This window comes from Durio zibethinus, chromosome 4 (genome assembly GCF_047325235.1).
Source record: "Durio zibethinus cultivar Kanyao isolate XHJ-2024 chromosome 4, ASM4732523v1, whole genome shotgun sequence".
Taxonomy (NCBI): domain Eukaryota; kingdom Viridiplantae; phylum Streptophyta; class Magnoliopsida; order Malvales; family Malvaceae; genus Durio; species Durio zibethinus.
This window is the reverse complement of record NC_143165.1, coordinates 16,218,748-16,273,450: the sequence shown is the minus strand read 5'-3', so window position 1 is coordinate 16,273,450 and position 54,703 is coordinate 16,218,748. Positions and strand designations below refer to the sequence as shown.

Genomic DNA, 54,703 nt, shown 5'->3' with positions numbered 1-54,703 from the left:
TTGTGCTCGATAGGAAAATCTTGTACAAGAAAGGTTGAGATTAGATATTGTTGAGATGTGTAGATTTTGTAAAGGCAAGAAAGATACTAAAAAAAATTTGGAGGGAGTTTGTGTGATATATGTCGATGGACATATAATAGCTAGATAGATAATAAGGACAGGTTATTACTGGTACACATTGAAAAATGATTGCAACAATTATGCTAGAAATACCATAAGTATTAGATTTATGCTGATAAAATTCATTATCCTCTAGTCCCATTACATGTGTTGGCACCTCCATAGCCATTTTCCATGTAGGGAATGGATATGATCAGACTTATTACCCTGAAAGCTTCAAATGGGCATCGTTTCATTTTTGCGATAATTGATTACTTCACCAAATGGGTGGAAATAACCTCTTATGCTAGGGTGTTCACAATCAATGGTATGCAAGTTTATAAAAAAAGAGATAATATGCTGGTGTGGGCTCCTAGAAAGAATTATCTTTAATAATGCTAGCAACTTGAATAGCAAAATGATGAAAAAGGTATATGCATAGTTCAAAATAAAGTATCATCATTCAACACCATATCGTCCAAAAATAAAAAGAGCGGTAGAAGCTGCAAACAAAAATATAAAGAAGATATTAAAAAAGATGACTAATACATATAAGGACTAGCATGAGAAATTACCTTTTGCCTTACTTACCTATAAGACATCAGTTCGGACTTTAACAAGGGCCACCCTATTTTTGCTAATATACGGGATAAAGGCAACATTGTCGATTGAGGTAGAAATTCTTTCTCTACAAGTATTGATGGAAATGAAATTGGATGAGGTAGATTGGGTTGAAGAACACTTCAAGCAATTAAACCTTATAGAAGATAAGAGGCTCGCAACACTTTGTCATAGTCAGATGTACCAAAAAAGGATAATACGGACGTATGATAAAAAATTACGACCATGAAGTTTTCATGAAGGAGAAATGGTTCTAAAAAAAGTCTTGCCAAATCAACAAGATAGTAGGAAAAAGTGGGCACCAAATTAGGAAGGCTCATATGTGGTGAAGAAGACATTTTTGGGTGGAGCCCTAATCTTAGCAAAAATAGATAGAGATGAATTGCCAACCCCAATAAATTTCAGTGTTGTAAAAAAATATTTTACCTGAAGAAATATAAAAAAAAAATTTGAAAAAAAAAAGATAAAGTCAAAGGAAACAAATAAAAAAAACAAAAAAGGAAAAAGAAAAAATAAAAAATTGAAGATTCAAACTAAAAACCTAAAAAGGGCAGTTTGAACATAAATGAGTCGTTTAAGTTGAAATCCTGAAAAGATAGCTTAAACGAAAGAGGAGCTAAGGGGCAATTCTACAGAGGCAAAATGAAATGGTACAAAGCTGGATTGATAAAAAATGAGGAATAAGTTTAGGGTAAGTTTCCATCAGCTATAAGTCATGGGGCAAGGTTTAGTCCTAAAAGTTCAAATCCAGCAAGATCGTAAGTGTAATGAGTTTTTAAGAAGAGATTTGGTTTGAATTGACTTGAATTGTAAAATGTTCATTAGTTAAATAAAGGATATTTGATTTCCTTGAATACCTTTTAAATTTCCTGATCTTTTGTGTTTCAATAGACTTATATTTTCCTTTTTAAATCAAAATAAATTTTTTATCATTAATTAAAACCCATATTCAACTTTGAACTTTGAAATAATTACCTTTATTACTAGAGATTGAAATAATTATTGATAATGTTCATACTAGATCTACGTGTTGCTCAAAAGAATGAATAGAAGATAACAGCATAAAAAAGCAAGAGCCAATTGACTGGTAAGAAGGATAACCAAAAAAAGAATTCATAAAAAACTTTTAGATAAATAAGGGTTATAAAAGGTATTTGAAAAAAAATGAAAAAAAAAAAAGAAAGAAAGAAAGAAGACAAAGAATAAGAAGAAGAGAAAGAAATGAGATGGAACATATTGAGGTAGCCTCTAAGGTTTGAAAGAACTGAACTAATATTGAACTTTGAATTAATATGATCAAGAAACCCATCGTATAAATCATTGATTACATTCTACCATTTAGATTGATTATCATAGTCATATGTGTTGCATACATGATGTTTAAGATAGTAAATGGAATCAAAATGTTTTTTAAAATAAGGTTTCATTAGCCTAAGAAACTTTATCCCCAGCCACTTTGATTTCCTGACTCATGGTTCAATTCCAATTATTTTTTATTTTCTAACTCACAATTCAATTCTCAATCATCTTTATTTTTTAACTCACAATTTAGTGTTAATCATTTTTTATTCTTTGACTTCTGGTTCAGTCCTAGTCATTCTTTATTTTGACATCCAGCTTAGTCCCGATCATCATTATTTTTCAATCTATGATTCAGTCCTAATCATCTTTATTTTTTGACTTGCAGTTCAGTCTCGATCATCTTTATTTTTTGATTTGTAGTTTAATCTTGGTCATTTTTATTTCTCAACTTACAGTTCAGTCCTAGTCGTTTTTTTATTTTCTAACTTGCAATTTAATCTCGATTATTTTTATTCCTCAACTTGTAGCTCAATCTTAGTCGTTTCTTTATTCTTTGGCTTATGATTCAATCCTAGCCATCTTTATTTTTCAACTTGTGGCTCAGTCCTAGTCATCCTTTATGTTTTGACTTGCAAGATAGTCCCAATCATCTTTATTTATAGTTTGTGGCTCAGTCTCGATTATTCTTGTTCTCCAATCTACGTATTAACCTTAATTATTTTTCACAATTTATGGATTTTCAATTTAAATAAAAACAAAAACAAAACCATAAACATAAAATAAAATAACCATAAATATATATATATATTAAAAAAAAGGCTTAGGAAGTAACCTTCGGACAAAATTGTTGTATATATCTTTACATTATTCTTGATTCTAAAAAATATACAAAGAGGGATAGCTATATATACTTAAGTTTGTCCGAGATACTATACCTTTTTATCTGGGGTTGGTTTTTGCACTTGAGCATGTTCTTTATTTTTCGAGTCCAATACATGATCCACTTTTAAATGCTTCATATAAGACCCAAAATGGCCCAATTAAGGTTCGATTAAAGGTCATTCTTAAAGCCCATTAATGTCCTAATATTAGTCATTTAAGCAAAAGACTAAATGAAAAATATATAGAAACCAAAATAACAAATATAAGATATAAAAATATAATATAATAATAATAATAATAATAATAAAAGCTTGGCCCAAATGGTCAGAAATGAGAGGTCAAATTAGCCGAACATTAACCATTACATTAATTAAGTCCACAAATTTACAAGCTTGTTGAAGGCCCAAACATGGCCTAGAAGGAAAGATCCGTTCCGCCTTGTTGGATCTTTGTTTAAAGTGATGGACTCAACAGGTTAAAGGAGAAGTGTTAAGCCATTTTAAACAGTGCATAAGTAAGTGAAAAGGGGGCTGTTTTATTTTGTTGCAACACGTGACAAAATATTGGCATGCTGGGACGTGTAAAACAAATGCTACTGATGGCGGCGTGCGAAGAGAGAAAACTGCATGCTGGCATGGGACATGGGACGAGAGGTTGCATGAACGTGAGGAAGAGGCGCAGTTTGAGGGCTTGGTTTCGTGGGGGCATGAAACTGAAATGAAGACTGAACGTGCAAAAAAACAACCGGTAGCCAAGACAACCCAGTAGAGAACGTGAAAAAAAAAAAAGAAAAGTGGAGAAGTGAAAACAGGGACCAAAAAATAGAGGGAGAAAACAGGTTTGAAAAACTGGTGAGAGGAGCAAGCCAAAAAAACCCTGCAGCAGAAACACGAAGCTGGAAACAGTGAAGCAGAAAGTGCAAATGAGAGGCAGCCAGACGTGAAGGGAAAGCAGGAAAGAAAAAAGAAAAGAAGAAAGCAGGAAAGGCGTGGGAGGACATACCAAAAGAGACGAAACCAGAAAAACAAGGCAGTGAAGAACAGAAAAACTAGTGAACAAGGAGACAAAAAACTGGAACGGAAAAACTGTGGAAAAATATGATTCATGCGCCGGGAAGGTGAGCAAAAAAAGTAGAAAAACAAAGTAAAGAAGTGAACTGTGGCACCAGAATAAAAGAGAGAAGAAAGCTGAGTAAGCCCATCATTTATCATCTTCATTTTTTTTATCTTCTTGCATATCGGGGATTTAAACTTTGCTCTCCATTGGTGTATGCTATTATGGTTTTGTTTTTTTTTTTTTTTTTTGGAACTTTTAGACTTCTTTAGCCTCTACATACTTCTGTTTTTTATCAAACCAGTTTCATTTTTTTCCTACGGCATGGAAGCTTACAGCTTCATTCAAAAACCTCCATCATCATGTCATGGTTGTTGGATTTGAATGAAAAGAAGAAAAGGGAAGTTGGGACTCGGTTGAATCTCTCCATACTCGTCTCCACGAGAAAGATATAGAGTCTAGGTTGGTCTTAGTTGGCTGTATGGGGAAGGTTTGAAGTTTTTTTCGTTCATGCTTGTTTACAGCAGAGGATGTTTTGGAAGAATGATTCAAGTGGTTTTGAGAAAATTTTAGTTATATTTTTTAAGAATTTGTATTCACGTTTTTTTTTCCTTTTATTTTAATTTAGAAATAATCGTGAAAATCATTAGCATATGAAGCAAGGGTTTGATTTGTTTTATTATTAATAGACAAAGGTTCTATAAAAAATGAGGCTAGGAACTTGTTTGCCTCTAATAAAATTTATTTGTAGGTATATATCATTATATGTACACCCTTGCACATTTTTTTCTTATGATGTTTGAGTTCAATTTAAATTTCATGCATGCTTAATTTCCCTGTTAGTTTAATTTCCATGTTTGTTTTAGTTTTGATGTAATTTAATTTCCATGTAGATTACTTTAGGTATAGTTTATCTTAAATTCATTTTAAATTTATTAATTCCATCATACTTCTTAAAAAAATAATAAAAATAAGTAATAAACTTAATAATAATAAAATAATAATAAAATTTTAAAAAATTCCTACCTAAATGTTAGAGGAAATTGAAAATCATGTTTTAAAAATTAATAATTCTGCCGAAATATTGCATATTTATTAAATATTAAAAAATAAATTAATAAAAGATTAATAAATTATAATAATAAAAAAATTTTTAATGAAAAGGGAAATAAGATAAAAATATAAAGATTCATTTTTTAGAAAAACTTATATAAAACAAGCTTGCAGTGAAAAAATATATAAGAATTAATTTTTTGAAATCATAAAAAAGCGAGCTTACTCTAAAAGTTTATATAGATGTTGAAACTTTTTAAAAAGGTTTGTAAACTTTTAAAAATCCTAAAACTGAAACCTTAAAGTGAAACCCTAAAATTAAAACCCTAAAGTGAAACTCTAAAATTATATCCCTAAAATTAAAATCCTAAATGAAACCCTAAAATTAAAACCTTAAATGAAACCTTAAAAACAGAAACTTTAAGTGAAACTTGAAACCCTAAATCCTGATGGAACCTGAATCCCTAGGCCTTAGTCGAACCCTTAAATTAAACTTTACAACCCTAAACATACCTAAAACCCCAAATCATATTAAATTTTTAAGGATTTGTATAAAATTTTTTTATGAAATAATGTATTCTCAAATGTGCCTAGATAATGGGATATTAATGAAATTTTATTTATTAAAGAATTTTCATATGTTTTCGTAACTTAAAATAAAAATTTTAATAATAAAAATAAAAAATAATAAAATGAGATTTTAAATATAAATAGTTACACATAAGCTCTGCCTAGAAGTTGAGGAGTTTAAGTGATCTCTTTATATTTAAAAACTCGATTCTTAAATTCGTAATTTGTTATCATTTGCATATATTTTATTTTTAGATTGATGTGTACATTTATAATGCATATATATATATATATGTTCATTCTAATTATTGATGATTAATATTAATTATATCATTTTCTTCTTTTTATTGCATAAAAAGTTATTAAAAAAACTAGTTTTAAACAAATAAAATCAAAATAGCATTCCATAAAATTTAATTATTAGTACTCTACCTAGATTTTGGAGTGTCATCAATGATTATTATTTACAAATAATGTTATTTTATTATTTTTAAAGGAATGTTACGACAAATCTCATATTAAAAGACAATTTTTGAGTTTTGCCTTTATGTTAGAGATTTTGAAAGTATTTCTTTAATTTAAATATTTTCATAATATTCATAAATAAAGTTTTTTTAACTAATTTTATTTCTTAAAAATAAAGGAAATTATAATTAAATTTCATATAAAAAAATTTTTTGTTGAAAATTATAAATAGTGCATAATTAATTGGTACCAATTTTGTGGGCACTGTGAGGATGCTAATTATTCCCCACGTGCAACCGACTCACAAACCTAATCCTGTTTTTGTTGACAAAAACTAACTTTTTAATAAACTTTAAGCCTATTTAATTGTTTTATTAAAATGATAAATTTTTTGAGTGACCAATCATATCCTAAAAAATATTAGTAGCGACTCTTTGTGTTTATCACGATATTAAATTTTTACGTTAAGCGATCGAGTCTTTGAATCAATATGTTATGACACACATTTCTGTAAGCAGATGGTGAAACATTATATGATGAATGAGAACAATTTAAGAAGCTACTGAAAGGGTAATAATGAGCAAGACTTATGATGAAGCAATGGTCTTTTACAATGGTCTCGCACCACCCATGAGAACCACTTTAAACTTAGCTGTTAAAAGCGTAATAATAAGCAAGACTCATAAGGAAGCAAATGAGCTTACTGAAAAGATAGCTGCTAACAACTACTAGTAGGGGATAGAAGATTAATGCTATTACCTCCATCAATTCCCAATTAGCCGCCCGCACTAAAAAATATTAAAGCGTTAGGAAAACAACTCCAAGCCCACCACTGGAATGCTATCTAAAACCTTTTTTATATCATGTGATATATGTGAAGGTCCCTATTCTAGTGAAAGATGCCAATTTAAGGTAGAACCAATCCAATACATCTAACAAGCCAAGTTAAACAATAATCTTTATAGCAATACCTATGACCCTAGATGGCAAAACTATCCAAATTTCTCTTGGAACCAATCAAACCACCAACCCACCAACAACCAAAACAATAACTACTGTCCTAATCCACCAACTTATAACCTAAATTAAGAAAAAATACTTAATTTTAAGGATATGTTGACCTAGTTGACACAAGCTATCAATGCAAACATTTAAAGCCAAGCTACAACAATCAAGAACCTAAAAAATCAAATAGGCCAACTCACCCAAGTCATAGCCAACCATCATGTATGTACCTTACCTAGCAATACTAAATCTAACCTTAAAAAACAAGGAAATGAAAGATGTAATATTGTATATTCTTTAGTAAATGATAGGATGAAAGATTCTAATAAGAAGAATGATTTCGTGGATAAACCTATGGTGGTTAACCTCTCTAATTTTATGAGATAACCTAAAATAGATTTTATAGGAAAAGAATACATATTATAACATGAAAAACTTTTGAGATTTGGAAGAAAAATTCTTAAAGGTTTTGACCTCATGGTATTCGAGGCCTTTGAAAATATTGAAGAAGATCATAAAAAAAAAATTGTTGAAATAGAATATGAAAAAGATTCTGAAGAACACATAGAAAGGTCTACTGAAGAAAACAAATGCTATTATAAGTAAGAAGAGCATTATTAGAAAGCATTCAGCCTTAGCAAAAAGAAACAACTTAAAATGAAATATTTTAAGAAGGGGATATCCAATAAGAAGACCCATAAGAGGAAGAAGCACAAGATGAAAGGGAAAAAGCCCAAGAGAAAGTGTAACAAAAACCTAGAATGACTACCAGAATGTATAGACAATGCTTTAACATAACGCCACCTACCCCAAGGCCTATTATAAAGAAATTGCTTAAAGAGTTGAAAGAAGTCATTTTTTTGAAAGAATGCAATCCTGAACTTCAACAACTCTACCTAGAAAAAAAAAAGATCTAGGAAGTTTTACTATTCCTTACAAAATTGGACATTTAAAATTTTATGATGCTTTATGTGATCTTGGTTCTAGTATAGATTAATGTCTATGAATATTTTTATGTAGCTAGGATGTGGAGAACTAAAGCTTGCAAAATACAACCTAAAGTTTGCTGACCAATCTTTCAAGTTACTATAAAGGAGATTGAAAAATGTGCTTATAAAAGTTGTTAAACATGTTTTCCTTATGGATTTTGCTATTTTAAACATAAAGAATGATGAGGCCCTATTACTATTAGAAAAACCTTTCTTATAGACTACTAGAGCATTAATAAATGTCTACAACTCTAGCCTTACCCTTAGATTTAAAAACCCTTAGATTTAAAAATAAAAAGTTATAATTTGTGACTGAAAGGGATGGTGTAAATAGAGAAAAATATGATATAAATACAATCAAGGTGAAAAAAAACCATAGAGAGTCTAAACTAATAGATAAACCTCCCAACCTTATGAGTTAAAACCATTTGGCAACCCCTAGCTCCAACCATGTTAAACTAATAAGAAACTCAAGCTTTTTTTTATGTTATTCCTGCTAAGTGAGTCGGTACACCTCCCAAGGCCAAGTCTGTTTATGTTATTTCTTAAATAAGGAGGTAACAAGGTAAATTCTTTCCTGAATGGACAAGATGAACCATAGATTTAGGTATGTTAAGCTTGACCAAAATTGGCACTGCTTGAAAGGTAACCCAAGTTTTACTTTAATGGTTTATATTTTCCTTATATTTTAAGATAGGTATATTTTAATGTTTTTATTTGAGTTGTTTTGTTTTTAAGGATAAAGTGAAGTAAGGATGATGCCTCATGGATATTTGGCCTTGAAGTAAATTTAAGGAGTATATTTTTCTTTTCCTTTATTTTATGTTTTGATATATTGTTGAATTTAAGTATGAGAGGAAAAAGGTGTTTTTTAAACTTAAAAGATATTTGAAAATTGTGATCCCATTTTTGCTTTCAAACCAAATTGACATACTAAAATTTCATTATAATGCTCACCTAGTTGAAGTTACATACATTTTTCAAAAATAACTAAAATATGATATAAAGTTTAATTATTAATGTAGTGGAACTTGAAAAAGAATTCTTAACCATTTTCTCTTTGGATATGATTATTATGCATATGTTTCTATTCTTTTTATATGAAATGTTATGATTTTTGTAAAAGCTTGTAAGATGTGGATTTGCATGAGATTTGAAGATATGAATAAGTATTTTAGAATTCATATACTTAACTCTTAAGGTAAAATCTTAGACTATATTTTGACTCAAGAAATGATCTAAGTAGTTTATTAAATCGTTTGAGCCTTTTTTAAACCTATCATGTTATGAAGCATCCCTAGTACCTTTACTTTGAGTTTAATATATTTTTTCTTTTTTTATTTATTTAGCCACATAATATGTCAGTAAGCTTTTTCATTTATTATTATTATCCTTTTTGTCATTTTACCTGACCTATTGTACTTACTTGTGTATCGATATGTTTATGATTTTGGAAGGAAAGGAGGCACAAAGAATAAATGAAAAAAAGAAAATAGCAAAAGCAAAGGCAAAGCTTAAGAAAAGTAAAATGGTTGATTTATTTTTTTCAAAAAATAATGCTGTGAATAAAAGAATAAAGTAATGCCTCACAAGTCAAAGTTTCAAAAAATGCTTCCACTTATTCAAAGTCCAAGAAATTCAAAGAAAGTAAGGTTAGGGTTTTTAACCCTAAAATTTTCTTTCTCCTACCTTGACCCTAGCCTTACATTACAAACCTAAAAGAATTTTTTATCTTGAGTCAAATATGTAATTCTAACATTAATGAAGAGGGATTGGGAAAGTGAACAAATGAAGTCTATTATATATTTAAATTAAAATGTGATGAAATATTTTACTTTCTTTTTACTTAAGTTGTATGCATGAATTAAAAATTGAGTAGATGTATATGTGTAAAAAGCATAAGATAGTGAGAGCTTGCTTTTAAAGGAAATTCTTATGACTATGTTTATAGTTAGCTTTGTATTATACAATAGTACATAATAGAAAATTTATTTAATTTTTCAATTTATGAGTAGGTATAATGTCCTTTAGTTTTGTTGATTTGAGATATTACTTAAGGACAAACAAAGATTTAAGTATGGGAATGTGATAGCACCTAATTATATAATATTTTTAGATGCTAAAAATGGTGCTAAATTTTAAATTTTGGGGTTTTTTTTAGTTTTTTTATGTTATTGTCATGATTTTAGGGTTTCAAGCTCATGGATATCATTTTTCATGCAATCCATGCATGCAAGGAGCAATTTTGTCCCAATCTTGAAAACTCATAGCTGAACCAACTTAATCCACATTCATTCACTCATAGAGTTTCACTTGCGTAAGCACTCTCTCATGATGTATTCGACCATCTTTATTCTAAGAAAAATTGTATACAAATCCAAGCTCACTTAGACTCCATCATATTCTGTCAAAAAAAAGCTTGATCCAAGCATAACTCTTTAGCTTAGCCACGAAGAAATTGTATTTGCATAAGGGCTCTACCCATTCATCTATGCAAAAAAGAAGCTTAATTTACAAGATCATGGACTCTCCAAACATTATTTTATTTGGCCAAAACTCCATCCAATAAAGCCTTCATGCAATTTTCACCATAATAAAGACTAGATAAATTTGGCCAGAAAGAGATTGAAGTCCATCATGACACTTGACTTAGCTTTAAAGAATTTTACTTGGAAGAAAACCTTATCTCTCTAAGAATTGGATGAAATTTAAATTCTTGCTCTTGAAATCCATCCTAGCTGAATCTAAGGAAAGGATATTGATCAAGATTACTTTAAGACAAGATGAAAGGCCAAGAATGCATTTTCAAAGTCATATTTAAGCAAGCATAGTTAAGGAAGAAAAGTCACATTTAGTCATATCTCTTTGAAAGATAAAGATCAAGCTTATCACCTAGTATTGGAATTTAAACCAAAATTTTGTAATCCTTGCCCTTTTAGTTGAACCTTTTACTATAAATAAAGAGGACATTCACTCTATTTCATTATCTCATTCCTCACTTCTCTTCTCTTTTTTAGTTTTTAGTTTTAGCTCTTTTATTTCTTTAGTTGAGTTATTAGTTTAGGTGACAAATTTGCCAATAACAAAGCTTTTGTTCTTTACAATTCTCTTTCTAAATCAAAGAAGTATTTTTTTTCAATATCTTTTTTGCATTGCTTTTAGATTTCAAATCTTATTTTCTTTTCTTAATTTCGACAAGCATTATTTTTATTTACAAGTATGATTCAAGCACTAGTTTACTTTTTACAAAATTCAGCCATCACTCTCTTTCATGATTTATAAGTTTTCCTTTCATGTTATTTCAAGACTACAAAAAGCAATTGGCATTCTCAAGCTTTCTTTATTTTTCAAGTCTTTAATTCTTATTTCTTTTAAGATCTTATTTTGGCTTTTATCTTTAGCTTACCAATGATAGCTGGTTAAGTGAGATCTAAGCCTACACATTGTTTTTAATCTTTTTTTTTTTTACTTCTGTAAACAACCCTAAATTTTTAATTGTTTAGATATAAGATCTTAGGCTTTCAATTTTTTACTTGAAGAGTAACCTAATATTTCAATCTATAATTCCTAAGAAAACAATGCTAGAATACTTTCATTTATTATTTGATCTATGCACTTGTAGGTTATAAAAAAAAACAGCAATCATCTTGTTCTTTTGTTTCTTCAAAACTTTTATGTGCACCTTTAACCCTTTATTTCTAGTGATTCATTTGTTGGAATAACAAGTTATTTAGTCTACCTTATTTGCCTAGAATAGGTAGTTTACTTCATTAGGGAGTGGGTTTTGGTGGCATCGTTGCCTTGATTAATTATGGTTATCTAGGTTTGAGGTAGGTTTTTAAAGGTTAGTAAAAGGTTTTTCAAGAGTGAAGGCGTTAAACTATTTTGTAATAGGTTTGTGAGGTTTTAGAGTTGAGTGATCAGTGTATTGAATTGCTCTACCATAGGCAAAAATTGTGTTTGAGGTTGATTGATGTTGTTCATGAAGCTTTGACAGCCATCATTAGCTTTCTTTCCTCAACAACTTTCATTCATGGTGTTATTCTGATAAATGCCCCTCTACTTGACAAACCAAAATATTTGAGCAAAAATCAAACCAAAGACATGCACCTAGCACAAAAAAAAGTAAAAGGCAAGAACAAACTTCAAAGGTGGCTCCGACCTTGATGCTCCGACGCTCAAGTCAATGAAAAATAAAAGAAAGAAAGAATGGGGGAAAACTAGAGTGAGTGGCTTCAGTTACTTATGAGAGAATGTGAGGTATTTATACTTGAACTAATGCGGCTAGCGTGATTTGACCTAAAATAGGCTAGGCCAATATGGATCTTAGTGGACCAATAATGGAATGTCATGTGAGCATGCCTATCTGAATGCACATAAAGCGAGGTTAGAATCCACATTAGTAGCACGGGAGGTGTAAATTCAAAAATCTCGACTGTGCACCTCTCTAGTAATGATCAAACCACATTAGCTTGGCAAAATGACAAAAATACCCTAGATCGGTGGTCAAAACACCAAAATCTCCCTAAGTTCTTGAGATATTTTTTTAAATTTAAAATTACTATTTTACCCCTAGGTTTCAACATGTCTACATCATTTTCCTAATTGAATTGGAGCAATAAGCATAGATAAGTAAACTAAGAATGTTGATCTTAACATCGCTTTTTCTTTTTTATTTATTTTACATTAAATAAAATTGATATTGCTTTTGATAAGAACATGAAAAGATCTAGTAGACTAAATCTATGATGCATACGTTACAATCTAGTCATTTTCAACGTAATGATTCTTTCTCTTTGTTGATAGTATGCTCTAACTATGCTTGCAATAATTAAGAAACTTTAAAACTTTTTGTTCTATTTTTAACTTTATTTTTATCTAAGGAAATTAATGTCTTCCACTTCTTCTTAGTATAACAAATACAATCTTTTATTCCAATAACACGATAGTGACAAATTTAAGATTTTTTTATTGTTTACTTATAATATTTATATATAACTGTTAATATATTTATTAATTTTGTTAATGTAAAAGTGCCCAAGATAACTTTTTAAAATTTTTTTTATTTTTCAATATTTAAAAATGTTCATTGACACCTTACTTCAAAAGGCAACCCCTTCAATAAGATATTGTCATGAAAATAGGTATTCAATGGATTTAATTGCATGATATCTTCAATAGCAAAGAAGTTTCTCTTTCTATAAAAGACTATTATCCTAGGTGAAAGCCATATTTTACTTTTAAATTTTAACAGTGGGTGTTGTACATATGTGTTGTGTACTAAAAAAAAAAAAAGGTATTGAGCATTTTTTTTCTTTTTTTATAAATAACAAAGATTCTTAATTTTTTTTTATTTTTTTTTATTTTTTTTTTAATTTTTATCTTAGGGTAATCCCCTGAAGCTTTACTCTTAAACATTTTTATGGTAATGTTTTTGTAACAAATTTGTGTGTTTTTCAATATTTAGGATAGATCTTTGAAGTAAGATTGATATTATCATTGGATTACAAAATTTAACTCTTGATGTATTATTATTCAAGTAATATATCAGTATAATTTTCTATTTTTCACTATAAATTGTATAATCCATGAATGCCTTTGGTAACTGCTCTTTTAATATTTCATTCTTCCATATATTTATCACTTTCCTAGCAATAAAATAAAATATATAAGATCCCTATATAACTCAATTAATTTGATGTGAAATACGAATTATATTAACAAAATATTATAAAATAAAAAATTAATATTATAAATAATTTTTTAAATATATTAAACTATATAAAATAATATTTAAATTTTAAAATTTTTTATATAATATATAAATTATTAATTTATTAATTAATATAACATTTACTTAATTAGTTTTAAATAATAATTCATAAAAAAATAAATAATATTTTAAATATCATATTAATTAAAAATTTATAATTTAAAAATCATATTAAAATTTTTTTAAATTAAAATATCATATTATATATTTTACTTAGAACCGAGCAAAATTCGGATTCAACTGAAAACCCTGCGAAATAGAAGTTTTGAAGTAAGTCGGGTTGGTTAATTCAGGTAACGTGGACAATTCGGTTTGGATTGCGGTTTAAACGGTTTAGGCAGTCGATTCTCGAGTTTAAACTCTGTCAACCAAACTGATCGAGAAAATCGATTCTATTTCCTTAAAACTGATTTCGACATCTCCCTCATTCACACCCATTCTATTTCTCTTCCCGCCTCTCTCCAAACCAGACTCGACTCCAGCTATCCTCAATCTTCACAAGTCACAGAAATCTCTCGAGCTCTCACTCTCTCAAGATCTCTCATGTCACAGTCACAAGCGGTTTGTTGGCTTTTTTGGGACTCAATCCTGGGCAATCTGATCCATCAACTCAAGGTAAGGGTTCTGATCTCTTATCTTTATATTTTGTTTATAATTTCTACAAATTTTGGCGTAATTTTCTTTGGTTGGTTTTATTTGTCTCTCGAGAGGCTGGATTTTCTTGTTCCTTGGAAACTAAAACTTTAGCCTAGAGCATCATTAAACTCTTTCAAGAATGCTGGAAAAGGTGACACTGCTTATTGTGTGCCTAATAAGTTTGTGCTTAGTTTTCTTAACTATTTAAGTAGTATGATTTTCTTACCATAATTGATGCATTGAATAACATTTGGCTGCTTCTGTAAATTGCTGTGGACTTTTATATTGTCCCGTAGGCAAGTGTAACGAAGGGAATTATTCTCAAGTTGTTAAATGTAATGCATTGCAAGGCCTAATTATTCTCGAGTTAGATCTTTTTCTTCTCCTTTACTTGTATTAAAATTTTGTTTTTTTAATATAATAAAAATAAATGTAATGCATTGGGTTGTTGCAAAGGGGATAAATTTTATTATAAGGTTCGCTTCGATTCATGGATGTTTATGTTTTAGGCATGGATATTTTTTACTTTTGATACAACCTAACATAACAAATCCCCAATGATTCCTCTCTTGGTTATCCCATATTTTGTTTCTCATTTGGCATTGTGTTAAGTTAATGGATTTATTCATAATTAAAGATACAGACCTTTTAAAGATTATTTTATCTATCAATTTTGGCATAATTGATTTTACTTAAGTCAATTCCGTTAATTTTGATTTTCCTCCCATTAATATAGATCGATTCATTTTTTTATAAATTAAATTGATTTTTAAATTTTTACAATCAATCTGATAATTTGGTAATAAATATCCGCCCGAGACCTTAAAGCGGTCAGCCCAGCCCAACATAAACTCCTATGCGTGATTAATTAGGGGACCTAACGGGTAAAATGGAAATTTCGGTGTTGGACCCCCCACATTCCAAATTACAAAAACATCATGCCAAGTGGGCCCCATTTCCTGGAGCAAATCCATCTTTCAATCTCCTGCTTAATTTTTGTGCATTGTAACGCACAAGATCATCGGCGCCACGTGCGGTGTCGGAGGAAAAAAAAAATAAAAAATGCCCCCGCCACTAAACTACGTGTCACAATCTCATTGGCTCAATTATGTAGGAAATTGGAGCTCATGGTTAAAGCCGTCCGGCTAGTCAGGGCAGGCCGTTGAGTGTTCGATCCGGCCCATTCCCTTATTTGTTAGTTGAACTCTTCAACCGAGAAAGCAATAAAAGCAAAAAGAAAAAAATCAAGTTATTTCCAATAATAATACCTCAATATTTCTCTATATTTACAATCATAGCCCTATAATTATACTGAAAGGATGTGGACAAGATTTACTGACCAGCATACCATATGAAAAAAGAAAAATTTAAAAAGAAAAAACTGAAAAAAGAAACAAAATAAAAATTAAAGAACCCTAAAAATCGACCTCCCCTCATTTTTTCCCACTAAACAAACAAACAAACAAACTTGTTCTTCGATTCTTTTCCTTTGTCTGAAAAAAAGAAAACAGTAAAATCATTTTCTTTGAGAAGGTTGGGTTTTTGGTCAGAAATGGAAGCTTTAGACACGGCGGCTTGTTTTAACAAGTTACTGAACTTTGGCTCCGACGTCGGAGAAGAAGCTGAAGATGAAGAAACCAAAAAGAAGTTGTCAAATCTTAATTCTTCTTCTTCTCTTAACCCTAAGCGTTCTTTTCCTGTAAGTTATTTCTTTCATGGATTTATGGCTTATTTTTAAATAAATTTTTTGGGTTTTTTTTTGGAGGGGCTGAAAGAGGCCGAGTTCGGTTCTAACTCGGCCGAGTCTTTACTGTTTGGTAGGTTGTCGGAGGATGGGGAAACTAGAAAGGAAGGGGGACTCGGTCCAATCGGTTAGGGAGCGTTTGGCTTGAGTCGAACTCGGGCGATTGCTCCGAGTCATCACTTCGTCACATGATTATTTTAATTTATTTTTTCCGAAACGGATGGCTTAGTGGAAGGCGATCCTTGCGTGCCTCTCATTGATTGGCCCTACGATATTTTTATCCGGACAAATTTATCCATCATATTCATTCACATTATTGGATAAGACAGTGTAATATGGACATCTTGTCGAGGGTGGTGTCGGTATTATAATATTTCAAAGGGCGAATGCATTGTCAACGTGAGTTGCCCACCAGGCTTAGAGCTGTACTAATAAATGTCTAGTGAAATTTCCATTTTCACTTATTATTATTTAATAAAAATAAATAAAAAATTAAATGAGCATTCCTTTATTATTATTATTTTTTAATAACTCTACCTACTACGAAAAGTCAATTTTGTCCAACCTTCATTCTTGTCGCAAAAGAATTCAATGAGACCTACATTTGTATTTCCACTGCTCGAATCTCAAGTGCCCCAAAATATTAAGAAAAATAGTAAAAGGAAGCATTTGATGAAAGATTAACTCGTTCGAGTCGACTGAGTTAAGGATGAGTTCATTTTTTTTCTTTATTACGATTTGCAGGAAGTTGCAGAGGAAGAAGTAGAATGGTTATCAAACAAGGATGCATGTCCAGCTGTGGAAGCATCTACGGGTGATATTTTAGGGACTGCGGCAAAGCAACAGAGCCCGGTGCCAGTACTGGATAACAGCAAAAACAGCAGCAACAGTTCGGGCAGCACAGCCTTAACCAACGGAAACAATGTAATTTATTGTTGTGGGAACGTTAAAGTGCCTGTAAAAGCGCGGTCCAAGCGTCTCCGTAAATGTAGGGACTTGAGGGACCGGGAGAACAGCTGGAGGGTTCAGTGGAATGTGAAGAATGCGAATGCTGTTGCGAAGGGGGCTGGTTCGAGGACCTTAGGAAGGAAATGCCAGCATTGTGGGGCAGAAAAGACACCGCAATGGAGGGCAGGCCCACTTGGGCCTAATACGCTTTGCAATGCTTGTGGTGTGAGGTATAGGTCCGGGCGTTTGGTACCTGAGTATCGTCCAGCAAGAAGCCCTACTTTTTCGACTGAGTTGCACTCAAATTCTCACATTAAGATATTGGAGAGGAGGAGGCAGAAGCAGTTTGAATTTACTGAAATGAAGCCTACGGATAAAGGGTAGTGTTCTGGTGAGATGAGCACTGCCTTTCTCTCTTTTTTTTTTTTTTTTTTTTTGCTTAATCTTTAAGTTAGTGTAGTTACTATTTTTATTTTTGTTTTTGATGGAGTTGAGAATCCATTAGGGAAACTTTGACTCTATCGTGTTTTGGTTGGTTGGTTGGGTTATCCTAATACTAGAAAAAAGGAAGTGTCTAATTGGATTTTGTCCAATTCTTGAATCATTTTGGTTTTTGGTTTTGGTCAAAATGTGGATTGCAAGAATGAGGGTCTTGGTTGATTTCTGTATTTGGGTTGCAATGTGCTCATGTTTGATTATTTTTAGCTAACTTATTTGTTATGAGTAGTAGGAGATCTGCTATTGGTTGGCCCTAGCTTCCAAGGCTGTAATACTTTATTTTCATGAATGTATCAAATATGCTAAAAACATTGAACTGTACTCTGGTGTATATTGTGGCTGCAATCTGCAGAATTGCATTTTAATTTCTTATAGCTTCATATGTTTTCTCCATGCAATGATTCTTCCTCCAGGATGGCTGGTGAAATTTTGTACATGGTCCTGGATTTTTGGTGCATAAATTATCAATTCAGTGATTACAGGAGGACTCGTGGCTGGATTCGTCATTATGATTGACTCGAATTGGTAACATGAGGATGAACATTCCTAACTCCTTGGGAGTATGTAGATAATGTGTGCTGGCATGAAGTCATTGTGTTTTACTTTGTTGTTGCAAGCTTTTGGGGTTGGAACTCTGTGGTGAAGAGCAACCAAAAATTTCTTTTTCAAAGTAGGATGAATTGAAGGACTTTGTGTTAAAGAGGCTATAGGCCTCATTTTTTATATCTATGGAATGTACAGATGGAATACTGACTTGAAATTTTGCCTGCAAGGTTTAGCTGTTTGTAAATAATTTATTGCAGCCAGAAACTATCAAGCCAATTAAGATTCCCGAATTATTTTGTTTTATGTTATGCACGTTGGTTTGCTTTTGTTCTAACCTTCTTCTGGTAACAGTTGCACATGGCAGCATGCAAGTTGTGCACATGGGAAATATCAAGGAATTGAGTTGTTTTGTGTATAAATAATTTCTGGATAGGTACATATATGGAAGGAAGAAATGATGTCCGGTATTTGCAGTGATGACAATTTGCCATTGGTATATGTGTGTCTGTCTTCTTTTTTATTGGTTAAAAGAGATTGAATATGGTGATTGAAAATCATGAAGAGATCAGCAGTAAAGATTTAGATATGACCGGCAAAGTGGAGGTAATTATCATTCAAGTAAATTCTCATACACCTTCATTGTATTTTTGCTTGTTCATGTTCACTTTTCCTCTAATTTAAGGTTTGATTGATCATACTTTTTATCCATTAAATCTCTTGGATTTAATAATGAGGTCTTTACTTTAAGTTAAAACTCTATCAGGTTTAGTCAGTTCGAAGTTGTCCAGGGATGAATTTTAAGAGGGGCTGCAAAGGAGTTCCCCCATCTAGGTGGTGGTGGAGTTGCTTTTCTTTGTATCACAAGAGTTGAACAAGCTGCCCATGGCCAAGTTTTAACTAGAATGCTCCCAACTCAAAAGGTTTGAATATCCTCTCTGCGTCCCCACGTGGAAGATGCATCAACTTCTGAAAACCAATGCCTGCCTGTCTGGCTTATTGGTGGCATGAAATACACCAGTCCAAATTGCCTTGAGCTAATCTTGGGAATCTTGGTCTATAGTTTCTCCGCCTCTCAAAGCCTCACAAGTCATAAGGAAAAGAATATCAAGGCTCTTAGAGTTTTAGTTGATTCTAAGTCTAATTGTTTCAATTGCAAGGCATCTATGCAGTCGAAGTTAAGATAGCACTGTAGGTACACTTGATAATTCATGTAATTGTATTGAGTTTATAGTGTGTCGAAAACGTTTAAAACATGAAAAACTAAATTAAATTGAGTCCACATTCTAGATATTATAAATTATTTTATTTTACTTCATTCTATATAATTTTTATTAAAATTTTAAATTATATTTTCGAATTGTCTCGTACTGTGATTGAAATTATTAATTGTATATAGTGACAGTGGACAAAACAATCTCTGGTTGTTGCTAGAAGTTGTTTGAATGGAACATATCTTTTTGGGAAAAAAAAAAGGATAACCATCCTTAAGATGTTGGCTTTGACTGACGTACACTCTTGCAATGAAATTTTTTACTGTTCTTGTCCCCCTTGTTTCTCGGTGTTATGGGGGAAAGACAGAAAAGATCAAAACATGAAGTTCCACCGAACATTGCATGACAAAGCCAGTTAAATAAAATTAGCTGACGAAGAAGTTAAACAAGAGAACTCCAGCAGATAGTACCAGCCAAGTGGTCCGACCCTGACACATTCTTCAGATTCTTTTCCTGTATATCTTAAGCTTGGGAAAGCAAAGCAAGTTGCAAGTTGATGTAAAAAAAAACAAAAAGAGAATTTAACAGGTTATATACCCTGCACACAAAGCAAGTTAGTCAGGAGCTTGCAGGCCTAGTGGCCTTTGGGAAACTATTTAGTGTGTCAATCATTGACTTGACTCTAGCAACATATAGTTCTCAGCCTTGTTAGCCAGTCAAACGAATCAGATTTAAGTTATAGAGACGGCTGTGTTTGAACCATCATCAAAACATGAAGTGGTCGCCCTGTTCTTCCTGGATCCATTGGGATCTATTTCATTGCAGCTTACTCAATCCCCCAAGTCATAAAACCTAGTGAGAAATCTTACAGCGGTTGTTGATTTAACCAGGATGAAGCAGAACCTTATGCTAGTGTTACAGCTGAAAGCAAGAAACGTTAAAGGAGAATTAACACGCTTGGTTCACCTAAACTCTAAAATTCAGATAATCTTCTGGCTCAAACATAAAAGGCCAGTGTCTATTTTATGAAAACGGACAAAAAAAAGTCATCAAGTTGGTCAATCCACCAACAGTTGCCCTCTAAACCTAGGTCTTAACTTAATACTTGAACCCTCAATATTGTATTTCTGCAGCATGAAACCAAGGAGAGATGGTTTGTGTTAAAACTTATTTAAAGACAACAATGTTTGTTAACAACTTTAATTCACCAACACCAAAAATAACAAGCATTTTACACTTTCAAAGCTTCAATGTGAATTAACACTCTAAACAATTAGAAGGATTTATTTACAGCCAAGATCTCAGGCAAACTGCTCTTAAACAAAATGGTTACATGTATCAGCATAGCTGTATAGCAAAGCTAAAATGGTAAAGACAAAAGTTCCTAAAACAAGAGACAGATGCAAAGAATTAAGCATGAAAAATAAAATGCTAACAGCATGATTATGTGGCCATAAAACGTTAGCTTAAACATTAAGGATGTCCAAATGCCCTAGCACAGCTTCACAGAAAAAAAAAATTTCTTATGACCTGCCTTTACGACGATTTTTCAGTGCTGCACAATCTGAACAATACCATTTCCCTTTCGGCTGTTCTTTCAGACCAACACAGCCAAAGTGGAACCATTCTATCTTGCACTGTTAAAAAGAAGCAAAGAGTTCCATCAAATCAAAAATAGAGTGCAAACGAAAATAGTTTCAGATATGAATATATAAAGAACTTAGTTACATACATCAGGGTTATCACATGCAACCATCTCTCCATAGCTGACTTGGTTGCACAAACAATAAGTGGGTTCATTAGGATCCACTGGTAAATCTAATTCCATACCAGTTGGATTTGCTGCCACCACTTCTGTTGCTGTGGCTGCTGATGCTGTTGCCAGTCGTGTTCTGCAAATAAATGTGGTTCAAATGATATCATGTATCTTATCTTAATAGTGAAACATATGTTGCATGCAATAGAAGGAATTCGATATTTTTTCTCAGCATGATTATTTCCAAACTAAAAATTCTGCTCCTTTTGTCAAAGTCCTTTTTCTTTAAAGAAAGAAAAAAGGCAATCCATTTCTCTTGATAATAGAATCTGTTTCGTACTGTTATAAGTAGTTTTAGAAAAACCAGTCAAAACTATATTGACCTAATTATTATTCAGAAAAGAGCTTTCTCTGAAGCAGGAATCAATACTGGGTGAAATTGAACAACCTACAAAGAAACCATAAATGAACTTATGTACAATACGTGCATACTTTTTACGCCCTCCTCTACCACTTTCACTAGGCCTTCCAGATTTACTGGTACCATCACTTGGAGCAGGCGATGTAGTAGCAGCAGCATATTCCCTTTCTGTCAAAAACCATATTAGTACAAACCAATGATATTACAGAGTACAGAATCTACAGATTTAAAATGAAACAAAGGTGGAGGGCTTAAAAGCAAACAAAGGAAATATTAAACAGTGATGGAAGTAGAAAATCAGCAACATACCACGCCGTAGCTCTTCATCAGACTTTTTCAAATATTGATCAAGTTGCTGAATATGTGAATCAACCTGAAACATGATTACATCATAAATGGGTTTAAGTGATAAGGATGCAAAGCTAGTTGTATTCAGCATTGAAATCTTATTATTCTTTCAGTTGCAAATGGGAGGATTTCAAAGAAATAAATCAACAAAAATGCTAATATCAGTTTAGCAATCACATTAAAAACAAAACCAATCAGCTTAGATTTCCAAAAAGTTTTCCACAAAGGAATGATAAAAAAATTTTCTTCATGAAAAACAGAACCATCCATTGTGTTGATTTCGTATTTGCAAGTCTTTGGTCACTGGTCCATGTAAGGGAGACCATATAGCAAACACCATATCTGGAGCTTTTAAGTTTTAACCCCAAAAATATGCACCCATTTAAAAGATAGTAGAAACCCCTCCCACCACTCTCCTAACGTAGCCAATACTAAAAGATTCTAACAGCATTGTCTACTTACACTATTCTACACCAAAACACTGCTTTAGAATAGCAACAATTCAAACCAAGAATTTAAATTGAACTGGATTTCTCAGTCATAGTTATTGCATATGAATCACATAAATATGTGAACGCATCAAATATCAAACTTCAGAGGAAAAACCACGCACCAAATCATACACCTGAATTGCCAAAGCAACCTTTTCATCTGCAATCCTAATGCTATGCTTTTGTTCATCAAGTGCCTCATCTGAGAATCTAATAAGTGTAGTCTCTGTTGTAATGTTTCCAGGCCTCAAGCCTCGTTTTGTATCCTCTATTTCTTGTTCACATCGTTGTTCATTTTGCTTTACAATTTCTGTTCATATAAAGCAACAAAAGGTAGTATTTCGAGACGAATGAAAATCGGATTTCATTTCATTTAATTCATTGATTTTGAATTTACTATGTTTGAACTTCTCTTTTTTTTTTTATTCTTAGCAAAGTAAAATTATAAATTTCAAATGAATTCCAAACAGTTAGAAATTAAGTTTAAAAGGAATACCTTGTAAACTTTTGTCAAGATCGCGCATCAATGCATACTTTTTCTGAAGAATATGGGGCAGTGATTCCAAATCTATAAAATTTCGATAAAAATCAATTTCAAAATTAAATTAATTAGCATGTATTATCATAGCAGAAAATCAATAATTACGGTTTTTGTTTAGAATATAAGAGGTAGAAATAAGAACCCAATGAAATTAATTTAGAAAAAGAAAACAAGAGAATTGACAACGGAGAAATTACCGGCTTGGAATTCATCGATGAAGGACATTTTAGGAATTTAGGGTTTTCGAGTTCCGCAGTTGAATTTCGATGGGAAATTTCTCTGCTATCTTCCCGCCACTGACGTACGGACTCGAAGCCCTAAAACCCTGCAATTGGGTTACTTTCATCCTCCTATTGACATATTAAGCCTTTCAAAGTCAGCTTGGAATTTCGATGCAACCCAAAAATTCCCTTTAAATTTTTTTTATTTATTATTTTTTATAATTATTTAATAATATTTTATTATATAATAAACTAGTATTCTTTTTTTATTTTTTTATTATTAATTTTTTTAATTATTATTTATAACCATTATTTAATATAAAATTAATTTAATATTTTTTAATTATTTATTAATTTTATAAATATTAAATAATTTAAAGTTTTATTATATATAATTTTTATTATAATGACATTAATAATTTTTTTATTATTATAATTTATTTCACTATCATCTTTATTTTTTATCTAAATATATATTTTATTATTAATTTTAATTTTATCATTATAATAATTAATCTAATCAAAATTAATTTTATTATTCATTCAAATGGTCTTTCAATTTTTAAATAATTATAAAAATAAACTATCACTTTAATGCAAGACGAATAGCCTGAATTGAACGTTGAAATTTCGTTTTGTTTAATTTAATTTTTTAAAATGGTTAGCCTGTGGTTTTAGGATATTGATAAGGCTATTTTTTATGTTATAAGAGATTGTTTAAATTGATAAAGGAAAGATTTTTTTTTTTTTTTGTCAATTTAGGTTCTCAAATCTTGTAAAGAGCATTTTAAAAATAAAAATCTTAAATAATTAAAACTTTTATTTAAAATGTAAAATATTGAACACATTAAATTAATTTTAAAAACCGCATCCTTAAGAAAACGGATTAGGCTAGGGAATATCCTTTTACCATATTAACAAAAAAATATATTATATTATATAAAACAATATTTTTCTCAACGCATTGAAACTTATCATATTACATTACCAGAAAAATCCATCATATTAATTATCAATTATTGTATTTAATATAAAAATTTACTCTAAATATATTTTAATTAATTTAAAAAAATACTTTTAAAGGTGAAAATTATAGGAGAAAATCATCTCTATTACTTAAACTATAGTGAAATTTTTCACTATTTATTTTAGAGTAAATATTAGACTTTCAATTAATAAAAAATTAAATTAAAAACTTTAATAACTTATTATATGAAATGATAATTTCATATATTTTTAATTTTATATTTGAATTTTGTTATATTTCTGTTAATCAAAATTCTTATAAAATTATTTTCAATAATCAATTAAAATTAATTCAAAAATCGATCAATTAATCAAATTAAATTGATTTAATTAATAAATTTGATTAAGTCAAATTTTGTACATCCCAAAGAATAATCCTTTTAAAGTCACTTTAACTTTGGTCAATAAGATCCAACATTGGAAAACAAAAAAATAGAAAAAAATTTATGAGAGAAAAAAAAAGTTAAAAATAAAATGAGAAAATTTGAAAATAAAAAGGAAGGGTATCAACTAGTTGTCATGCTTGTATCATGATCCATAGGATGGACAAGGCCCAAAGGTTCTCTCCAAGTCAAGAGGGAGTTCTAGTTCAAGCAAGACTAAGTCATACTATAAGTGAGAGCACACTTAGAGATGTAATGGAGGTTTTGGAGGCAGGATTATGATCCAGAAAAGGTGTGCAAGTGCTGAAACGGGCTCCAAGAGCTTAAACTAGGTGATTAGATTTGACAGCTTTTAGATAGGCCTAAATACGGGTGTAAGTGTGAGCTCAAGTATAGATCCAATCACGAGCCCAAGGACGAGTCTAGGCACATGCACTATTGAAAACAAACTTAGAACCTTCCAAGGTAGTTTCTCACCTAATTTAAACTCTTTTTTGTTAAAATCCTTGTAAATTTGAACTCTCCTATGTAATATTATGTAATATTATGTAATATTATACTATTTATGAGTTATTATATAATATGTATCTCAACCGTTAATGGAAAGGGGCCTTAACTATAAATATAGAGTTCTTCATTTATACACCACAACTTAAGTAATGCAAGTTTTACTCTTGCTTTATATCTCTCTTTTTCTCTTTACCCTTTCCTTAAACACCTTTTATGTATTGTTTTTAACAATGGCTTGGGCAGCCAGTCTTGCAATATTGATTACTTGAGCACTGATCCGAGTGTTATTTTGATATTAGACGTCAAACAAGTCCATTCCTGGGTTTAGGAACCGTACGAGCCTAAAGTTAAAGTCTTAGCTTGTGACAGTTTGTATCAGAGCTTGGTTTAAACCAAAGTTGGTGTCAAAGCTTTAATTAAAAATTAGTAGCAAAAGCTATTCCAGAGGTGGTGATTAGTGCAGGATGCCACCAAAAGCCAAAGTTGGCCTTAGAGAAAGTTTGAAACTTGTGTGGTGTAGGCATCTTAAAGTGTTGTTACACTCAGTGTCAGTGAATTGCACCCTGTTGAGGTGTGTGCAAGTGTGCTAAAGTGTAAAATAGGTACTCGATAAATTACTATTATGGTGCTATGGGTGTGTTAGGTGCACTATGTAGATGCATAAACTGGTGCCTAATAAAGTATGCAGGGCATACTAAGCTTATGTGCAAATTAATGCCAAACAGTGTGTGCTATGCTAATGTGCTATGTTGACATATTACTATGCTAGTGTGCTAGAAGCAGAACCAAGACCACTTAAGTGTCGATAGAAAGTTGAGGTAAATCCATTGGTTTGTGCATTCATGGTTTAACAGTTTGTTTTAAGGTTATAGCATGATTAGGGAAAACCTAGCAAAAGGCCAAAGTAAGGGTTATAAGGAGTGCCCACCTACAGGTAGATAAAGAAAGGTTTGTTCGAGAGATATGATGATGTCTTTGGACACCTAACTAGAGAAGCGCAAGGTGGCCATTATAGATATGCAGGACAAGTTCGAAGACACCGATGATCGCATAGTAGAACTAGACTTAATGAGATAAAAATTTAAGAAAAAGAAAGTAAAGTGTCATGAATGAGGCAACGGAGGTGTTCACATAGAAGAATGAGGTGCTGGAGACCATAGTGACATCTTTATAGGAAAAACTACAAAGGCTAAGGTCATGTTGCATTATGAACTGTCGTGGTTGCTAGTACAGGTTTAAGACACAGGATGAAGATGCCTAAGCTGAAGCCATTTGCAAGAAGTTGTTCAGCCAAATATGTGGACAACTTTGTGTAAGACATAGAATAGCACTTTTGAATGGCAATGACAGTAGATGATGCTAAGGTAAGCTTAACTACTATGTTTTTTAATGATAATGCTCTGTTATGGTGGTACTACAAGTATGATGGTGTCAGGTGTTATGAGCGGGAGATCACTACATGGGACCAGTTCATTGAGGAACTTAGCCAATTCTAATGGCACTCAAACTCCTACAATCATTTGATTTTCCCAATTCTAAAAATACTTTTACATGCATTAATATTTGAAGATTTATATTCAATGAAGGACTCTTCAAAGCATTCGGCCAAGAAGAATTGTGCTTACTCAATGACTTTTTGATCATCATTAAAAGAATTATGTTAGAAGAAAGACTTTTTTATCTTTATTCTTAAATGTTTGAATCAAAAGCAATATATGGTGTTGATAATCCAAGATAAGCCAAACCTATATCAAGATTGCAAGATCAAAGTATGCTAAAGATGATGAATGTTCAAGATTGCATCCCAAGTGACATATTCGGCCAAGACTTTTTAGGATTAAGGAAACCCCATTTAGCCAACCCTTTTGAGACCAAGATAACTCATATCTTTTAAAGTTTAGATAAAAATCAACTTGCAATCTTTATCTTCTCCCCATAAACGAACCCACCATTATAAATAGGAGGTTCACTCTTGTATTCTACATCCCATTCTTCACATCTTCTCTTTTTTTCTTTTTTTTAGAATTTTAGGTTTTTTTTTTAAGTTTTCTTTGTATTTGGCTAAAGTGACAGGTTAGCCATTACAAAACTCTCATTTTCTAAATTCTTTTTTTATTTCAATACAAACATTTTTTCTTTTAAATGTTTCTTTATTTTCAATTTACAAGTTCTTTTAAAGCATTCTTTCAATTTTTCAAGTTCTTTATTCATAGCCATGTTCAAAGATTCATCTTAAACAAATATTCATGCAAAAAATATATATATTAATCACTTCAAGGCAATCAAGTACTATGCATGAATATTAATCGAAGTAAATTAAGCAATCCAAGCTCTTAAAAAATATTAAAACAATTTTTATCAAACAACTTGGTGACTAGTTTATACAATGTGTTCATATGTTCAACCACAAAATCATATATTTACACATATCAAAGCAAGCATGAATATTTATTCAAATTTATACATCATATCATAAAGTTGATACATTTACCTTCATCCATGTCAAGCTTTATTGTTGTGATCATTTGGCTTTGAATTCTCTAATCCACTTCATTTGAGCAAAACTAGGCTTGATTGATGAGGATGACATACTTTGCTTGCCATACTTGAAATTCCAAAAATGTTAGCTCATTCGTGCATATTTTGAGTTCTCCTAGCATAGACTTAGAAAATATTTTTAACAAAGAAATGTTCATTAATAGGATCAAGAATATCAATTGATAATAATTATACTAATTGTTAGAAAATAAATTTCATATTCTAAGTCATTATATGCAAAAGAAAATTTTGCTCATTAAGCACAAGTTGCCCTTTTGCTAGCAAATCATTCAATATTAACTAAAACTATAGACCGTTCATCATAATAAACATTATATAACATAATGGTGGCACTAAAGCAAAAGTTCTTAAGTAATGTGCAAAAAATCAATCTTTCTAGATCATTTATGAACACAAAGATGACATATTCAATAATCATATATATTCAAGAAATCACTAAAGAATATGTCAAAATAAATTTTAGGCCATATGAAAACTAAAAACTTAACGAAAACATATTTATCATCAAAAACATATTCAAGAAAATTTTAGCACAAAAGCATAAATATGTCTATACAAATTATAGACCATAATTAAGAATGACTTAAGGTAAAAATAAGCATCATAAGAAAATCATTTACTTACGTCATGTTACAATCATGTCAAGTCAAGCCAAATAACATTTGTCATATCAGCGCATATACTTGATAAGAGTAATAGATGAACCGATAATATCTATCATTTAAGAACAAGTAGTTAATCAATTCAAAATCAAAATAAAAAAAGTTAAGGGATAAAACAATTAAGCATACGATTCAAAATATTTCACAAATTAATAAATCAATTTAGCATAAGAGCAAGTATATTTGAGAACATTTTAAAAATCAAGAGATAAAAATTTTAAACAGTTTCAAATTATAAGGATTAATGTCAAGTTTAATCAATGATCATATGAGCACACATCTTGACCAAGATCATAAATGAACTAAGAATCAATTTATATCTTTTAAGCATAAGATGTTCATCAATTCACCAATATCACAAATCAAAAATCAAAACAATTATATATAACACAATCAAGTTTAAAGAATTCACAAGATCTAAACATTATAAATAAATGGAGCATTTTTAAATATCATGGTCATATAAGTATGTTCAACAATCACAAATCAATATGTGTAAAAATCACAAAATTATTTTCATCATGCCAAAATCATTCAAACAAATATATTTATACAAAATACCATAAGATAAATCATTCAAAGCTTAATGTTATTAAGATTTTTATCTTTGATATTTTGAAGCTTATATTTGCTTGAAAAAGATCTTAATAAATCTCATAACTAGTCAAGCTCATTTTTAACTATCTTGAACCATTCCAACAAGTTTCAAATGACAAAACAAAGTTGTTCAAGTCATTTGGCCTTCGAAACAAAAAAAAATCAAAAAGTCAATTCTTAAATCCTATATTTTCTTAAAAAAGGCTATTAAGATGGGCAAATATGTTTAAACTCACATATAAGCTCTTAAAACCATATAGAAAAGTTTTATATCACAATTTGAAAATGTTCAAATAGTTTTTATGCCGATAACTGTTCAAAAACAAGATTTAATATTTTAAACTTATGAAGAATTGAAACCATTGCAAGTTATCAAGTTTTCTTTGTTTGAGCAAGTTTAAATTACTAAATTCAATATATTCAAATTCTTTTTACAATTAAGAGCTTGCTAAAATAAAATTTCATATTTTAAGGCTTGATTCTAACAAAAATCACTTTCAAAGCAAAACATAAAATTTCAAAATAATTAAGTTTTGAGTGCTCCTTCCAAGTTTTTGCATAAATATAAAAATAATTAAGCACATAACTTAATCACATCAAGTACATACAAAATATATCTTAAGCACTAAATACAATATCAACAAGCATATATGAGCATGTATTTCCTTCAAAATAATTTAGAATCAATCAAGATATATCAATAAAGCATATAACAATTTAACACTCAAAATTCATCAAAAATAGGTAACCAAATTCAAATTCATAAAAGTTTAAAGGTTACCTATCTCTATTGTGTATCTAGAGTTCCAATCTTAAATATCACATTATAGCTTCTTACTCTAGCACATTTATAAGAGACAGTTTCATTTGATTTTTAGTACCCAAATTGCTTTGGGTCCTTAAGAGTTAGTTACCAAGTCTCTTATTCTTGTCGGAACCTGTACTTATCTAATTCTATATGGGACTTTTCTTCTAATAGGACAAGTAGGTGAAGTATGACCATGAAAATGATAAAACTTACTTTTAACCATTTTAGCCATTAAACTCTTGTTTTTCATTCATCAAAACTTCAAATTTCTTTTTCAAATCAACATTTTCTTTTTCCAAAATTTCATTTATATTTTGAAAGGCATCAATATTCATTTTCAATTTATCATTTTGTTTTTCCAAATCATTCTTTGTATTTATTGAAAATTCATTTTCAACTTTTAATTTTGAAATTATTTTCTTAAGTTTCAAATACATATTCTCAGACTCAGTTACTAAATCATTGTAAAATATCTTGTAACTCATCAAAAGTATAAGAATTTGAATCAATAGAATTAGAGGTACCTCCACTTTTTCAATAGCTATGAGACATGATGCATGTTGGTTGAAAATTTGACTTTCATGTAGCTCATCTAACTTCCTCCATATCTCATTAGAATTTAAACAATTTGAGACCTAGTTGAAGTTGTAAACATCTAAAGCTCTATAGAGAATCCACTTGGCCTTAACATAATCTATTATTTGCTTCATATATTTTGTATTTTTGGAATGAGTATTAAGCCATTTTTCCATCACATTCCATACTCCAAAATCTTGGGCCATTATGAACATCTTCATCTTTATTCTTCATTCACAAAACTTATATTTATTGAACATAAGAGCTTTGAGAATTTTTTTACCATCTTAGAACCTAAATTGAGCTATAGCATCTTTACTCAAGGTGATTAAACTTATAAAAAGAGACCAAAGCTCTAACACCAATTGTTAGCTTTTTAGGTGAGATTGTGATCCAAGAGAAGGTGAATTGGATTTCTCTAAATTCTTCTTAAACAATGATTTCAAGATAATTAAATGAGGAATTAAATCAATAAGCACTTTTAATGAAAATATGATGTAATCAATAACAATTAATGAACTTAGAATTAAATATTAACAACAATAAATGTAAGGAGATAAGAATAGAAAAATCAAATACAATTATTTATAGAGGTTCGATCTTTCTCCTCAAAGTACCTACATCTTTTTTTTTTGCTTGTTTGCACCAAGGTTTTCATTCACTAATTGAAGAAAAACTTTTACAAGATACAAACCTATCTTGTACTAAATCTCTATCTTTTTCTTAAGGCTTAGAGAGCAACCTCTACCCTTACACAATTAAGGGGATATCTCACCTCTTACTTACAAGATAACACAAATGATTTTTACAAACTATAATATCTTTCAAGGTTGAGTGTTTGCCTAATGAAGTACAAAGAAAATGATAAATGAAATATAACAATATTTTGGATACAAAAAATACAAAGGCTACTGAATTTGAGCTCTAAAATTCTTAATTTCATTACAAGAATGAAAATATAACTTGTTTGATGTTACTCTTTTGATTTATCAACCTTCTTGGTGCATTGGAATGCTCAATTTATAAAAGAATTGAAGAACTAGCCGTTGGGGATGGTTTGGAGTTAAAAAAAATGTTGAAGCTTGAAAAAATTAGCCGTTGAGCTTTTTTGGGCATAGAGGATTGATACTGTGCCTTACCCGATCTATCCCTTCTTATAAGTGATCGATCCCTTTTAGTGCTTTCCAAATCTATTTTGTTTTTGTAAGAAAAATCAATCAATCCATTATAAGAAGAGATCGATTAGTTTAGCCAAGGGATCAATCCTATAACCCAGGGGATCAATCCAGTCAAGCTAGGTGATTATTTCTTATTTTGCACTCTACTCACTGATTTGATCACATCTCGAGTTATATAATTTCGAATCAAAAACTTTTTGAAGATTTAAACTAGACTTAAAAGGGTTTTCTATTCATATAAAATTCATCACCTAATTCATTGTATACGAATTATAGTGACTTTTCAAAACTATCCATTGTGTAGTTTTTAGACAACTACAAAATGTCTAGTAAAAATTCAAAATCTATTCATAGAAAATTTGGATTTCGATTTTGTTTAATCCATTAGAAAGTAGACTCAAAAAGCTTTTCAATCATATAAAATTCAAATATTAAAACGTTGTGAATTAATACAGAAAAATAAAACAAGTTTAATGATGGAAAACTTTGTTATTATTGTCGTAACAATTTTGTGTCCACCCAATGAATTTGGAAATGAAAATAAAAAGGGAGTTGCCACCAATCTTTTTTTGGCTAGGTGCGATTGGCCACATATTAAAACATATCATTTTAATAGAATTTTAAATTAAATTAAAATTTATTAAAAAGATAATTTTAGAGTCTGCGCAACAATCTGGGTTCGAAAGTCGGTTACGTATAGGAAAGGATTAGCACCCCCACAACGTCCGTTTAAAACGGTACAAATTAATATTATATTATCCATTCATTTTGATCAAAATAGTCTTATTTTCGGTGATTGAAAAATAATTTTGTTGCTTTTTTATTGAAATTTTGATTTTTTCTTATTTCGTGTTCAAATTTTATTCGAGAAAAATAAATTCGAACCTTTTTATCAAAATAATTCTTAAAATATTCTAATACGTTAGTAACATTAGAAAAACATTTTCTCACCTAGAAATTCCTTAGACATCACTTCTCGGAATGCTTTAGAATTTCATCCTCGAATATTCAAATTTATTTTTTGTAAAAATCATGTTATGCATGCAATGCAAAAATGCTAATATGTTAATGCACACATTTTATTATTGATTTTTATTTTTTTATTATTTATTTAAAACTTTGAAGAAAAGAGAAATTTTTATTATATTGAAGATTTCTAATAAATATTTCAATACACTGGTAATATAAAAAAATCTTTTCACCTAGGAATTTTTAAAAGCACTGTACTCATAATACTTTTAGAATCTCATCATCGAACAAAATTTTTTTTTCTTATTTTTTATCACTTTATTAGTAATTTATTAATTAATATTTACTATTTTATAAAAAAAATCTTTATTGTATTGAAATTTTTTTTTATAAATACTTTAATATACTGGTAATATTTTAAAAAAATCTTCTCACCTAAAAATTTTATAGGTATTACTACTCGGAGTACCTTTGAATCTCATCGTCGGATAAAAATTTCCTTTTCTTTTATTTTTTATTAATTTTTATATTATTAGGTTTATTTTAAAAAATAAAAGAATTATAAAATTTGTAACAATATATTTCGTTATATATCTTTATTTATTAATATTATAAAATAACAAAATTTATTCTAGCAAATTTAAATATTTTAACATGCATAAATATTAATAATAAAATTTAAACTAACAAAAATAATATTCAAAAAATTCAAAAAAAATTTTTTTCACCTAAATCGAATCAATCAATAGTCTGGTCAACGTCGGTCTGGTGGTTCGACAATCTGGTCTAGTTTAGCTGTTCGACGTCGATTCAACTTGGGTTCAGTGGTTAGGTGCCGGTCTGGCTTGGGTTCAGTGCTTCGATTCTGATTCAGATGGATTGGTCAGAAGTTAAAGGTGAAGTAGGTCGTTGGGTCGTGTCATGGGTTGACGCGAGAATCTTAGACTCAAAACGGCGTCGTTTTGGTCTTTATTGAAACAGTGTCGTTTTAGCTTTGCTCAATTTCTATAAAAGGCCCAAGATTTTTTTTTAGTCATTCTATCCTTACTCAGAAAAAAAGACCCTCTTTTCTTCTCTCTCAGCCCCAACGCAAGGGGTGTCGCCTGATCGATGACTCGTCGCAGTCATTGCCACCATCGGTGGTCGATCGCAATCGTCGGTGATCGAAAAATACCTAAAAAATATCAAAACGTTTCCCTCAACCCCCTATCACCAAATCTGACCTCTTTTTCACTGGAAACAGCCCAATCGATGTAGATCAGGGTTTAAAGTTTTGGTCTTCCCTATTTTTTTTACTAAAATTAATTTTTTTTTTTTGGTTTTTGCAGGTCTTGCTTGATGCTTGGTTCTTCACCAATCGGTAAGGACTGTGATTTTTGTTTGAATAGGTTTTTTTTTTCTTGGCAAGAAGAATTTTTTTACTTTGGAAAATCTTTTTTCTTTTGTTTAGGATTTCCTTCTCTTTTTTCTTTTCACAAAAAGCTTTTTTTTTTTTGGGAATCAAGCAATGTATTTTTCTTATCTATTTTTTTTACAAGGGTTTCTTCCTCTTTTCTTCCATTTTTCACTGATTTCATTGCTCTATTTATAGAGCAAAACGAAGACCAAAATCCTAAAAAATTTGAGATTTTGGTGGCCTAGGACTACGATAGCCACCAACTGTCAAAATGGTTAAAAAACATTTCTCATAGTGCCATTATTTTCCTTAAAGTTTTTTTTTTTCAAAATTTTATTAACCTTTCTTAAAAATATTTTATTTTAATTCATAAAAAAACAAAAAAAATTACTTTAATCAACCTTTATTTGACTTTTAAGTCTCTAAAAAATGGTGATCGTTATTATGTACATATTTGAACAGAATGGCAATTCCATCTTTTCAAATGGCTCGAATGATTAATTGTCAAAAGGACTTCACAACTTGATATGAAAAACTAAATTTTTATCTAGGCTTAACAACAAATTCTTTTGGAAGGTTATTTTATGGTTAAATCAAATTTGACACTCATTTTAGTATCACAATGTGGTATTTTAATAGATGTCAGACCAGCTATGCTAAATTTAAGATCATATTTGGGAAAGGCCAAGATTTTCTCATCTCAATCATTGGTTGCAATGAGTTTTCATGTTGCAATCTCATTCTCGCTTTAGACTACCCATTTTGGGTTTTCATCCTAGAGCTTCATTTTTTCTTTTCTATTTTTTATGGTTTCATCGTGCACTCAAGTACTCGTGTGAAGGAGAAAATTTTGCAAAAAAAATAGACAAAAGAGAAATTGGCCATCAGGATTCTACAAGAAACAAACTCTTTAGTTCAAATATCCAAGTTTGATCGAAATGGACTTTTCAAGATATGTAATATAGGCCAGGGTTTGAGGTTCCGAAGGAACGGATAAATAGGCCCAAAACATATGTTTGAAGGTGATCAAACCAAGGATCATTTTACATCATGTGAAGGACTCTTTTTTTTTAGGGGCATTTATCTCTTTTATTTTTTCAGTCATATACAATCATCTCTTTTTTTTTTTTACTGCTTTAACTTTTGCTCTTTCTTGCATGTTCCAACATTTGCTGAAATATGTTCAAAACTTTTAAAACTCAATTTGTTTAACATTTGCCCTTACTACTCATGACTTCATCAAATAAATCTTTTTTTGTAGAAGGTGATCCTCGATTAAGGCTCATTTAGAAAAAATCTACTAGGCTCAAAGGGATAACAAATGGATAATTTTTTGTTTGTGAAAGGATAAAAAAAGATAGCCATTTGTCATTTCAAGCCTGGTCACTTGTGCTGAAGAATGATTCCTTAAAAAATAAAAATTTTATTTTTCTCATCTCTCATTTTTTATCTTTTTTTTTGTATTTTTTTTACTTTCTCTTTTGGGATCATTTAAATATCTAGAGTGCACGATGTACCCATCAATATTTTTTTTTGCTTTTCTTTTTTTTCTCTTATTATTTTCATAACTCATATGACAACCAATCTTTGCTCAACATGGTTTATGTGACAATGAGAATAATGTTGAAAGGGCTTATTTAGGTCATAATTATGCACATTATCACCAAATTGGATAGTGGCATGAACTAGATAATTTTGGGACAATTGAAAATCATTCTCTTTTGTCAATATGCCCCTAATGCATTTGTGTATTCATGGCTATGACTTTTTGTTTGAAGTATAGTCTTAACACCTATCAAGTCATCAACATCTAAATAAAAAAAGGCATCTTATTTGTCTAATTTTTAAAAAATTCATAAAATTTTTCCAAATTGGTCATTTCAGCATTTGTCACCTTAACAATAGGTATCTCAAAGTTCAAAATTGTATCCTTTGGAGCATTAAGGTTTTTTAAGTGATTTTGGGATATGAAAAAGACACGAGAATATTTTATTTAGGTAAGTTCATAATAACGACTACCAAATTTTTTGAGACTTTTTATTATGAAGAGAAATTTTTTTTAAAAAAAAAAACTAGAGACAAAAAGAAAAATAAGGCTCTTAGCATTTAGATTCAACTTTCATACAAGTCATGAAGTTCATACACAAGTTTGATACAAAGTGAAAAAGGAAACAAAAAGGGCACACCTTTTATTTTGAATCAATCCACTTCTTCGCAATACCAAATGAAGTATCCATCATTTTTTCAAAAAAGTCATAGATTCATTCTCCAATTCCTCATCTATCCATTGTATCAAAATTATTCATATCAATGCTTTAACACTCTTGGTTCACCTTTATTTTTTAATATATCAAGGTAGAGAGTTTTCAAAGACACAATGATCACTGTTAGTTTCAAATTCTATTTTCTTAGCTTTTAATGAGATCTTAACCTTGTATTTTAGTGTGAGATAGTTCTCTATAGAGTGATCCTAATTTCCATTATGATAATCACATTTTGCATTAGGATCATACTATTTTGGGTAAGAGGGTTGGAAGGGTTAAAGACACATAGGCTCAAAAAGCTGATTTTGGATGAGTTAGGGTAACAACTCTGTATAACATATGGGAATAAGGTCAAAAGTAGTTCTTTTTTGGGCTTCTCAGACCACTACTTGGATTGGATCTTTATTGTAATCTGGTAGATGCAATGAAATGATTGTATGAATAGCTAGGTGTCCGAAAAGATGATACAATTGATAAGAATGAGGGATGGATGTAACATTATTTATGGGAAGGTAATGGGTTTGGTACATTGGTATGGGATATGGAATGAAACCATCGAACTGTTACCCCACATAGTTCTCTGCTTGGGTTTCATTCTCTTTCATTTTGGGGGCTCCACCTTTCTTTGCTTCACTTGTCTCTCTTACATCAAGCTTGTCATTTTTTTATAGTATTTTCAATAATTTCATCGGATATCACCATATATGCAAAGTTTTTAGTTGTGTTTTCTATCAATCTCTCATAGTATGGTACTTTCAAGATGTTCACAAAACACAATAGTTATTTCTTTTTCAATAAGGGAAGGTTGTACTTGTGCAGTCATATCTCTCCATCTCTGTGCATACTCTTTAAAGCTTTCTGTTGCCTTCATTTTTATATTCTATAGAGACAGACGATCTGGAGCTAAATTTATGACATATTGGTATTATGTAATGAATGCCCTTGTAAGCTCTTGCCAAGAATGAATGCAAGTCCTGTCTGGTTGAACGTACTATCTTGCTGTAAATCTTATAAGGCTATCCTAAAATATGTGCATCAACAACTTTTAATCATGAGCATATGTTACTATCTTACGACAATACATGATGACATGAATCATTGGATATTTTATGCCATCATATTTTTCAAATTTAAAGACCTTGAATTTAGGTGGAATGATCACGTCCGGGACCAAACAAAACTCAATTGTATCCATGGAGCCATAAAAATCCATTCCTTCTACGACTCTAAGTCTTTCTTCTAATAACTTCATCTTCTGCTAAGCATTGATATCTTTCACTTTCTCAGATATATTTATCTTTAACTTTTCTCTTTCATTGAGATCATCTAAATCAGGGACTAAAATTAGCTCGGGTGATTTTTTCATCATAACAGGGTTAGCAAAATTTTAGAACTGTCCTAAAGCAGTTGTGGATGTCATTCCTAGATAAGGATTGGAATACCTTTCAGGAGTAAGATTTTGCACTCTGACATTTTGAAAAGGTTGAGTCGATCGTGACTTAAACCCTTAAGGGTAAACAGGATCCACTATGTTTTGCGATTGCTCTTGAAAGCTGAGATTTTTTTTCATCATTTTTTCTTTATCCAAATTCTTGAGCATGTCTACTATCTTATTAAGATCCTCTTTTAGTCCTTCTTGAGTCTTTTCAATCCTTTCAAAATGACTAACCTGTTCTTGTTTCATTATTCTTATTTAAGCTCTGGTGTTGTATGAATGGTGAGTAGGTTAAGCCAAAATATTTTGGTGGGTGAGCTATTTTTGAACCTTTATTATCAAAAATTTTTTTTTTAAAAAAATCAAAATGCCATGTGTTGAAAATTTAATTTTGCATTTTTTTTATTTTTTTGAAAAAAAATAAAAATGGTGCACATGATGCATGAATGCAAGTGGAAGGTATTTGCTCTTGGATAAATTTCAGTGCTAGAAATTCCCATTAATTCCATACAACTTTTATTACATGAGATTTAAGCAAATGTATAGTTCTATGGGATCCATGAAAACTTCTCGAGAGAAAGATGTCTTAGAGCAAATACCTTCATATAGAACTATATGATATGATTAATGTAAAAAGAAAAAGAAAATAAACAAAATTTAGTTAATGTGAGGACGTGCTTTGAGATAAAATTTTTTTAAGATTTTTGTTTTGTTTTGTTTTTGTATTACACACAACTTTTATTCCTATATTTAAACTTAGGTATTTTCTATAAGAGGGTCGGCAAGATTCCACCTAAGGTTAGCTTCCTATGGCTTATTACATGCTTGGTTCGAGCTGACATACATCTAAAGGTTCTCAAATTGTTCCTTACTGTTGTCCATGCTAGACTACTAAGACACTCTGATCCTCACCCATTACAAGCTATGAATGAAAAAGATTCAATTTGAGTGAAAGTATTTTGCTTACCATTATAGAGATTATCACCTCACAAGGGCATAGATACTTTACTTCCTTTTATAAGGGATGGAGTCCGGGTATAGAACTCATAGATGAAATGCACCGTGTCATTGTGTGTGCATATGATTCCTAATTTATTGAGAATAATAAATATGAAAAAAAAACAATAAAAGAAATGCATATGAAAATTTTCCTTTTCGTTTTTTTGGTTTGTTTTTTATTTGTTTGGTTTTTTTTTTATTGAAAGTGAGAAAATCTATGAATTAAAAACTAAATATCGATTAAGACTGTTTAAATCAAAATTTAAGGATAACACGTAGTTAATTTTAGCCTGACTTTCGAAAACAAATAGCATCTCCGGTGGAGTCGCCAAACTGTCATAACAGTTTTGTGTTCGCCCAACGAATTTGAAAATAAAAATAAAAAAAGAGTCACCACTAATCTTTTTTTGGCTAGGTGCGATTGATCACCTATTAAAACATATCCTTTTATGAAATTTTAAAATTAATTAAAATTTATTAAAAAGATAATTTTAGGGTCTACGCATCTATCTGGGTTCGAAAGTCGGTTACATGTGGGGAAAGATTAGCACCCCTGCAATGCTCGTTTAAAATGGTACCAATTAATTACGTGTTATCCATTCATTTTGATAAAAACAATCTTCTTTTTAGTGTTCGAAAAATAATTTCCTCACTTTTTTATTGAAATTTTGATGTTTTCTTATTTAGTGTTCAAATTTTATTTGAGAAAAATAAGTTAGAACCTTTTTATTGAAATAATTCTTAAAATGTTCTAATACGTTAGTAACATTAGAAGAACCTTTTTTTACCTAGAGATTTATTAGGCATCGCTTCTCAGAATACCTTAGAATCTCATCCTTAGATATTCGAATTTATTTTTTGTAAAAATCATATTGTGCATGCAATGCAAAAATGCTAATATGTTAATGCACACATGTTATTATTGATTTTTATTATTTTTATTATTTATTTAAAAATTTGAAGAAAAGAAAAAATTTTATTATATTGAAGATCTTTTATAAATATTTCAATACACTGATAATATAAAAAAATCTTCTCACATAGGGATTTCTTAAACTATTTATACTTAGAATACTTTTAGAATCCCGTCATCGGACAAAGTTTCTTTTTTTTTTTTATCACTTTATTACTAATTTATTAATTAATATTTACTATTTTATAAAAAAAATTTTATTGTATTGAAAATTTTTTTATAAAAACTCTAATAGACTGATAGTATTTTAAAAAAATCTTTTCACCTAGAGATTTCGTAGTTATCACTACTCAAAGTACTTTTGAATCTCATCGTTGGATAAAAAAAATTTTTTCTTATATTTTTTATTAATTTTTATATTATTAGGTTTATTTTAACAAAACAGAATTATAAAAATTTTAACAATATATTTCGTTATATATCTTTATTTATTAATATTATAAAACAACAAAAATTTATTCTAGTAAATTTAAAGATTTTAATATGCATAAATATTAATAATAAAATTTAAAGTAACAAAAATAATATTAAAAAAATAAAAAATTTAAAAAATAATTTTTTTGCCTGAACTGAACCTGTCAATGCTGGTCGACGGTTCAATGGTCTGGTCTAATTTAGCTGTTTGACGTCAGTCCAGTTCAGGTTCAGTGGTTAGGTATCGGTCCGACTCGGGTTCAGCAATTCGGTTTCGATTCAAATGGATCGATCACAAGCTAAAGGTGAAACGGGTCATCGAGTCAAGTGCGTGGATTTTAGGTCAGGTCACGGGCTGACACACGGATTATGGACACAAAACAGCGTCGTTTTGGTCCTTATTGAAACAACTTCGTTTTGGCTTTTCTCAGTATCTATAAAAGGCCTAAGATTTGTTTTAGTCATTCTGTCCTCACTTAGAAAAAAAAACCCTCTTTTTTTTCTCTCTTAGCCCCAACGCAAGGGGCGCCGAGCTGGTCGATGACTCGTCGTAGTCGCTGTCATTGCCGATCATCGACCGTCGTCATTAGTGATAAAAAAATACCCAAAAAATACCATAACGTTTCCCTCAACCCCCTTTTGCTAAATCTGACCTCTTTTTATCGAAAACAACCCCGATCGATGTAGATCGGGGTTTAAAGTTTCGGTTTTCCTTTTTTTTTTAATTAAAACTGACTTTTTTTTTTGTTTTTGCAGGTCTTGCTTTGCACTAGGTTTTTCGCCAATCGATGAGGACTGTGATTTTTGTTTGAATGGGTTTTTTTTTTCTTGACAGGAAGAAATTTTTTATTCTAGAAACTCTTTTTTTTTTGTTCAGGATCTCTTTCCTTTTTTTTTTTCATAAAAAGCTTTGTTTTTTTAGGAATCAGGCAGTGTATTTTTTTATCTATTTTTTTGCGAGGGTTTCTTCTTCTCTTCTTCCATTTTTCACCAATTTCATTGCTCTATTTATAGAGTAAAAAAAAGACCAAAATCTCAAAAAATTTAAAATTTGGTGGCCTAAGAATAGGGTGGCCATTGGTTGTCAAAATGGTTGTCGATGGCTATCAGGGTTATTGACAGTGTAGCTACAGGCGGTTGCTAGAAAAGTTACCAGAAAAGAAGAAGGAAAAGAAAAAGAGAAAGAAAAATAAAAATAAAATAAAATGAGTGTCTTCAGTTGTCCCTCTTTCCCTATTCTTGAGAATCAAGAATAAAGTAAAGACAAACAGACAACCATTTTATTTGGAAAAAAGAAACATTGAGCATAAAACTTTTTTTTTTAAATTTAAAAAGCTCCTATATTCAAAGGCTCAACAACTTTAAAATTCATCATCTTGAAAAAACTTTTCTAAGCAAAGGTTCAACAAATTTAAAAATTCAGCTTTAAAAAGCTCTTATAAGTAGAAGCTCAACAACTTTAAAATTAAACTATTAAAAAATAACTTCGAATATTACCATAAAAGGGGACTTAATCTCATATATCACCATAGAGAAGATGTTAATGACTTCGGATATCACCACCAAAGAAAGTGTAAATGATTTTTTAACACTCGGATATCACCACCAAGAAGATGTGAATGACTTCGGATACCATCATCGAAAGAACTCAAATATCATCATTGAGAAAATATAATTGAAGCTTTAACACTCGGATATCACCATTGAGACTATGCAAATAACTTTGGATATCGCCATCGAGAAGATGCAATTCAAACCTTGACACTCGGATATCACTACCGATAATATGCAAATGACTTCAGATATTGCCGTCGAGAAAATGTAATTCAAACTTTGACACTCAGATATCACCACCCAGAATATGCAAATGACTTCAGATGTCGCCACCAAAAAAATGTAATTCAAACTTTGACACTCAAAAATCATCACCAAGAATATGTAAATGACTTCGGATATCACCACCAAGAAAATGTAATTCAAACTTGGACACTAAGATATCACCATCGAGAAAAAGCAAATGACTTCGGATATCACCACCGAAAAAATGCAATTCAAACCTTGACACTCGGATATTACCACTGAGAAAAAGTAAATAACTTCAGATATCACCACCGAGAAAATACAATTCAAACCATGACACTCGGATATCACCATCAAAAAATACAAAAGACTTTGGATATTACCACCGAAAAAATGTAATTCAAACCTTGACACTTGGATATCACTACCGAGAATATGTAAATGATACTTTGACACTCGGATATTACCACTGAGAAGATGTAATTCAAACTTTGACACTCGGATATCACCACCGAAAAAATGTAAATGATTTTTTTTAATGTACGGATATCACCACTGAGAAAATACAAATGCAAATTCAAACTTTAAACTCGGATATCACCACCGAGTAATTTTGAAAATGTCTTGAATATCACCATCAAAAAAATGAAATTCATACTTTAATACTCAGATATCACTACCTAAAAAATACAAATAACTTTGGATATCGCCACTGAAGAAAATGCAAATGATTTTTTAACACTCAAATGTCACCATCGAGAAAATGCAAATGATTTCGGATTACACCACTGAAGAAAACTCGAATATCACCATTGAGAAAATACAATTCAAGCCTTAACACTTGGATATCACCATCGAGAACATGCAAATCAAACCTTAACACTCGGATATCACTACCAAGTTTTGAAAATGTCTTGGATGTCACCACCAAGAAAATGAAATTCATACTTAATACTCGGATATCACTACCGAGAATTTTGAAAATAATTTATCACAATATTTTTCTTGATTGATGTCGATTTTATTGGGTTAACAACTTTTTTGCCAACTAGATTAGGCTTAAAGCTCTCACCTGGTGCTATCTTATTAAAATTTCTAAAAATTATTGATTTTTTTAATATATTTTTGCCCATTTTCTTATCTTTTTCTTTTTTAATGCTTCCTAAAATTAGCAAACACAACTAGGATGCAAATGTCTTCTCTTAAAATGATGATGCAAATGTCTTTTCTTAAAATGTGCACATAAAAAGCAAGTGTCTTTTTTCAAAATGATGAAAATGTCTTTTCTCAAAATAATACAAATGAAATGAAAATGTCTTTTCCAAAAAAGCCACTCTATACATTCCTATCAATGATGAGCAAGGTAATGATGCGAATGCAAAGTCAAAAGATTCAAATGCTCAAAAAAAATTTTTTTTTAAAAGCTAAAGTCAAGATATGCAACTGCCCAAAAGTTTTCTTATCTTAAATTTTCTAAAGCTCTTTTCTTTCAATCCCGAATCTTTCATCTCATTTCAATTTCAAATCCTTTCCTTGCTGCTCGTTTTTCATCAATTTTGCTTTCTTTCTTTGTAATTTGGATTTCTCGACTTTTCTGTTTATTTTTTCATCTTTAAATCAAACATGCATATGATCAATTTGCACTTGATGAAAGTGAATAAGCCATTAAACTATGATGGAACTCAAATGATTAAAAAATGTTTCTCATAGTGCCATTTATTTTCCTTAAAGTTTTTTTTTTTTCAAAATTTTATTTACTTTTCTTAAAAACATTTTATTTTAATTCATAAAAGAAAATTGCCTTAATCAACCTTTATTTGACTCTTAAGTCTCTAAAAAATGGTGATCATTATTATGTACATATCTAAATAGAATGGCAATTCCATCTTTTCAAATGGCTTGGATGATTAATTGTCAAAAGGACTTCAAAACTTGATATGGAAAATAAATTTTTATCCAAGCTCAACAACAAATTATTTTGGAAGGTCTTTTGTGGTTAAATCAAATTTGACACTCTTTTAAATATCACAATGTAGTATTTTAATAGATGTCAAAACCAGTATGCTAAATTTAAGATTATATTTAGGAAAGGCCAAGATTTTCTTATCTCAATCATTGGTTGCAATGAGTTTTCATGTTGTAATCTCATTCTCACTCTAGATTACCCATTTTTGGGTTTGCACCCTAGAGTTTCATTCTTTTTTTTTTAATTTTTTTAACGGTTTCATCGTGCACTCAAGTACTCGTGTGAAGGAGAAAATTTTGCAAAGAAAACAGATAAAAGCAAAATTGGTATTAGGATTCTACAAGGAACAAACTCTTCAGTTCAAGTATCCATGTTTAATCGAAATAGACTTTTCAAGGTATATAACATAAGTCAGGGTTTGAGGTTCTGAAGGAATGGATAAACAGGTCGAAAACATGTGTTTGAAGGTGATCAGACTAAGGATCATTTTACATTATGTGAATGATTCTTTTTTTTAGGGGCATTCATCCCTTTTATTTTTTTAGTCGTATTCAATCATCTCTTTTTTATCCTTTTTTTTTTGTTTTTTTTACTACTTTAACTTTTGCTCTTTCTTGCATATTCCAACATTTGTTGAAATATGTTCAAAACTTTTAAAACTCAATTTGTTTGACATTTGCCCTTACAACTCAAGACTTCATCAAATAAATCTTTTTTTGTAGAAGGTGATCCTTGATTAAGGTTCATTTAGAAAGAATCTACTAGGCTCAAAAGGGTAGCAAATGGATAATTTCTTGTTTGTAAAAAGATGACGAAAGATGGCCATTTGTCACATCAAGCCTGGTCATTTATACTGAAGAGTGATTCCTTGAAAAATAAAAATTTTATTTTTCTCACCTCTCATTTTTTTATCTTTTTTTTGCATTTTTTTTACTTTCTCTTTTAAGATCATTTGAATATCTAGAGTGCACAATGTACCCATCAGTATTTTTTTATTTTTTTTCTTGTTTTCATAACTTATATGACAACCAATCTTTGTTCAACATGGTTTATGTAACAATGAGAATCATGTTGAAAGTGCTTATTTAGGTCCTGATTGTACACATCATCACTAAATTGGATAGTGGCATGAACTAGATAATTTTGGGATAATTGAAAATCATTCTTTTTTGTCAATATACCCCTAGAGAAAAAAATGCATTTGTGTATTCATGGCTATAACTTTTTATTTGAAGCATAGTCTTAACACCTATCAACTCATCAACATCTAGATAAAAAAAGGCATCATATTTGTTTGATTTTTAAAAAATTCAGAAGATTTTTCCAAATTGGTCATTTTGACATTTGTCACCTTGACAATAGGTATCTCAAAGTTCAAAATTGTATCCTTTGAAGCATTAAGGTTTTTCAAGTGATTTTGGGACATGAAAAAGACACGAGAATATTTTATTCAGGTAGGTTCATAATAACGACCACCAAATTTTTTGAGACTTTTTATTATAAAGAGCAATTTTTTCTTTTAAAAACTAGAGACAAAAGGAAAAATAAGGCGCTTAGCATTCAAATTCAATTTCATACAAGTCATGAAGTTCATACGCATGTCTGATATAGAAGTGAAAAAGGAAACAAAAGGGGCACACATTTTATTTTGAATCAATCCACCTCTTTGTAACACTAAATGAAGTATCCATCATTTTTCCAGGAAAACCATAGATTCATTCTCCAATTCTTCATCTATCCATTGCATCAAAACTATTCATATCAATGCTTTAACACCTTTGGTTCACTTTTTTTTAATATATCAAGGTAGAGAGTTTTCAGAGACACGATGATCACCGTTAGTTGCAAATTTTATTTTCCTAGCTTTAATGAGATCTCTAACCTTATATTTTAGTGCATGACAGTTCTTTGTTGAGTGACCTTGATTTCCATTATGGTAATCACATTTTATATTAGGATCATACCATTTTGGGTAAGGGGGTTGGAGGGGTTCAAGATATATAGGCTTCAAAAATTGATTCTAGATGAGTTGGGGTAGCAATTCTATGTAAGATATAGGAATAGGGTCAAAAGTAGTTCTTTTTTTAGTATTTTTTAGGGCTCTCGGATCACTACTTAGATTGGATCTTTGTTGTAATCTGGTAGGTGCAGTAGAATGATTGTATGAATAGCTGAGTGTCTGAAAAGATGACTGAAAATAAGGTGGATAAGTTGGTTATTGGAGTGGTTGATACAGTTGATAAGAATAAGAGATGGGTGTAACATTGTTTATAGAAGGGTAATGGGTTTGGTACACTTGTATGGGATATGAAGTGAAACCACCAAACTGTTACCCCACATAGTTCACTGCTTGGGTTTCATTTTCTTTCATTTTGAGGGCTCCACCTTTATTTGCTTCACTTCTCTCTTACATCGGGCTTATCATTTTTTATGACATTTTTAATAATTTCATTAGATATCACCATATATGTAAAATTTTTAATTGCATTTGTTATCAATCTCTCATAATATGGTGCTTTCAGGGTGTTCACAAACAAGATAGTTATTTCTTTCTTAGTAAAGGAAGGTTGTACTGTACAGTCATAGCTCTTCATCTTTGTGCATATTCTTTGAAGCTCTCTATTACCTTCTTTTGTATATTCTGTAGAGATAGATGATCTGAAACTAAATCCATGATATGTCGATATTGTATAATGAATACCCTTGTGAGCTCTTACTAAAAATGAATGCGAGTCCTGTCTAGTTGAACATACCATCTGGTTATAAATCTTGTAAGGTTATCCTAAAATACGTGCATCGATAGCTTTGGTCATGAGCATGTGCTGCCATCTTACGATAATACATGATGACATAAGTCATTGGGTATTTTATGTCATCATATTTTTAAATTCAAAGACCTTGAATTTAAGGGAAATGACCACGTCTGGGACTAAACAAAGCTCGATTGCATCTATGGAGCCATAAAAATTTATTTCCTCTATAACTCTAAGTCTTTCTTCTAATAACTTTATCTTTTACTGGGCACTGGTATCTTTTACTTTTTCATATATCTTTATCTCTAACTTTTCTCTTTCTTTGAGATCATCCAAATCAGGGATCAAAATTGGCTCGGGTGATTTTTTCATCATAACAGGGTTAGCAAAATTTTGGAACTATCCTAGAGTAGGTGTGGATGTCATTCTTGGATAAAAATTGAAATACCCTTTGGGAGTAGGAATTTGCACTCTAACTCATTGAGAAGGTTGAGTCGATTGTGACTTAAACCCTAAAGGGTAAACAAGATCCACCATGTCTTGCGATTGCTCTTGAAAGCTGAGATTTTTTTTCATCATTTTTCCTTTATCCAAATTCTTGAGCATGTCTACTATCCTATTAAGATCTTCTTTTAGTCCTTCTTAAGTCTTCTCCATCCTTTCAAGATATGATTAATGTAAAAAGAAAAAGAAAACAAACAAAATTGAGTTAGTGTGAGGACATGGTTTGAGATAAAAAAATTTTGAGATTTTTTGTTTTGTTTTGTTTTTGTATCATACAACTTTTATTCTTACATTTGAATTTAGGTATTTTCTACAAGAAGGTGGGCAAGGTTCTACCTAAGGTTAGCTTCATATGGCTTATTACATACTTAGTTTGAGCTAACATGCATATAAAGGTTCTCAAATTATTTCTAACTGTTGTCCACGCTGGACTAGTAAGGCACATCGCTCCTCACCAATTACAGGCTACGAATGGAAAGAATTCAATTTGAATGAAAGTATTTCACTTGCCATTCAGAGATTATCACCTTATGAGGGCATAGGTACTTTATTTCCTCTTACAAGGGATGGAGCCCGGGTATAAAGCTCATGTATGAGATGTATCGTGTCATTGTGTGTGCATATGTTTCCTAATTTATTGAGAATAATAAATATGAAAAAAATTATAAAAGAAATGCATATGAAAATTTTCCTTTTCATTTTTTTGGTTTGTTTTTTATTTGTTTGGTTTTTTTATTGAAAGTGAAAAGAATCTATGAATTAAAAACTAAATATCGATTAAGATTGTTTAAATCAAAATTTGAGGATAACACATAGTTAATTCTAGGTTGACTCTAAAAAACAAATGGCATCCCTAGTGGAGTTGTCAAACTGTCTAACGGTTTTATGTTTACTCGACGAATTTGGAAATAAAAATAAAAAGAGAGTCGTCACCAATCTTTTTTTGGCTAGGTGTGGTTGGCCACCTATTAAAACATTTTTTTTATAGAATTTTAAAATTAATTAAAATTTATTAAAAAGATAATTTTAGGGTCTGCGCAATAGTTTAGGTTCGAGAATCGGTTACGTGTGGGGAAATATTAGTACCCTTACAACGCTCATTTAAAATGATACCAATTAATTATGTGTTATCCATTCATTTTGATAAAAATAGTCTTATTTTTAGTGTTCGAAAAAAAAATTTTACTTGCTTTTTTATTGATATTTTGATTTTTTCTTATTTAGTATTCAAATTTTATTCGAGAAAAATAAATTAGAACATTTTTATCGAAATAATTTTTAAAATGTTTTAATATGTTGGTAACATTAGAAGAACCTTTTTTCACCTAGAAATTTTTTAGGCATCACTTCTCGGAATACCTTAGAATCTCATCATTGGAGATTCGAATTTATTTTTTGTAAAAATTATATTGTGCATGCAATGCAAAAATGCTAATATGTTAATGTACGCATTTTATTATTGATTTTTATTATTTATTTAAAACTTTGAAGAAAAGAAAAATTTTTATTATATTGAAGATTTTTTATAAATATTCCAATACACTGGTAATATAAAAAAATCTTTTCATCTAGGGATTTCTTAAAGCATCTATACTCGGAATACTTTTAAAATCCCATAATCGGACAAAATTTCTTTTTTTTATCACTGTATTACTAATTTATTAATCAATATTTACTATTTTATAAAAAAAATCTTTATTGTATTGAAAATTTTTTTATAAATATTCTAATACACTGGTAGTATTTTAAAAAAAATATTATCACCTAAAAATTTCGTAAGTATTACTACTCGGAGTATCTTTGAATCTCATCGTCGGATAAAAATTTCTTTTTCTTACATTTTTTATTAATTTTTGTATTATTAGTTTTATTTTAAAAAATAACAAAATTATAAAAATTTTAACAATATATTTCGTTATATATCTTTATTTATTAATATTATAAAACAACAAAAATTTATTATAGCAAATTTAAATATTTTAACTTGTATAAATATTAATAATAAAATTTAAAGTAACAAAAATAATATTAAAAAATAAAAAATTCAAAAAATTTTTTTTTTACCTGAACCAAATCGGTTAACGGTCTGATCAATGTCAGTATAACGGTTCGAAGGTCTGGTCTAGTTTAGCTGTTTGACATCGATCCGACTCGGGTTCAATGGTTAGGTACCAGTCAGGCTCGGGTTTAGTAGTTTGATTTCTGGTTCAGATGGATCGATCAGAAGCTAAAGGTGAAACGGGTCGTCAGGTCAGGTGCGCGGACCCCGAGTTGAGTCACGGGATGATGTGTGGATCCTGGACTTAAAATGACGCCATTATGGTCTTTATTGAAATGACATCGTTTTGATTTTTCGTAGTTGGTATAAAAGGCCCAAGATTTTTTTTTTAGTCATTCTATCCTCACAAAAAAAATCCTCTCTTCTTCTTTTTTAGCCCCAATGTTGGGTGCGTCGGTCGGTTAATCACTCGCCACAGTCGGTCGTCGATCGCTATTGACGATGATCCAAAAATATCCAAAAAATACTAAAACGTTCCCCTCAACCCCCTCTCGCTAGGTCCGACCTCTTTTTCACTGAAAATAGCCCCGATCGATGTAGATCGAGATTTTAAAATTTCAGTATTTCTTTTTTTTTTTTACTAAAAATGACTTTTTTTTTAAATTTTTGTTAGTCTTGCTTGGCCCAATCGACAAGGACTGTGATTTTTGTTTGAATGGGTTTTTTTTCTTGGCCAGAAGAATTTTTTTTTTATTCTAGAAACTCTTTTTTTTTTGTTCAGGATTTCCTTCCCTATTTATTTTTCACAGAAAGCCTTTTTTTTTTTTTTGAGAATCAGGCAGTGTATTTTTTTATCTTTTTTTTTTGCAAGGGTTTCCTCCTCTCCTCTTCCATTTTTCATCGATTTCATTGCTTTATTTATAAAGCAAAAAGAAGATTTTGGTGGCCTAGGACTAGGGTAACCATCGACTGTCAGAATGGTTGTCGGTGGTTGTCAGGGCTACTGACAATGCAGTTGCAAGCAGCTGCCAAAAGAGTTACCAAAAATGAAGAAGCAAAAGAAAAAGAGAAAGAAAAAGAAAAAAAACAAAATGAGTGTCTTCAATTAGAAAACAACTTTCTTATTTTAATCTATTTCTCAAAATCAATATTATCAAAATTGTATTGAATCTAAAATGAATAAGGTCACTTTAAAAACAACAATTGAACTTTTATTTAAGCTTAAATAAATAATATTTAAAAATAATTTTGATTTGAAAAATAAGAAAACATAAAGAAAGGTTTATTTAAATTTTGAAAATCATATTATTTATTTAGTATCAAAATATAAAACTAAAAAACATGTATTAAATATTTTTTTTCAAAATTTTGATCAAGCTTATTTAATTTAATGTTTTGTCATTTTAAAATAAAAATCAATTCAAGATTAACAGGTTCGAATGAAGCCATCCTCATGGGTAGAGTCATTAAAGGTCTAACGAAAGCTCAAGGAGAGATAACTTGTATCTAATGGGTTTTGACTTGCCCTAACTAATAGGGCGACTTTTTGTTTTTAAAAATTAGGAGTTGGGTTAGAGGTAGGATGAATATTTTTTAAAAAAATTGAAATTAGATTAGAGGTGGGTTTTAAAGTACTCCAACTTGATTCGTCTAGGGATATATAAAATATATTTTTTAATTATTTATTTAATTTTATATTTATATATATCATAACATCTAGATCCGGGGATCTATTGCTAGATTTAACAAATGAATGGAGTTGCCACCAATCTTTTTTAACTAGGTGTGATTGGTCACCTAGGAAATCTATCATTTTAAGAAACTCCTAAGCTTGACTAAGGGTCCTTAAAAGAATAGATTCGGGTATACTAACCAGAACAGGATTCGGGTGTCGGTTACATATGGAAAAGGTTATAGCACCCCCACATGCCCATCCGAAGGATGGTACCATATTATTTCGAATTTATCCTAAAGTATTGAGTCTAATGGTTTCAAATTTTAAGTTAAAATATTTATGAGATTATTCCATCAATCTGGTAGAATTCTTAAAAAAATATTTCCTCACCTCAAGAGTATCCAAGAATCCAATTTAATTTCTTGAAGAGGTTCTGTCGTCAGAAAAAGATTTATTTATTATTTTTTAGTGAAAAACAGATCTAATTATTCCACCATTTGGGCCAAATTAGAAATATTTTTTCTTTTTGAATTTCTAAATTTTTTCACCATTTAGGCCTATTTAGAAATTCTTTTTATTTTTCTTTGGAAAAAAAATAATATGACAATTATTTTTATTGAAATTTCATCTAAATTATTCCACCATTTAGGTCAAATTTAGAAAAAAAATTTCACCTAGAGATTTATTAGAAATTTACCATTTGAAACTTATAAGAATCTCATCATTGGATAATTATCATATATTTTCAAGCCAAATTTTTAGTTTGGAAAAATAAATACAATTACTTTTATTGAAATTTTCATCTAAATTATTTCACAATTTGGATCAAATTTAGATAAAATTTCTCACCTAAAGATTTCTTAGGAATTTACCATTTAAAATTTCTAATAATCTCATCATTGGGTAATTTATATTTAATTCCAAAATTTTATATTTTATATTTTATATTTTTTAATTTTTTTGAATTGAAAATAAATATTAATTATTGTTATTGAAACCTTGTCTAAATTATTCTACCATTTGGGACAAATTTAAATAAAATTTCTCACTTAAAAATTTTATAAAAATTTACCATTTGAAATTTTTATAAATTCTATCATTGGATAATTAATATTTATTCCCAAAATTTTTATTTTTATTATTTTATTAAATTAAACTATGCAAAAATACTTTTAAAATAATTAAACACATAAATAAAATAAATACAAAAAATACAAAAAAAAAGAAAATGGCTCGGCTTACGGCTAAGATCGGCTCGACTTAAGACATAAATCACGGCTCAAAATGTGGCTCGGCTGGCAATCGGCTTGGCTTGGCTCGGCTCAATAGCAGGGTTCATGTAGCAGGTTGAAGCGGGTTAGCGCAACGGGTTGGGTCATCCGAATGAAAACACGCGGATCCTAGAATTTTTTTAAGCTCAAAACAGCATCATTTTGGAGAGCTATAAAAGGCTAATTTCAACCTTTCCCAGCAGAATCCTTTTCATCCCTCTCTCTCTACCCCCTCAAGAACATCAGTTGATATTTAGTCGGATTCTAAAAATTCTTACCAAAATTTGGGTTTCTCGTCGAAAAGTTGGTCGGTTTCTGAGAGGTTATATCGAAAACTGGGTAACTTGTCGGAAAGTTCAAAGTTGGCCGAAAATCTCGTCTAAAAACTTAAATCTCACCAAAAAATTTCACCGAATTCTAGAAAATTTTTAAAAATTTTTCAGAAAAAAACTTCAAAATTTGTAAAAAAAAAATTCTCACAAATTCCTAAAGCTATTCTAATGCACCATAACATTTTTTAATTTCTGTTTCCTCTCTGTGTATTTTTTGTTTTCTCGAATGCTTCAGTACCTATTTATAGGGATTGATCAGAAGAGTTTTTGATCAATCTCAATTTCCTTTGGGATTTAAATTCAATCTTTGAATCCAATCACAACTCTACCAGCTCCAAATTCACGTCAAAATTTTAATTTTTTCTAAATCTAGTCCCAATCGGGAATCAATCAAGAAAAAAGATAAAGTAAAAAAAAAAAAACAAATAATAGATAAAAATATTAATAGATAAACAAAAAAAATATTAATAGATAAATGATAAAATAAACATTAATATATAAATAATAAAATAAAATAATAAAAATAAATAAATAAATATTATTATTAATAAATAAATAAATATTATTATTAATAAATAAACAAAAATAAAAATACAAATGGACTTACCTATTTGGATCAAGCCCAATTAATTCGGACTCGGACCAAATTGAGTGTGTACAATATATATATAAATATATATTAATAAAATTATTATTTAATAATTTAATTTAAGATATTAATTTAATAAAAATAATATATTTATATAATTAAGATGTAATTTATATTAAAAGATAATATTTTTTAAAAATATTATACTAAATTAAATTTATTAAATTAAATTTGAATTTGATGTAGATTATACATATATGTAATCGGTCAAAGTTGGGCATAAAAAATAATTACTCATTTTGAGTCAAGTTTGAACAGAGTAAAATTTTATAAGAGTTAAGTCGATGTCAAAGTCAGCAAAAACCTGCTCCCATCAAATTTTTTGCCATCCTTAGGCTCAAGCCCTTTCTTAGACTAAAAAATTTTGAAATTTTTTACTCATTTATTTTATTTGTTGTTGACATTAATTGATTTCACTAGTTGCCATTGTTACAGTAGAAAAAAGCATTTACAGTAATAAATATCTTGAAAATTCGTTTTGATAATCAATGAGAAAATAATGGCTCATTTACATACCTTAAAAAAGATGTATTTAAATGTATCGGTGATAAAATTATTGTGTAACATTTTCAAAATATAAAATGATAATTATAAAATTTTTAATGATTGTGATTTGACATAGAAGTTTAATTATTATTATTATTATTATATTTGAGCTAAACCACTAAGTAAAATTTTTTATTTCACCACCGGCCATTCTTCTTCTATCCTCAAACCATGTAGACAAAAAAAAAATTATTCCAGTAGACCCAAAAAAAAAAAAGAAAGCTATGCAATTGATTGAAAGAAAAAGAAAACTTAAGGAGGAGGAGAGAGGTTTTCATTCTCAGGCTTCCAAGTTCTCACTATTACCCCCTTCCCCAGCATTATTCTTGCCAACTTTTATCTAACCTAATCCTCTACCATTTTATGACTTTTTAATCATATATTCCTATAGCTACAAGTTTACAGCTCACTCTTAACAAAGACAAACCTAAACCCAATTTTTATTATTGATTACTTAATGCCTAACTACACTTCAGTTCTATTACATATATAATTTTATGTAGGATTAACATTTTTATAAACTAATCATTAAATTTAAAAATCCACTCAAATTTATTATGCATATCAATTTTAATCCATTGCAATTCCTATTATTTCGATTGAAAACATTATTTTTTAAAAATATATATTAACGGTTAAAATTTTATTATTATGGAATAAATAGTTACATATTTTTTATTAACTTAAAAATTTGACATTCATAATTTATGTGAATAAAATATAAAATCAACGGTTAAAATAATAAAATATAAATCATATATATATATATAATCTCTTTTGTGAAAAACCAACTCATGAAAACATAATTCAAAACAAGAAAGAAGGAAACACATGAATACCAAGATATATAATTAATAAAGCTAAAAGAGGAAGAGTGCCATAGCAAACTTTGAAGCAGTAATGAGACTTAATTAAACTTGATCAAATTTAGGTCTCACCAGAAACTTGCTGTTTGTTATAGTTAACTTGCTGGTTTTAGATTGCAATCTTCTTGTTCGATTAACTGGATTTTGCTTTGACATCATAGCTTGTGTCATACCTTGAAATTTTGCTTTTAAACAAGGAAAATGAGTGTCAGAAAATGTTTTCTATTGAATAAGAAATTTACATCCAAATTCAACACAATTAGAGACTGTAAAATAAATAATTTAAATAATTTAGACTTCTTTAACCATATTATGCATAATGCTAGTGGGTTAAATATAAAATTTTACGTGAACAATAGCATAGTTTCAGTGCTAATTAGACTTGCCCATAACTCAGACTTGATCTGAATCAAGGTTTGG

At 29.9% G+C, this 54,703-nt stretch overlaps 2 protein-coding genes across 7 annotated transcripts; one reads left to right on the top strand and one right to left on the bottom strand.

The window, feature by feature from the left end:
• Nucleotides 1–15,718: 15,718 nt before the first annotated feature.
• LOC111288022 (GATA transcription factor 1-like) lies at nt 15,719–19,499 on the top strand. 3 transcript variants are annotated; one of them, XM_089759789.1, is made up of 4 exons: nt 15,719–16,147; nt 16,937–17,531; nt 18,618–18,787; nt 18,948–19,499. In XM_089759789.1, the coding sequence occupies exons 1-2, from the start codon at nt 16,001–16,003 to the stop codon at nt 17,522–17,524; spliced, it is 735 nt and encodes a 244-aa protein (XP_089615915.1). In that variant the 5' UTR covers nt 15,719–16,000; the 3' UTR covers nt 17,525–17,531; nt 18,618–18,787; nt 18,948–19,499. The 3 variants fall into 3 exon arrangements, with proteins under 3 accessions (XP_089615915.1, XP_089615913.1, XP_089615914.1); XM_089759788.1 differs by having other exon boundaries at nt 15,720–16,147; nt 18,052–18,787; XM_089759787.1 differs by having other exon boundaries at nt 16,937–18,787.
• Nucleotides 19,500–19,638: 139 nt separating this feature from the next.
• On the bottom strand, nt 19,639–23,348 carry LOC111288450 (PHD finger protein ING1-like). 4 transcript variants are annotated; one of them, XM_089759785.1, is made up of 8 exons: nt 23,150–23,348; nt 22,908–22,979; nt 22,534–22,721; nt 21,882–21,945; nt 21,644–21,740; nt 21,128–21,287; nt 20,926–21,032; nt 19,639–19,993 (listed from the first exon to the last, which is right to left on the bottom strand). In XM_089759785.1, the coding sequence occupies exons 1-8, from the start codon at nt 23,175–23,177 to the stop codon at nt 19,918–19,920; spliced, it is 792 nt and encodes a 263-aa protein (XP_089615911.1). In that variant the 5' UTR covers nt 23,178–23,348; the 3' UTR covers nt 19,639–19,917. The 4 variants fall into 4 exon arrangements, with proteins under 4 accessions (XP_089615911.1, XP_022735078.1, XP_089615912.1 ...); XM_022879343.2 differs by lacking the exon at nt 19,639–19,993 and adding an exon at nt 20,000–20,316; XM_089759786.1 differs by lacking the exon at nt 19,639–19,993 and adding an exon at nt 20,000–20,316 and having other exon boundaries at nt 20,930–21,032; nt 23,150–23,346.
• Between the last annotated feature and the right edge of the window lie 31,355 nt (nt 23,349–54,703).

What these genes read in the sequence shown, in the direction of transcription:
- LOC111288450 (XM_022879343.2), bottom strand. Translation starts at nt 23,177, where the DNA reads ATGTCCTTCATCGATGAATTCCAAGCCG. An exon ending in CAATTCAGGTGTATGATTTG is followed by an intron (nt 21,946 to 22,533) that starts GTGCGTGGTTTT and finishes ATCATGTTTCAG; the next exon opens with GTTGATTCACATATTCAGCA. An exon ending in GGTAGAGGAGGGCGTAAAAA is followed by an intron (nt 21,288 to 21,643) that starts GTATGCACGTAT and finishes ATTTATTTGCAG; the next exon opens with AACACGACTGGCAACAGCAT.
- LOC111288022 (XM_089759789.1), top strand. Translation starts at nt 16,001, where the DNA reads ATGGAAGCTTTAGACACGGCGGCTTGTTTTAACAAGTTACTGAACTTT. An exon ending in ACCCTAAGCGTTCTTTTCCT is followed by an intron (nt 16,148 to 16,936) that starts GTAAGTTATTTC and finishes TACGATTTGCAG; the next exon opens with GAAGTTGCAGAGGAAGAAGT.